General features: G+C 38.6%; 2 protein-coding genes across 2 annotated transcripts; both read left to right on the top strand.

The window, feature by feature from the left end:
• The first annotated feature begins 422 nt into the window (after positions 1-422).
• Positions 423-33,175, top strand: LOC5571648 (laccase-5). The gene is made up of 9 exons (XM_021845520.1): positions 423-576; positions 650-821; positions 13,290-13,836; positions 13,895-14,014; positions 31,002-31,128; positions 31,187-31,543; positions 32,200-32,430; positions 32,508-32,726; positions 32,874-33,175. Exons 1-9 carry the CDS (start codon positions 489-491, stop codon positions 33,029-33,031), a joined length of 2,019 nt encoding a protein of 672 aa, XP_021701212.1. The 5' UTR covers positions 423-488; the 3' UTR covers positions 33,032-33,175.
• A 19,896-nt stretch (positions 33,176-53,071) lies between these two features.
• On the top strand, positions 53,072-69,649 carry LOC5571649 (laccase-3). Its single transcript, XM_001653679.2, has 9 exons — positions 53,072-53,159; positions 53,221-53,410; positions 64,962-65,508; positions 65,565-65,684; positions 65,750-65,876; positions 68,421-68,774; positions 68,842-69,072; positions 69,137-69,355; positions 69,428-69,649. The coding sequence occupies exons 1-9, from the start codon at positions 53,072-53,074 to the stop codon at positions 69,574-69,576; spliced, it is 2,025 nt and encodes a 674-aa protein (XP_001653729.1). The 3' UTR covers positions 69,577-69,649.
• Positions 69,650-72,089: the final 2,440 nt, after the last annotated feature.

Consider the following 72,089-nt stretch of genomic DNA (forward strand, 5'->3'; position numbering starts at 1 on the left):
CTTGAGACAAAAACATGTTCCGCTGTGTAATTATTTTTTTCCATCGTCTCATATATTGCAAAAGTTCATCAATGGATTTTTTTATGTCACATTTTTGTATAATGACTGTAATCGGAATGAGTAATCCAACTCTTCTTTCAAAGCACTACGTACATTTTGGACGTTTCCTTAATTATTGAACGAGTCCCAATAACGTCCTGTCTACATTGTAGTTATTTCAGTATACAGTATCTTGGCATACTGAAAGGAAGTGAAATCTCTAGCAGAAGACATTGACTTCGTATTCTTTAACGTGACGCCGGTTTCAGCAAAAAAAAATCCACCAGACAACTATCTGTCGCGGGGTCAAAGTGTTCTTATTAATGGCCAAGAATTTCATTCACCAGGAAGAATTTTGCTATCAGTCGCGTCTTCGCGTTTGACTTGTGCGCGTAACACCACCTTTTCGCGATTCATCCGGACAGATGCGCGCTAGTTCGTCCTAAATCATGTGGAAAATTGCAACCTTGCTTATCGCTATCGGTTGGTGCAGTCCGATTGACTCATACTATGGATTTCCTCTGATAACAGAACCCAGTGAGTAAATTAGTGAAAAGAGAAAAGGTTAAGGGTGTCGAGTGAGCTTTCATAAGACGTTCGTTATTCACAGTGGAAATCTGGGATATCCTTAAGGAGAATTCGACGAGTACGACGTTCAGGAAACAGGATCAATCAATTCAAGTGTATCCCGGTGAAGAATGTGACCGAAAATGTACCGTTGGTGAACCGTCCCGGGTTTGCTACTTTCATTGGGTGCTCGAAAATTACTCTGCCATGGGATCGTAAGTATACAGCTTGAAACGAAAGAAAAAAATGGTGATAAGGACGGTCGCAGTTAGTTTGTCGACAAAGCCGGTGTGGGACAGATTTGATGTTGTAAAAAATCTGAAGGCACCGTTGACGGACGTGTACTTACAACCATATGGAATTTATAAGATTATCAGAAGTTGTTTTTCAGCGCTCTCTATCTCCTGAGGTTTGTTTTTGTGCATTTATAATTTAAGGATTTGTTTTTGTCTGTTCAATTTGTAATAGGAAAAGGGCATACAGACACTGTCGCGACTAGATAAGTCCAACGAGGCTGACGTGCTAGTTATCCCTAAACATGCTGGTGCATAAAAAGCAGAAATATCGTTGTAAAAAACATCATACCGGGTAGGAAAGGCTTTCCTAGGTAGTATGCATATTGAATGTATCATTCGTTTATAGCGAGTTGGCTTCTATGTTAGTGTACATTGTGTGGGTGGTTAGTTCTTTATTGTCACGCCTTGTGCAACGATCATCCGTTAGAGTTCGCTATTGCTTACAAAAGTTCAAACATTTATTGTTCAAATGTTGATGCAGATGTAGAATACATTCTTTTTAAGTGTTATTAATCAACTATAACATTTAATATAAGGGTCACGTACCGTCAAACGGTGAAACTTGCAACACATTGACATGTAACCAAGTTGACGTATTTTTAGCATTGAGAAAAATTATTATAATTTATTACACCGATCATTGACCTTGGGTATAAAACAGTTTTTTTGCGTGGATTGTCGTATTGTTTCTAGTTTGGTTGGTTTGCTGGAGGTGAAAATCATATCACTCGTTTGATTATATGAAAACAAGACTGATAATCGTTTCTACTACAACACAAACGGTAGAAATATGTCCTTTGAGATATTGGCTATCAGTTATAGTATATAATAGCAGAAGCATAGATGACCGTACAACTCGTAGTTGCTACTCCAGATTGACCAGAACAATCGAAGTCGCATAGAGATTTAATGAATGGGGCTTGGGATTAGATTACCATTCTCAATGTGTGCAAATCGAGAGCTCAAATTTTAAAAGACAATAACGGCGCTGGCCATGTCCTTACGGTCATCGGGAAAGGGAAGGAATGTTAGTGTGACTATCATTCTTACTAGATACCGAGATCACCTCTGCATCTCCACGGTTGTCATGGAAATGATATTGGGTTAGTGGGATGAGGTAGAGATCTGGGAGTCAACAATTTTTGGTAATGCGATCCATGATATAATCACGCCTAATCGGACTCGCGAAATAATTCGATAATCGCATTATACGCCGAACAAGTGTTCATCGCTCACCCACGCAGGAGCAAGCGACGCGATCAAACACTACTAAGCGATCGCGACACTTTTTCACTGCGACGCGCGACATGTTTGATCCTGCACTAATCACCCGCCCCCGCAGGAGCAAGCGCAAGGTTGAAGTATCAAACACTCCTATCAGTTACAGTATATAATAGTTTTGACCATATTTAATATGAAAATGCATGTTTTCAATGAAAATATTCTTTATATAAATTTAACAGAACTTCATGACAAGTTTTTTCGTTTTTCAAATTTACATGATAAGTTCAATATTATATTGCCAATGCAAAATTTAATACACAACATGAAAACCATCCAACATGAAACTAAAGATTAGAACATTTCTGATGGAACCTTGAATTAAAAATGAATTACCCATTAGACAGTTTCTGGGATTCAACCAGTCACCCCCTAGTCCTAGTTGCAATACTTAAACAAACTACCAGACAAATTTTCATCCAATTTGGAGAAGATTAGGAGGTGCCTCAAGTTAAATTTGTGTTTTTTGGCTATTTTTTACATTAAAAAAATCCTAACGAGAATTTGGAAAAACGAAAGTCAAAATAAATACCACTAGTTGAACGTATTATTTGTACTTTACAACTTTTGAGAACACTGTATGCCGATTAGAGATGGTTTTGACCTCATAACATTGATTTCTGTTCATTAAAGTACCTGTAAAACATACATCTCTCTACAGTTTTTGTTCTACAAGATTCTTACCCTAATGCCTAATCATAAAAGTTCAATCGTTGTATCATTCTTTTGTCATTTCTGAACATTATTGTAGTACATCATTTTTGTATCCGAATTACAGATAAATTGTAAAACATCGTCGGAAATACGACATTCCTCATTCCCCTGCATTTAGAGTTGCTGCCAAATGGTGCTATGGACCGATGCACGAGTTCACTATCTGACGTTTGAGCGGTGCCGTGTTATTTACGTGACCATGGCAACAAGTGAATTCGGCATCGCTCAAACGTCAAATTAGTGAACTCGTGCATCGGTCCATTGCTGACATGTTACAAAATTGAACATAGTAGCTTTGCTTTTTCAATGATGGATGATGATTGAAGGAAACAGCTTTCAAATGTCATCAACGTAGTCGTGTTTCAAACAACATTCGCATTTGATGCCAAGCAATTACATATGTGATATAGCCCCGAGGTCAAGCTTCTCGACTACTGATCTAGAGGATCGGAGTTTAATTATGATTCTTTTTTCGAGTGAAACCAATGTTTATTATATGCAGCATAGAAAAAGGACTAAAGGCGCAAATCACTACTTTGAGCATTTCTCTTCATTCACTTAGGAGTGGGAGATTTTTGTGAGTCCTATTAAGGGGGCAGGATTCGTCATTGATTTCGGAATTTTCAAAAGCAGTTTTTTCGTTCAAAATCAAGAATGTTTACAGGAAAATGTGTTCACTGCATTCTATTCTTTAGCCGAAACACAGTGAACACATTTTCATCGAACAATTTTCAGTTTTGAACAGAAAAACTGCTTTTGAAATTTCGATGATGACGATGATTACGATGACGGAGCGTTGATCGTTAATTAAGCCTCAGACACAAGCTGCACTTTTGAACAATGAATCGTGATGAAATGTTTTGGCCTCAAGTCATTTGGTCCATGGCAAAAAACAACACTCTAAATGAACTCCCGTAATCAAACTCTGATCCTCAAGATCAGTAGTCGAGAAGCTTGACCTCGGGGCTATATCAAATATGTGATTGCTTGGCATCTAATGCGAATGTTGTTTGAAACACGACTGCGTTGATGACATTTGAAAGCTGTTTTCTTCAATCATCATCTATCATTGAAAAAGCAAAGCTACTATGTTCAATTTGGAACATGTCAGCAATTGCGCCATTTGGCAGCAGCTCTAAATGCAGGGGAATGAGGAATGTCGTATTTCCGACGATTTTTTACAATTTATCTATAATTCGGATACAAAAATGATGCACTACAGTAATGTTCAGAAATGACAAAAGAATGGTACAACGATTGAACTTTTATGATTAGGCATTAGGGTAAGAATCTTGTAGAACAAAAACTGTAGAGAGATGTATGTTTTACAGGTACTTTAATGAACAGAAATCAATGTTATGAGGTCAAAACCGTCTCTAATCGGCATGCAGTGTTCTCAAAAGTTGTAAAGTACTAATAATACGTTCAACTAGTGGAATTTATTTTGATTTTCGTTTTTCCAAATTCTCGTTAGAATTTTTTTAATGGAAAAAATAGCCAAAAAAACACAAATTCAACTTGAGGCACCTCCTAATCTTCTCCAAATTGGATGAAAATTTGTCTGGTAGTTTGTTTAAGTATTGCAACTAGGACTAGGGGGTGACTGGTTGAATCCCAGAAATTTTGATTTTTGTGAAACTGTCTATTACCCATTTTAATAAGCAAACATCCTAAATTTACTGCGATTGCCATATAAATTCTCTAAATTTAAAGAAGGTCAAATTTCGCGGATATCGCGGCTTCCGCGAAATCGCGGATTTGCATTGTCCCTAATAATAGTGTAGAAAATGTTTTGTCAATTTAACGATTAAACATCAATCTATATAAATAAAAATGGAGTGGTGTTTGTATGTCACGAAATAACTTGAGGACGAATCAACAGATTGACGTAAATTTTTAACTGTTGCGCTCGACAAGAGATGCGACGTGTTCGTACAAGGAAAAAGTTTGGGAAAGTCTCCGGAATAATCGGGAAAACGGGAGTGGACTCAGGTGTCATTTTGTATGGGGGATTACATGACGTTTTGCAACGACGACGACGAAGTTTGCCGGGACCACTAGTCATAAAATAAAAATGATTTTGACTACCATTGTGGGGTAACTTGCAACAGCAATTTCATTCATTTTGTAAAATCACGTTAAAATGTATGTACCTCGGCCAACTAATTACACGTTTGGTGAAAAGTACTAGAAAATTTGCCTGAATCACATTATTTTTAGAATTATTTATTTTTCTTCATGAAAGCAAAGCAAAACTTTCGTCATGAACTTTCTGCATGAAATATGATGACACAATGTCAAAAAACTAATAGAAACCATTCCAACACATGGTATATCGATATAAAAATCAATATTGCTGTGTGCGTTTGAAATGCAAATATCAAATGCGGGAACACCAAACGCGGAAAGATTTTTCAACAAGGAAGGCGAAGTAAACAAATGGTTTGCTAGGTTGGCGGTGATAGAAATCATGGTTGCTAATTATCCTTTGGTTACCTTGTGTAAGGCAGCGTCCATTTATTACGTAACGCTGAGATTGGAAATTTTTGACCCTCTCCGTAACGCTTTTTGTATGAAAAAATTTCAAATGTTTGTATGAGTCGTTACGCTTGAGCCTGCTTCCCCCTCCCCCTAGAGCGTTACGTAATTTGTGGATGTCGCCTTACCGCGTTTGAAGCTCAGTTAGACTGAATTTACACCTCAAACGCAAACAGCAATATAAAAAATAATGTGAAAGCATAACCTTAAGACCATTGTATTTGTAGTAAAAGTTAAACTGAATCTTTTAAATGGCTTTCTATGAGTACAACTTTACCGAAGATGCAATTTTTTAAGTGGTCAGGCTTCAGAGATTTCCGCCAAACGAAAGTTGCTGATCAACTTTACCCCAGAATCCATCTTTCTAAGTGGTCAGGCTACTGAGCTATCCGCAAAACATAAATTCCATGTTCACTAGCGCCGCCCAGTGGCAAAATCTCGAAACGTTTGGCTTAAATAATGTTAGCCCTTGTGCTACTGAACATCTTTTCCGAAGACGCCATCTTTCTAAGTGGTCAGGCTACTGAGCTATCCGTGAAGCATAAGTTCGATGCTCACTAGCGCCGCCAAGTGGCAAAATCTCTGAACGTTTGGCTCAAATAATGTTAGCCCTTGTGCTACTGAACATCTTTTCAGAAGACGCCTTTTTTCTAAGCGGTCAGGCTATTGCGCTATCCGTAAAACAAAAGTTTCATGCTCACTAGCGCCGCCTAGTGGCAAAATCTCGAAATTTTTGCCTCAAATAATTTTAGCCCTTGTGGTACTGAACAAGTTTGCCGAAGATGCCATCTTTCTAAATGGTTAGGCTATTCAGCCATCAGCAAAACAAAAATTCGATGCTCACTAGCGCTGCCTTGTGGCGTAATTCCGTATCAGAATGACCAACACATGTCAGCCCTTGAGCTACTGAACAACTCTTCCAAAGACACCAACCTTCCAAAACATCAGGATCTAGAGATATCATATGTTATACATTTTGCATTCCAATCCTTCATGATTCATATAGTGCGCCCCTACCGACCAAGTTCTCAACTAAAAGGATGATCCTCAACTTCTAAAGGTAGATCATAGTGAGTGCTGAAACTCTGCCGAAGACAGTATTGTGCTATCTCCTATGGCGTACGAGATATTCAACAACACCCCTAAAGTGATGAAATCCCTATAACACCCCTGGGTCTCCTATAACGCGGATACCTATAACGCCACTCAACCATGTGTCCGATAGAAGACCTGACTGTAACTAACTGAGGAATTTGGTTTAAGCGTGAAAACATATCTGGAGGAAATTCTAGTACAGTTTCGGAAAATTACTTGAGGTAATAGCTTTGGAGTTCTCAAGAATTTCCTGAAGCGAATTCTAAAGAAATTTGTTCTAATCATCCTTCGACAAATTTATGGGAGAATTGATAGAGAAATCTCTCGAAGAATTTCTTTAGAGATCCTGCTGGAAACCCTGAAATTATTCTAGACGAAATCCTTGAACGCGTTATAGTTTTCTTGGCAAAAAAAGTTGTTCCGCACCCACAATTCACATGTTTGGAATGAAATATAAAATTATTATTACACTCAAAATTTGTTTTACTCAAGAAACATTGAAATACCCTATTCTGAGACCTTTTTTCCTGTAAATAAAAATTCGACTTAGTGACATGTAGTTTTTTTTACATGAAGTTGATCTTAGAAGCCCAGCGAATATTTTTGGACAGAAAAAGAAATTTTTTATTACACTCAAAACATCTTTTAATTAGAAAAACTACCTAAAAATTTTTATTCCAGCGCTGTTTGCCTATAAAGTGAAATTCAAAACAATAGCTGGTAGATTTCTCGACTGAAACCTGACTGCTGAAGTCTATTGAACATATTTGTGAAGAATTTTTGTTTTATTACACTCTAAATTGGTTTCAATTTAAAAAATAACGAAAATCCTATTTTTGTACTATTTTCCCATAAATCAAAATTTAATGCGATGTTTAGTCGATATAAATTTAATTATAGAAGTCTGGTAAACATGAATTTTGATTTATATGCAAACAGATCGGAAACCTAAAGTGTCTCGTAGTTTTCAGAGTAAAACAAATTTTGAGTGTAATCAATAATTTATATTTATACCCAAAAATGTTCACTGGACTACTTCAGTCAAATTAATGTCAATAATATCACATGTCATCGCTTTGTCGCACTTTTTTTTCTATATAAGCAAACAGTTATAAATAAACAGAGCTGACGGATTCGCGCGTTTTCGTTGCCGGAGAATTTTTTTCCCCCTGTTTTGGAGCGTCTTGCTGGGTAGTGCTTTGTGAAGCCCAAGCAGGACAGTTCGGTTTTGCGTCGTCCGATTGATTTAGCTGACGGATTCGCGCGTTTTCGTTGCCGGAGAATTTTTTTCCCCCTGTTTTGGAGCGTCTTGCTGGGTAGTGCTTTGTGAAGCCCAAGCAGGACAGTTCGGTTTTGCGTCGTCCGATTGATTTAGCTGACGGATTCGCGCGTTTTCGTTGCCGGAGAATTTTTTTCCCCCTGTTTTGGAGCGTCTTGCTGGGTAGTGCTTTGTGAAGCCCAAGCAGGACAGTTCGGTTTTGCGTCGTCCGATTGATTTAGCTGACGGATTCGCGCGTTTTCGTTGCCGGAGAATTTTTTTCCCCCTGTTTTGGAGCGTCTTGCTGGGTAGTGCTTTGTGAAGCCCAAGCAGGACAGTTCGGTTTTGCGTCGTCCGATTGATTTAGCTGACGGATTCGCGCGTTTTCGTTGCCGGAGAATTTTTTCCCCCTGTTTTGGAGCGTCTTGCTGGGTAGTGCTTCGAGAAGCCCAAGCAGGACGGTTCGGTTTTGCGTCGTCCGATAGAGTTTGTTGACGGTTTCGCGCGTGTTTTCGTCGCCGGAGATTTTTTTTTTTTTCCCTTTGTTTTGGAGCGTCTTGCTGGGTACGTATTTGGGAAGGCCCAAGCAAGACGGTTTATTTTCGGGACGCCAAGAAGTTTTGCTGTCAGTGTCAGTTTTGTGTTCAGTCGAGAATGGATGGCCAACTGGTGAGTTCGTTTCATGCTTATGATAACACATATTTTCTTGAAAGCGTAACTTTTATGTAATATTAAAACAAACTTTGTATGGTTTGTCACTATAGGTGTCGGCATTATGCTTTTTTCTTATACAATTTGAATATACATATATTTTTCTCTTTTTGACATTATTAAAAATTATCCTTTGAATTGTTCGACATTGTGAATGTTGACGTATTTTCTAAAACTTCTACCATATCGAGACAAAATGCACAGTAATACTCATATGTAATTTTCAAACAAACTATGTATGGTTCGTCACTACAAGTGTCGGCATTATTCCTGTTTCATATAAGTTAAAATATATACATGTAATTTTCAGTTTTCGTCATTAATAAAAACGTCTTTTGAATTGTTCGACATTATAGATGTTGACGTAATTTTTCCAAAAACTTCTCGAGACAAAAATACAAAACTAGCTTTAAATACAAGTCGTATATTTCCCCCTTGTCCATGGATCGCATCACCGACCAGAGGTGACTCCCAGATCTTTTCCTTCCTCACTAATAAACACCCTTCCCGTGGTGATTGTGGAGATGCAGAGGTATTCTCGGTCTCTAGAAGCAACAATCATTACACCCTAACATTCCTTCCCCATCCCAACTGACTGTAAGGACTTGGCCGGCGCCGTTATTGATCAATAATATTAGATCTGCTAAAATTGCACTTCGAGAGTAAGCGGAAACTCCCATCCCTTATTCATTTGGATCGTAGTGCAATTCTTACCAGTTCCGATCAATCACGGAGTAGCAACCATTGACATGTACAGTCAGTTTATGCTATGCTATGCTATGCTATGCAAAACACCCCTTTCTTTTTACCTTTATTTTTGTAATAAAAAAAACTTTGAATGGTTGGACACTACAAGTGTAGACTTCCGAAAGGTTCACTTTATTCAACAAACTTTGGATGGTTCGTCACTGTAAGTGTCGGCATAAGAATAGGAGTGTTAGGAATGTTTCATTTAGGTATTTGTTCAACAAACTTTGAATGGTTCGTCACCCCAAGTGTCGGCATAATCATGTTTATATCTCACAAATAATTATTTATCATGGTCTAATTGCTTATCAAAGTGAATCCTGTGACCCAACGATCCTCCCCATTAACAAACATCCCTCCCAGTAACCTTTGTGGAGATGCAGAGGCAAACACGGTCTCCAAATAGCAAAGGTTACACACTAACATTCCTTCCCTCAATCCCACCTGACTGCAAGGACGTGGCCGGCGCCGTTATTGACCCTGTATAAATAGAGGCACTGAATTATGCACACTGAAGAAGATTATGGCCAATCCCAGTCAAACTTCTAGTTGATTCTTTGTGCATTTTCACTGACTTCGGTCAATCACGGAATAGCAACCATTGATATGTGTAGTCAGTCTAAGCTAAGCTATATAAGCAAACAGTTATAAATAAACAGTATTTATTATTATTTTTTTGCAAAATAAATTTATTAAAAACTATATGTCATCGCTTTGAATTTAGTTTTATTGTTGGATGTATTTTCCAAAATGTTAGGTGTATAGCTAAATAACTTTGGTTAGACGCATTTATTAAGTACCAATTGAAATGGACGTTGCTCTTGCATGATGCTCGGTTTCATTGCTTAAAGAATTTTCGAAATCGCTTCGAAAGCAACAAAGATATGCTTTGTCAAAGTTGCATTTCCGACTTTTTCAGGGGGTTGGATGCGCAGATGTAAGGTACATTTGATCATGCTTTGGCGCCACCAGGTGAGTAAATTCCAAAATATAATTACCACTGAGCGGAAGATATCAGGTCTATGAACAAGTTCTCCAAACATAATATCATTATATTTTGAGTCATTTTCAAGTTGTTTGCGAAAATCACTGTCCTCAATTGAGGACGCTGGGCGTTTGGCGCATCTCTCCTCAAAATAGGACGCTAGGCGTTAACGGGTTAAAATACTCTAGAGCAGTGTTTCCCAAACTTATTTGACTTTCGCCCCCTTGAGGCCAATATATTTTTGGAATCGCCCCCCTGATCTATTTTCGAAATATTTGTTTTGAACGCTTTACTCAGCCTAAATTGTGATAAATTTATCAACATAAGAATATAAAGGATTGGTTAAGTTATCAAGTTTACTGGTGTAAAAATGTAAAACATGTGTGGTTTTCTTAAACTTCAATAAACGACAATTATTAAAATGATGTACTGGTCAGTAACTGATAATAGCAAACATAATACTAACCTGTGTGCATTGCAGAGTATTGACCCAGTTTTCATTGCGCTAAATAGATTTATCTCACTTTCTGCATTTAGAAACATAAAAACAAGAAAGTTATTTTCTATTGCATAATCTATTATTTTCTAAATTGTTTCAATAAGCTACACAAAATTTATGTTATAAATGTTAAACAATTTGAAAATGAAAAAATCTAAAAAAAACATCGGAAGATCCAAAAAATTGTTCATTACCTTTTTCACTGCAATGTAACCTAAAATAGTAGTTACCGCAACAAGTTGCAGAATGACAATTTTTACAGCATTCAACATTGTTTTGAATTTTTTGAAAATAGTCATATAATGCTTCATTACTCTACTCAAAACAATTGCCTAATGAAAACCGTTACGTTTTATTTATTACACGAAGGATTTCAGTTGCAAAATGACAATTAAAACACTGAATATTTCAGTGCAGGAAAGTATGCCATTTCAAGACCGAATCGCGATGTAAAAAGCAGCCTATTACGATGAGAAATTGCAATTTGAAATCACATTTTAATTAGATATTTCTTCAAATCTATTTTATTTGCATAATTTATGTAGTCGGTAGAAAGAGGTTTTAACGTGGGCATTTGATTTTTATGGTTAAAGTTTCTGTAGTGTGTTCATATTATAGTACAAACAAAAAATATTGTTACAAAATATCAAAATAAGTTGTGTGGAAAACTTTTCTTGCGAGGACCCGTAACATTAACTACCCAATTTTCAAGTTATTTCACAAATAAAACATATTTTTTTAGAATTTCAAACCAATTTCCAAAAAATTTTACATATAGTTTATTTTAAAGCACTTTCATTGTATCTGGAATTACAAAAATATGAGGTTAACGTCCAACGTAATCATCGTCATCATCGAAACTTCAAAAGCAGTTTTTCTGTTCAAAACTAAAAAATTTTCGATGAAAATGTGTTCACTGTGTTTCGGTTGGAGAATAGAATACAGTGAACACATTTTCCTGTCAATTTTCTTGTTTTTGAACGATAAAACTACTTTTAAAAATTCCGAAATCAATGACGGATCCGACCCCTTAATCACCATACGTCACCTCTTGAAAAAGACAAAATGTCCAGGTTTCGCATATCACGCTCATGAAATGAGCATAAGCCTGGGACACGGTTATATGAAAAATTTAGATTCTCGCTCCAGTTCACTTTTTGGATTGCATTTAGGTTCCATAACAACTGTGCAAAATTTCAGCTCGATCGGTGAAACTATATTTACGCGCCAGCCGTTCAAAGTTTGTATGGGATAAACTATGGGAAAACTTACTTTTTAAAGAAAAATCGCCAGAGGTCGCCTATTGCCCTCTATAAAAATACTGAATACAGACCTCGATAGGTATTTATACGATGAACAAAATTGCCGAAGACCACAAAGCAATCCGATGCTTGTGAAAAAAGTTATTAAACAAATACTACTTGAAAATTTTGCCCAATTTTGTTATTATTGTTATTCCTTTACGTGTTAATCAGCGTCGCCTTGCTGATATGTTTTCATTGAATAACTTTTTTCACAAGTGTCGGATTGTTTCGCGGTCTTCGGCAATATTCATCACCGTAGAAATACCTATCGAGGTATGTGTTCAGAATTTTTATAGAGGTCAATGAGCGACCTCTGGGGATTTTTCTTTGCAAAAGTAAGTTTTCCCATAGTAAATCCCATACAAACTTTATTATGGGACGTTAAATGTAATCCAAAAAGTGGATCGTTATGGAACCTAAACTGCCGTGAATGGCAAGTCAGTCCCATCTGTAAAAAGTAGGCATTGAGAAAATGGGGTGTGAAGTTTCAAAATTCGTTTTCCATACGAACATTCAAAAAATTCCAAAGGATTTAAACATGTTTGAATCTTGATGAAACTTTCACAGTTTGCTTTTCACTACGATATCTTTCTGAGAAAAATATAAAAATGAATCGTGTATTTTTGTGTTACATGATGCGGAAATCTGTAGTGGGACTGATATGCGGTTACTTTTCATTATGGGACAATTTGACTTGCTGGTTTTTCCTACTTTTTCCGAACAAATCTTATTATCTCATTACGGCAGCTGAAAGAGCATTGGAAAATATGTTGCAAACTGAACTCAACTCCATTTTGACGAAAATTCATTTGCGACTAACTTACGATTCACGGCAGTAAATGCATTCCAAAACGTGGACTGGAGCGAGAATCTAAATTTTGTCCCACACTAATGAGCACGTTAAGAGGTACAAACAACTGTTATTCAACTACTAATGTTTCTTGGGTACTCTTCAGATCATTTGAGAATAATCTTCTGTATACAAATGTTACGAATATTCGTTTGAGGTTTCTCGATCTTTCGCCCTCTTTTTAGTTTTTTCGCCTCCCTGGATGCGAAAATCGCTTATTGTAAGATTGTCGAATAACAACCCTGTAGAAACGGTATTCATTTCAAATATAGTTGGAACAAGAAGGCGTGAAGCGCAACGAATTTGATTTAAATCATTTAATCAAGGAAAACTTTTCTTAAGTAAGATAAGCGAAACAGCATAGATATTTACCATAAAAGTTTATTTATCTAACCCTTGTTTCAGAGCCTGCTGGGATTGCCTGCGGGGGAACCGAGCTCACTGCTTCCATCCGCAATGTATAACCGCTAATGGAATGGAGCGTGCTATGGTGGCCATAAATCGTAAGATGCCCGGTCCTCCCATATTCGTTTGCCGCGGGGACACCATCGTGGTAGACGTTTCCAATGAAATGGAAGGCATGTCCAATACAATCCACTGGCACGGTTTCCATCAGCTGAAATCGCCCTGGATGGACGGAGTGCCAATGTTGACGCAGTGTCCGATCGCTCCCAGCTCCAGTTTCCGTTACACGTTCCAAGCGGAAGAACCGGGAACTCAGTGGTATCACTCTCATGCGGGGTACCACATGGCCAATGGTCATCTCGGAGTGGCCGTGGTGAGAAACCCATTGGATGTGAATGCGGATTTGTACGATTTTGATCTGTCGGAACATGTTATACTTCTATCGGACTGGACACTGGATTCAGTAGAACGGTGGGTTCCGGGCCAACAAAGCACTCAAATGAAAGTTGACTCAATTCTGGTAAATGGTCGTGGCAGGTATTCTAATGTGAGTCTTTTGATGTCATACCGCGGGTGTTAGAAATTAAGTATCGTTTTTATTTTAGGAAGCAACGGGTGTCAAGGTCGATTATGTTCCATTGACGGTGTTCCGAGTACAGCATGGTAAGCGGTATCGGTTTCGCTTAATTAGCGGTGGTAGTCAATACTGCCCATTCCAGTTGCAGGTGCGTACATCACGGTGCTCTTCAGACCGTTATTAGAAAAAAATCCAGCATATCCGTGCTCACCAGTTGTTTTCTATAGCTAAGCTGCATGCCTGGACAAAGTTTAAAACAATTTGTAGGGCTTTTTTGTGGTATAAGTCTACAAATTCAAAGAAAATTAGTTATGTTAAAACCAAAGATAAAATAAAGACCATTCTTACGGTTGCTCAAAATTCATGGCTCATAAGATAAAAGAGCAAAATCTAAGGACTGTTCATTTTATAAAGTGGACACCTTGTTTATGCTATATCTTTTTTATTTATTGATGAAATCGTAAACGGTTTTCTGTGTTTCGTTCAACTATTATTCTACAATGTTATGAAAATACAGAAGCTTACAAAATGCTTTCGGTTGAAGAACTAAATAGTTTTTGCAAAAACTCCTAAGAAAAACTGTTCGTCAAGTTTAAGCATTATTTTTCGCATGAAAAAAATCCTAAATTTAATGAACAAATTGTATGTTGGTATCCTTTACTATTCAACTTCAAAAACATCAATAATATTCCATCAGTTCCTGACGCTGAGTCACTTTAGTGATCTATTCCTTATGGTCAAATTTGCTGATACACCATCTTTTTACTACCAGCAAAAAAGTAAAGTAATAAGCGTGTTCAAAACTGGTTTAGATTACTAAAGAAACTATATATGTATAAAAAAAGCAAAATCTTGAGTTTTAACCGCATTCTTGGGTACCAAATTTACTCTTTATGGTCGTTTTATTGAAAAATCCCATACTTTTAAAATTATATACGCATGTTTATCGATCTAGAGCAAACTGTAAGCGTTTTTCTCAAAATATTTTGATAGGTAGTCTCAGAATAACACATTCTGAAAATAATACATGCAAAATAAATTTGATTTAATTCAAGCAGTGTTCCCAATCTTGATGATTGTCATTGTGCTTTGAGTGGTCTTCTGAAAATAAATTATTTGTTTTTCTATTGTGCTTAAAATATGACGTGGGGACTAAATCAGCAACTCTATGAAGGCGTAAGTTATTTTTATTATAAATACTATATTATTACTTCCGTCTGGACGTACTTTAAACCTTAAAATTCTACTCATATCAGTTCCATTTAAATTTAAGATATTTTTATTTTAAAAAAATTGATAAAAAATGATTTTATGATATCTGCAAAATTGCTTCTCCAAAAATAACTTGATATTTTTTAGCAAGCTTCTAATTGATGATGCTTTCTAAGTACAACCATTTTTTGAAAATAAAAAATATAAATTGTCGAATTTTCCTGCCGATTTTTAATAATCCTTGATTTTGATAACCTCCAAAAATCGACCGTTCTAAACGTTGTGCCTTATTAGTGTGAAATCATATTATTTTGGTAACTTTTTTATTACCACAGCATTGTACAATATTAGTCGAACGATGTATTTACAAATCAAATTGTTATTGGATTATGTTTTTCTAATGGATCCAAATAATAATTTAAATATTTTAAATTGGAATGCTCGTTCTCTGAATGGTAAAGAGGACGAGTTGTTTAATTTTCTTACAGCTAATAACGTGCATATAGCAGTTATTACCGAAACTTATTTAAAACCTGGATCCAAACTTAAAAAAGATCCTAACTTTTTTGTTTATCGTAATGATCGACTTGATGGGGCATGTGGGGGAGTTGCAATCATCATTCATAGGCGTATAAAACATCAACTGTTTTCGTCATTTGAAACTAAAGTTTTTGAAACTTTAGGTGTTTCTGTTGAAACACAGTTTGGTAAATATACTTTCATAGCTGCCTATTTGCCTTTTCAATGCTCTGGACAGCAAGTTAATTGGCTTCAAACTGATTTGCGAAAATTGACTCGCAATAAGTCAAAATTTTTTGTCATTGGTGACTTTAATGCCAAACATCGGTCATGGAATAATTCTCAAAGTAATTCCAACGGCAGAATTTTATTTGATGAGTGCTCTTCAGGATATTTCTCAATTCAATACCCTGATAGCCCCACATGTTTTTCCTCTTCTAGAAATCCATCTACGATTGACTTGGTCTTAACCGACTCTAGTCATCTTTGTAGCCAATTAGTTACTCATGCTGATTTTGATTCTGATCATGTCCCTGTTACATTTCAAATATCCCAAGAAGCGATTCTCAATCCTATCAGCTCCACTTTCAATTATTTACGAGCCGACTGGAATATATATAAAACGTATGTTGACTCTAATCTTGATGTTAACATTTCTTTAGAAACTAAAATTGATATTGACAATGCTCTTGAAACTTTAACAAATTCCATTGTTGAAGCCAGGAACATTGCAATTCCAAAATGTGAAGTAAAATTTGAATCCGTGATTATAGACGATGATCTTAAACTCTTGATCCGTCTTAAAAACGTGAGGAGAAGGCAATTTCAACGCACTGCTATGAAAATTATATGGCAGGATTTGCAGAAAGAAATCAAGAAACGTTTTGCAGACTTATGAAACAAAAATTTTGAAAATAAAATTTCTCAATTGGACCCCGGCTCTAAGCCCTTTTGGAAATTATCTAAAATCTTGAAAAAACCTCAGAAGCCTATACCGGCATTGAAAGAGGAAAACAAATTATTACTAACTAATTGCGAAAAAGCTCAAAAACTTGCTATGCAGTTTGAAAGTGCGCACAATTTTAATTTAGGACTTACTAGTCCAATTGAAAATGAAGTTACTCAGGAGTTCGAAAATATTCTCAATCAAGAGAACGTTTTCGAAAATGCCTGGGAGACTGATTTGGAAGAAGTGAGAACTATTATTAAAAAATTCAAAAACATGAAAGCTCCTGGCGATGATGGAATTTTCTACATCCTCATCAAGAAACTTCCAGAAAGTAGCTTATCATTTTTAGTTGATATATTTAACAAATGTTTTCAATTAGCATATTTTCCTGACAAATGGAAAAATGCTAAGGTTGTTCCAATTTTAAAACCAGACAAAAATCCTGCAGAAGCTTCTAGCTATCGTCCAATCAGTTTGCTATCCTCCATCAGTAAACTTTTTGAAAAGGTTATTTTGAACAGAATGATGGCCCACATCAACGAAAATTCAATTTTTGCCAATGAACAGTTCGGATTCCGCCATGGACATTCGACCACTCATCAACTTTTACGTGTAACAAATTTGATTCGTTCCAACAAATCTGAAGGCTACTCTACTGGTCTTGCTCTTCTAGACATAGAAAAAGCATTCGACAGTGTTTGGCATGAAGGTTTGATTGTAAAATTGAAAAATTTTAATTTTCCAACATACATTGTTAGAATAATTCAAAGTTATCTGTCAAATCGTACACTTCAGGTTAATTATCAGAACTCCAGATCTGAAAGACTTCCTGTAAGAGCTGGTGTTCCCCAAGGCAGCATTTTGGGACCAATATTATACAATATTTTCACATCTGACTTACCTGAGTTACCTCAGGGATGTCAAAAATCTTTGTTTGCGGATGACACTGGCCTCTCCGCCAAAGGACGAAGCCTGCGTGTCATCTGTAGTCGATTGCAAAAAAGTTTGGATATTTTTTCTTCATACTTGCAAAAATGGAAGATTTCTCCTAATGCTTCCAAAACTCAACTAATAATATTCCCACATAAACCAAAAGCTCTTTATTTGAAACCTTCAAGTAGACATGTTGTCACGATGAGAGGGGTTCCAATAAATTGGTCAGATGAAGTTAAGTATCTAGGGCTCATGCTTGATAAGAATTTAACTTTCAAAAATCACATTGAGGGCATTCAAGCCAAATGTAACAAATATGTAAAATGTCTCTATCCCCTTATTAATAGAAAATCAAAACTTTGTCTTAAGAACAAGCTTTTGATATTCAAATAAATTTTCAGGCCAGCCATGTTGTATGCTGTACCAATATGGACTAGCTGTTGTAATACCAGGAAGAAAGCTCTGCAGAGAATTCAAAATAAAATTTTGAAAATGATTCTGAGGCTTCTTCCCTGGTATAGTACCAATGAGTTACATAGGATATCCAATGTTGAAACATTGGAACAAATGTCAAATAAAATAATCAATAATTTCAGGCAAAAATCGTTACAATCTTCTATTGCCACGATTAATGCGTTATATGTTTAGGTTAAGTTAGGTTAAGTATATTAAAAACTTTTTTTTTCTCTTATAAGCAGGTGAAATCAAATCACCTGTAAAAAATCTGAACTGCTACGGCAAATGAAATGTTATATGTTGTTAACAAAATGTTAATAAAATCTCAGATTTGTTTTACAAAATTAGGATGATAGTGTTGTCTAATAACACAGAACACCTAGATATAAGAAATAATGCATGTAATGTTTGGAATGATACTAATAAAGAAATTAAAAAAAAAAAAAAAAAAGTCGAACGATGTACAGAAAACTGATTTCGATTTCATTGATAAATTAAAAAGATATTGCATGTCCAAAGTGTCCACTTTATAAAATGAACAGTCCTTAGAATGCCGTGAAATGTGTATTGTGATCTGTCAAATTTGGGTACCTGTTGCAATACCAGGGGACCAAATTGCAGTATTAGAAGTGGTTCCCAATCTGAGCCCGACTACTATGTCTTTATTCGTCTCTGTTGAAACGGTACCGCCATGCAGCTTGACATTCGGCCTAGGGGTCAAAGTCTACCAAACTTTTAGATGTTTCTTAGCCATAATGGGCGTCCTAAAACTATTCTATTGCAACCTAGTGGCTATTTCAAACGTGTTCTCAAAGCTTGCCACATTAAGTGGTATTTTTTTTTGTTTTTTACAAGGGGACATCTGCAAACAGACAACTCAGAGGACGATGTATTGAAAAGACTTGTTATCAGTTTCTGAGTTTATTCAGCAATGATAGTCAGTAAAATGTCAAAGAGTGTGCTAAGTCATAGACTGCTAAGATTGGGGTAGCTTAGTATCTAATTATTATATACATATTTATAACATAACTACAAGGTTACAAGGGACCAGCTTCGGCAGGGCTTATTCTCTACAGCCAAGAGGCGCTGCAATTCTAACATAATGTGAGTTACAGTTACTGCATTCCAGCACTCGGCATCCGCACACATTCTTCTATTATATTGTCGGGGGACGTGTCCCCTCCGCATGTAGCGAGCATGTTACCTCTCACAACAATGAAACGGGGGCAATCGTACACGACATGCTCCGCTGTTTCCTCCACACCAGCACAATTTGGGCACGCAGGAGACTCTGAGTGCCCGAACCTAAGCAGATACTGTCTATAGCAACCATGTCCTGACAGAAACTGCGTCAGGTGGAAGTTGACTTCCCTATGGTTTCTTTCATACCAATCTGACACATTTGGTATTAGCCGATGAGTCCATTTACCCTTAGTGGAGTTATCCCATTCCTGCTGCCAACTTCTGAGCCTTTAATTCCACTAGAGTTTGTATCCTTTGACAGATACGCGTATTTCGACCTCAACTGTAAGGCCGTCTTCAGTGTCGTGTACTAGACTCGACTTGAAGAAAACCATCGTATGCACACATTATATATTAACACTAGGTATAAACGTATTTCCCTACCCATTATTATTTTTTTTAACTTAAAATTTATGAGCTTTAGGTACATTCCATCCCTCTTTTGTTGAAACTTTAAATGCTGAAAGGTACATCACGGGAACGATTAGTAGGTACCAAGTTGAATAGCCATGTATTGCCGTTGCCGTTGTCTCTGTTGAGTAGCGTCGTAGGTACCTGTTTGCAAATTTCCAGACTCTCCGCCACATCCAGTTTCCAAGGAGAAGAAACATTTCTCAAAATTTTGATATCGGCCGTCGTAATTGTATGTCCTTCTGAAAAGATATGTTCTGCCACCTTAGATTTGAAATCGTATGTCATCCCCTTGTCTATCGTCTTCTGAGCTTTTCCTATTTCCGCTAAGTGTTCCTTGAATCTAACCTCGAGAGACCGCTTTGTTTGACCAACGTAGACCTTGCTGCAGTGGGAACAGCTGATTTTGTAAACACCAGCCTTGTTTAGTGTGTTTACCGGATCCTTCTGAGCCTTGCCTCTTTACACATGTCACGGACTCCTCTGGTAGGGGAAGACGGGGTAAGACCGCCCGCCTAAGCAATTTAATTCATATGTCAAAATCAAGAATCAATAAATCCTTTTTCGACGCAACATGTCATTTTTTGAATCCTTAGGCATGATCAAAAAATATCACATGTGTTGTATTTGTAAAAAAATAATTTATTTCTTGATGCTTGAAAAAGTGTTGTCTTATCACGATTATTTTTAGCGACGGGGTAAAACCGCCCACCCTCGGGATAAAAGCGACCACCGCGGTTTTTGTGCACAATTTTTCGGAAAATTATATCAGTTCTCTGTGATTCTAAGAAATATAATGTTTTATGAATTTTACATTGATTAACGGGGACATTGAACTATTTTAAGGGTTAATTAACTCAAAAAACTTAGATATGTACTTATCATCATCTTGAAACACCCATATTTTGGAAAAATATGCGTATTTGGTTTGTATTTCTTACACAATTGATTTTATTTTACTTGAATAGTAATGTACAACGTAGTTACAACTTTCAAAATGGTTTAGACATTTTATTTGGTATAAATAGGGGTGGCGGTCTTACCCCATCAACAGTGGTCGGTTTTACCCCACTTACGCAATTTTCACAACTATGGCCTTATTTCAAAGCTAAATATTTCCAATTCATATTTCACTTCACTGAAGCATTTTTTACATTTCTGTTAAAGCAAGGACGGGTAATTTGTTATGTTTTTACAACAAAATCCCTACCGAAATCCTTAAGTGAGCATCTGTTAAATTTAGATCAAATTCAATATTGACGAGCAGAAATTTTGTTTTTGATATTTGTTATGAAAAATTTAATGTACATATCACCCTAAATGGTTCGGAATGTCAAAAATCTTCTGTTTATGGAAAGTGCATGGTGAACTTTTAGGAAAACTGCCATTTTCATGCGAAACTGAAGGTGGTCCGTCTTACCCCGGCGGGCGCTCTTACCCCGTCTTCCCCTACCTCTTTGGTTGAAGCATTGAACATTTTCCCAACATTCGCCCAATGGGCGTCATCCCGGCTATGATGCACACTAGACTGATGCAAATTTTGAAGTTTCCGCTCCCCTATGCTTAAACGATGTCCATTAGGGCTCATTCACAAATTTCATAACGCTGAAGGGGGTGGGTGGGTGTCTTCATGATGTTACGGCTCATACCAAATTTGTGGAATATTCATACAAAAAGTGTTACGAGGGGGTGGGTGGGTGTCAAAAATGGCTATTTTCAGCGTTATGAAATTTGTGAATAAACCCTTATGATGAAAATCATTCTCCCAAAATTTGAATTGATTTGAAAGAAAATTGGTTGTGCACACGCCATTTGAAGTTTATATGGAAATTACTATGGAAAAAACGAACCTTTTGTGTTCAGTCCTCTATATGTTCATTATAATAATATATGTAAAAGTGAACACAGTTTTCCCAAGTGAAATCTTCCCAGCTACAACTTTGCTGAGATGATCATTTAATTACTTTCAGAGCAACACTGCTTTTTTGCTGTAGAACATAGTAGCTTGGATTACTTTGATCTATTCTACCCGCTAGGAGCACCATTGTTGCCTGTCGAGCAGTTGGTTAAGCATTTAAAGTGCAAACTCACTTTATGATTATGAATAGCAATTTATCCTGACGTCCAATCAAAATGTGGTCTTCTGCAAAGTTGTAGCTACAAGAATTTCACGTGAGTAGAGTTTGTTCACTTTTCCATAAAATATTATGACGGCGAGATAGAGGGCTGAATACAAAAGGTGCGCGTTATCCATAGTAATCTCCATATAAACTTCAAATGGCTAGTACCTTCGTGCTGTGCGTACACGAATTCTCTCTGCTCTTGGAAGTTTTGTTAAAAACTACCTAAAGCAATAAAACAGTACTTTTCAGTGCTACAAAAACAGTACTTTTCAGTGCTAAAATTAAAAACGGTACTTTTCAGTGCTACTAAACAGTACTTTTCGGTACTATTTTTTCTACTATTGATCCCTTTACGATCCTTGTTTGGACCCGTGCCTTCGATTTTTCGTTGGACCCGTTGGCGAAAGCTAGCGGTGGTAATCCTTCTTGGACACCGTCTTGGGAAAAAAACCTCTCGAAGGTCACGTCTTCTTTCGTTTATTAACTAAACATGGTATCAACAACAAACAAAAGGAAGGGTGAATCTCTGAATTCACTTCTTCCTTCCAAAAAAGTGGGTTTTAAAACTGTCACTACACGTGGCAAGAATGGAAGAAAGGACGCTTCCCCGGAATGCAAACTTTCTTCCAAGGGTGAAATAAATAATTGCATCGAAATGAGCAATCAGTTTGATGCCTTAGACAAATTTTCCGAACACCAAATCGAAGAAGCCTCTAGCTGTCGTAATCTTCGGAATCCGGATGGTCTCCGGAATTATGAGACTCCATTTTGTTTTCGGACGAAACTCTTCAGAAGATACGCGCACAACTTTACTGCCCGAATTTACGCTAGTGAATTTTTTTTCACTAGCGTAAATTCGGGCAGTAAAGTTGTGCGCGTATCTTCTGAAGAGTTTTCGTCCGAAAACAAAATGGAGTCTCATAATTCCGGAGACCATCCGGATTCCGAAGATTACGACACTAGCCCAGGCTCTTTGATTCAAGTGAGGAAGCAAAGAGTGCCGCCTATCGTGGTCAGTTGTTCCGAATTTGGGGGATTTAGGCAGGAGATCTTGAACTCCATCAGGGGAATCAAGGTTTCCTTCCAAATCGCAAAGAAAGGAGACTGTCGCGTTTTGCCGGAAACTCTTAAAGATCGTGAACTTCTTCTCAAACATCTTGAAGAGAAGAAGCACAAATTTTTTACTTATGACGACAAAACTGAACGTTTGTTTAAAGTTGTCTTGAAAGGTCTCTCAAGTGACTATAAATCACCTGAAGAGATCAAAAATGGAATAAATGATATACTTGGATTTTCCCCAGTCCAAGTAATCATTATGAAAAAGAGAACCCAATCTGGCATTGTTCGGAAAGGGCTTTCTCAAGAATATTATTTAGTTCACTTTAACAAAAAAGAACTAAATAATATTAAAGCTTTAGAAAAAGCAAAACTTTTGTTTGATGTCCGTGTGACATGGGAACATTTCCAGAAACCTGGAGGAAATTACCAGAACCCCACTCAGTGCCGTCGGTGCCAAAAGTGGGGTCATGGTACAAAAAATTGTCGCATGGATGCTAAATGCATGATTTGCGGAGGTTCTTCTCACGCCAAAGACGTCTGTCCAGTGAAGGAAGATACCACCAAATTCATATGCTGTAATTGCGGGGCTAACCATAAGTCCAATTTTTGGAATTGTCCTTCACGCAAAAGGGTCATTGAGGCTCGTGCCAGGCAGATGAAAGATAATATCCGTTACGATAACGGTCGTTTCCGGAATTTGCCTGGTAGAGTATCGAACAATGCTCATTTTTCAGTTAACGATCGCTTGATCATGAATCATACCCATCAGGAAGATCATAATCATGCTCATTCACAAACTAATTTTAATCCGTCGGGTAGCCGTTCGAATCTTTCAATTTCGAATGTATCTACCCACGGTAAATCCTTTGCCGATATCGTAGCAGGAAATTCGAACTCCTCCCCTGTTCGATCCATGGGTACCCATTCTACTTGTTTCAACTCAAATGGAAAAAAACCCTACCGCCACAGGTAACTCCGCTTCTTCGTCTACCGGAAATTCCAATGGGAATTCACATGACATGTCTGCCTCTGATTTTAATTTTCTAACTGAACAATTGAATCTAATGATTGATGCAATGTTCAAAGCCACCACTATGACTGAAGCAGTCCAAGTAGGTGTAAAATTTACAAATCAAATTGTTATTGGATTACGTTTTTCTAATGGATCCAAATAATAATTTAAATATTGTTAATTGGAATGCTCGTTCTCTGAATGGTAAAGAGGACGAGTTGTTTAATTTTCTTACAGCTAATAACGTGCATATAGCAGTTATTACCGAAACGTATTTAAAACCTGGATCTAAACTCAAAAGAGATCCTAACTTTTTTGTTTATCGTAATAATCGACTTGATGGGGCATGTGGGGGAGTTGCAATCATCATTCATAGGCGTATAAAACATCAACTGTTTTCATCATTTGAAACTAAAGTTTTTGAAACTTTAGGTGTTTCTGTTGAAACACAGTTTGGTAAATATACTTTCATAGCTGCCTATTTGCCTTTTCAATGCTCTGGACAGCAAGTTAATTTGCTCCAAACTGACTTGCGAAAATTGACTCGCAATAAGTCACATTTTTTTGTCATTGGTGACTTTAATGCCAAACATCGGTCATGGAATAATTCTCAAAGTAATTCCAACGGCAGAATTTTATTTGATGAGTGCTCTTCAGGATATTTCTCAATTCAATACCCTGATAGCCCCACATGTTTTTCCTCTTCTAGAAATCCATCTACGATTGATTTGGTCTTAACCGACTCTAGTCATCTTTGTAGCCAACTGATTACTCATGCTGATTTTGATTCTGATCATGTCCCTGTTACATTTCAAATATCCCAAGAAGCGATTCTCAATCCTATCAGCTCCACTTTCAATTATTTACGAGCCGACTGGAATATATATAAAACGTATGTTGACTCTAATCTCGATGTTAACATTTCTTTAGAAACTAAAATTGATATTGACAATGCTCTTGAAACTTTAACAAATTCCATTGTTGAAGCCAGGAGCATTGCAATTCCAAAATGTGAAGTAAAATTTGAATCCGTGATTGTAGACGATGATCTTAAACTCTTGATCCGTCTTAAAAACGTGAGGAGAAGGCAATTTCAACGCACTCGCGATCCTGCTATGAAAATTATATGGCAGGATTTGCAGAAAGAAATCAAGAAACGTTTTGCTCAATTAAGAAACTAAAATTTTGAAAATAAAATTTCTCAATTGGACCCTGGCTCTAAGCCCTTTTGGAAATTATCTAAAATCTTGAAAAAACCTCAGAAGCCAATACCGGCATTGAAAGAGGAAAACAAATTATTACTAACTAATTGCGAAAAAGCTCAAAAACTTGCTATGCAGTTTGAAAGTGCGCACAATTTTAATTTAGGACTTACTAGTCCAATTGAAAATGAAGTTACTCAGGAGTTCGAAAATATTCTCAATCAAGAGAACGTTTTCGAAAATGCCTGGGAGACTGATTTGGAAGAAGTGAGAACTATTATTAAAAAATTCAAAAACATGAAAGCTCCTGGCGATGATGGAATTTTCTACATCCTCATCAAGAAACTTCCAGAAAGTAGCTTATCATTTCTAGTTGATATATTTAACAAATGTTTTCAATTAGCATATTTTCCTGACAAATGGAAAAATGCTAAGGTTGTTCCAATTTTGAAACCAGACAAAAATCCTGCAGAAGCTATCGTCCAATCAGTTTGCTTTCCTCCATCAGTAAACTTTTTGAAAAGGTTATTTTGAACAGAATGATGGCCCACATCAACGAAAATTCAATTTTTGCCAATGAACAGTTCGGATTCCGCCATGGACATTCGACCACTCATCAACTTTTACGTGTAACAAATTTGATTCGTTCCAACAAATCTGAAGGCTATTCTACTGGTCTTGCTCTTCTAGACATAGAAAAAGCATTCGACAGTGTTTGGCATGAAGGTTTGGTTGTAAAATTAAAAAACTTTAATTTTCCAACATACATTGTTAGAATAATTCAAAGTTATCTGTCAAATCGTACACTTCAGGTTAATTATCAGAACTCCAGATCTGAAAGACTTCCTGTAAGAGCTGGTGTTCCTCAAGGCAGCATTTTGGGACCAATATTATACAATATTTTCACATCTGACTTACCTGAGTTACCTCAGGGATGTCAAAAATCTTTGTTTGCGAATGACACAGGCCTCTCCGCCAAAGGACGAAGCCTGCGTGTCATCTGTAGTCGATTGCAAAAAAGTTTGGATATTTTTTTATTCATACTTGCAAAAATGGAAGATTTCTCCTAATGCTTCCAAAACTCAACTAATAATATTCCCACATAAACCAAAAGCTCTTTATTTGAAACCTTCAAGTAGACATGTTGTCACGATGAGAGGGGTTCCAATAAATTGGTCAGATGAAGTTAAGTATCTAGGGCTCATGCTAGATAAGAATTTAACTTTCAAAAATCACATTGAGGGCATTCAAGCCAAATGTAATAAATATGTAAAATGTCTCATTCATTTATTTAGTTAACATCTACACAGATAACACTGAATCAACAATTTCACGCCACAATACTCGGTTCGTGGCCGCATCTCTCCATCCTCGGTTCTGCCCCACGCTCGCCAAATCGATACGCACTTGATCCGCCCACCTAGCTCGCTGCGCTCCACGCCTTCTTGTACCAACCGGATCCGAAGCGAACACCATCTTTGCAGGGTTGCTGTCCGGCATTCTTGCAACATGCCCTGCCCATCGTATCCTTCCAGCTTTGGCCACCTTCTGGATACTGGGTTCGCCGTAGAGTTGGGCGAGCTCGTGGTTCATCCTTCGCCGCCACACACCGTTCTCCTGCACACCGCCGAAGATCGTCCTAAGCACCCGACGTTCGAAGACTCCAAGTGCTTGCAGGTCCTCCTCGAGCATCGTCCACGTTTAATGCCCGTAGAGGACTACCGGCCTTATGAGCGTTTTGTACATGGTACATTTGGTGCGGGCGTGAATCTTTTTTGACCGCAGCTTCTTCTGGAGGCCATAGTAGGCCCGACTTCCACTGATGATGCGCCTCCGTATTTCACGGCTAACGTTATTGTCAGCCGTCAGCAAGGATCCAAGGTAGACGAACTCGTCGACCACCTCGAACGTATCCCCGTCTATCGTAACACTGCTACCTAGGCGAGCCCTGTCGCGCTCGGCCCCACCAGCTAGCATGTACTTTGTCTTGGCCGCATTCACCACCAGTCCAACTTTTGCTGCCTCGCGTTTCAGGCGGGTGTACAGGTCTGCCACCTTTTCAAATGTTCGGCCGACGATGTCCATATCATCCGCGAAGCAAACAAATTGACTGGATCTCGTAAAAATCGTACCCCGGCTGTTAAGCCCGGCTCTCCGCATAACACCTTCTAGCGCAATATTGAACAACAGGCACGAAAGTCCATCACCTTGTCGTAGTCCCCGGTGGGATCCAAACGAACTGGAGTGTTCGCCTGAAACCTTCACACAATTTTGCACACCTTCCATCGTCGCTCTTATCAGTCTCGTGAGCTTCCCGGGAAAGCTGTTCTCGTCCATGATTTTCCATAGCTCTACGCGGTCGATACTGTCGTATGCCGCCTTGAAATCGATGAAAAGGTGATGCGTTGGGACCTGGTATTGTAAAATGTCTCTATCCCCTTATTAATAGAAAATCAAAACTTTGTCTTAAGAACAAGCTTTTGATATTCAAACAAATTTTCAGGCCAGCCATGTTGTATGCTGTACCAATATGGACTAGCTGTTGTAATACCAGGAAGAAAGCTCTGCAGAGAATTCAAAATAAAATTTTGAAAATGATTCTGAGGCTTTCTCCCTGGTATAGTACCAATGAGTTACATAGAATATCCAATGTTGAAACATTGGAACAAATGTCAAATACAATCATTAATATTTTCAGGCAAAAATCGTTACAATCTTCTATTGCCAAGATTAATGCGTTATATGTTTAGGTTAAGTTAGGTTAAGTATATTAAAAACTTTTTTTTTCTCTTATAAGCAGGTGAAATCAACTCACCTGTAAAAAAACTGAACTGCTACGGCAAATGAAATGTAATATGTTGTTAACAAAATGTTAATTAATTCTTAAATTTGTTTTACCAAATTAGGATGATAGTGTTGTATAATAACACAGAACACCTAGATATAAGAAATGAATGTAATGTTTGGAATGATACTTATAATAAAAAAAAAAACTTCAAATAGCTTGTTCACAGCCAATTTTCTTCCGAATCATTTCAACCTTTGGAAGAATGCTATTTACTATAACAAAAATCGTTTAAGCATAGGGGAGCCAAAATTTCAAAATTTGCATCACTCTAATGCACACGGCCTCTTTAGATACCGTCCGGTATGCACTTGCTACTCTTAAGCACATGCTCCTGTACGTGCTTTCCAACCGCTTTAGGTTTCTGCTCGTTCTAAGCGCTTTTGACCAGATTGGTCCTCCATATCTTAGTATGGATAGCGCCACGCTTGCCAGGAGCTTGCGTTTGCTGGCATCGAAGCTGAGCTTGTCATCGATCATTACCCCAAGATGCCTAAGGGATAGCTTGGACTCTATGGTGCAATCACCTACCGAGATAAGCACCCGTTGCTCGGATTTGGAGTTTTTGACCTCCACCAACTCAGTCTTGTGACGGGCCAGTCCTAGTTTCCTAGACTTCATCCATTCCTCAACTATGGAAATAAAGTGCGATGCTGTCAACTCTACTTCCTCCATCGATTCACCACCACTGGGGTGATATCGTAGGAGAAGCCAACAATATTAATACCCGTTGGAAGGGGCAGCCTCAGTACATCATCGTACATCGCATTCCACAAAAGTGGGCCTAGGATTGAACCTTGATCACTCTCGCCCCTCCTCTGTGAAATACAGTAGAATTCTACCATCAAAATAGCTTTATAGAAGCTTACACAACTGCACCGGTACCTTGAGACGGTAAATTGCGTGTGCTATCGCTTCCCAGCTTGCGCTGTTGAACTCATTCTTCACATCCAGAGTGACAATCGCGCAGTAACGGATGCCCCTCCCTTTATGCTCGATTGCCACCTCAGCTGTCTGAACGACCGTCTGGATAGCGTCCGGAGTAGATTTACCCTACCTGAATCCAAACTATTTGTTGGACAGGCCGTCCGCACCTCCCGTATACGGTACGAGCCTGATTAGGATCAACCTCTTCAATAACTTGCCCGTCGTATCTAGTAGATAGATAGGTCTATATGCCGACGGGTCACCTTCCCCGCCTTTGGTAGTAGCACCAATTTCTGTCGCTTCCATTCATCCGGGAAGATTCCTTGATATATGCAGCGTTGCATCGTGGATCTGAACATGTTCGGATCCGCATTCACTGTCGCTGGCAACATTTGAGATACCATCGGGTCCCGGTGAGATGTTTGACGTGAATGATTTCACGTTCGTCACCATCGCTACTTATTCTCCTTCATCTGCCGCATACGGCACTAGGAGGCATTGGCTTGTGGGATGAGGCCTGAAAGCGCGCTGTTTTCCAACCTCGGGCTTGGGTCGAGTTGCATCGCACTACCGGTATCATACTATAGCGAATCGATTGATGACCAATAGAATACGCCGTTGATTTTTGCTATCGCAAAACTGTCATTTGAAGTAGAAACTACTTCTTGCATTGGGTATCGTCCTGAGGTACCTATAGCTGCTAGCTGTTGAGACCTATCCGCCACCCCGTTGTCGTTGTTGGCTGGTATGTGGTATGGGTCCGATAGTAACACCACGTCAGTCTTGGTTTCCGTGACTGACTGCCAAAGCAGCTGCTGAGCTGCATCACAGTAGTTTAAATTTAACTGTGTTACTTCCGTTTCGGCTGCTTTAATACTCCGCTTGTGCCCGGACGTTTGGGTCCGCCCGTTAAGTGTCCATTGTCCAGTCTGTCGACACATATTAGGTACTAAGCGATTTGCTTAAAATCGCTTGCCCTATGGCCTTCGGTTCCGCATTTTCTGCATATCTTACTTCTGTCGGGACCATTGCAATTCCACGACTTATGGCCCTTTCCGAATCACTTGAAGCAAACTTCAGGAGGCTGTTGTATGCTCAGCCGGCAAACCGACCAGCCTACCTTGAGTATGCCCAAGTTCTTCGCTTTGTTGGGCTCTGCGACTGGCAGCCTGATCGCCACCACCTGGGTGCCCTGCGGGCTCTTTCTAAGGTGGATGGACTTATTGGCTACGTCGATGTCACACTGCTCTTTGAGGGCAGCCGAGACCTCCGCTGCATCGGTGACGTCATCCAGATTTTTCCACTGTAGAGTCGCTTCTGCAGTAAGGGATTTTAGATCAACCTCGTCGCCAAGTACTCCTTGTGCCAGTTGCTTATAGACTGCACCCTTTTCCTTGGAGTCCTTCATTTCACCAATCCTAGTCCGCCTTATGCTCCGCACATCTGCGTCCAATGGCGATAACTTCTCCGTGCTTCGCATCGTCTTCGGAACCTCGGCGTATTTCGCTTCGTCCGTTTTGATAACGAGGGCCTCGCGTAAATTCCCTACTTTTCGCTGTTTTTGGTTTAGTACTATCCTTGGGGTCCGTTTTCGGTTTCCTCTGTTTTTTTTTTTCTTATTTCCAACACGCATCCACGGGTTGCTGTTGTCATGCGCTCGTGGTTCCTGTGGATGCACTGCCTGGTTCGGGTTATCCCGTGGCTCCTTTTTCTTGGCTTTTTTAGCCTTAGGCTTGGCGTTGGCCTCTCCTTTGTTGCCATGTCCTCTTGATCGTGGAGCTTGGCTCGTGCCAGCTTTTCCTCTATCGCAATTTCAGTAGACTTGTTTTCAAGTTGTTAATGGTCATATCATATTTATCATTTTTAAGTACTAACCAATAGCAGCGAGCTATTTATTTATTAGATCTGCAAACATCAAATTTTGCTGTGGGTCAGAAGTTCCACAAATAAAATTATCTTTAGATTTTTAACTTCAAGTCAACATCACGTTTAGATTATCAGTACTTTTCTTCTACTGAGGTGGCAACGTAGACTTTGAATCAAGTTTTGATGAAATATTTCTTCTGATAAAAGCCTTTGATTTTACCAATAAGAAGTCGTAACATCAAAACGGGACCTACGAACTGGTGAGAACAGATTTAATGGAGATTTTTTTGTATTATTAACTGGAATCTGGGGAACACCGTATCAATGGTTCAATTGACGCTTAAATTATGCAAATTTCACAATGAAATGGTCGTTTCAGATCGAAAAACATCAAAAGACTATTATTTCAACGGACGGAGGAGCAGTGAAACCTCATACGGTTGACACGCTCATATCGATTTCCGGTGAACGGTATGATTTTGTACTAACAGCAAACCAACCACCAGGTGAGTGCATGCAATTTCAAAATCAATGCAAAATACAAACAAGGGTTTTTTGCAACAGGTAACTATTGGGTTCGAGTACGAGGCATCGGATTCTGCAATTCCCAACGGGTCGAAGGATTGGCAATCCTGTCCTATGCCGACTCCAGCATTCCCACTGAAAAACTGATGTTCCCGGAACAGGTTCCCCCTTCGTATGACAGTCCATATCCGCTCGGGCGAACATTGAATCACCACATGACGGAGTGCTACAAGGAAGGGGACGACTTCACCTGTGCAGCTGATCTGGAAGCACATGAAGTCCATCGAGACCATGAGCTCATAGATTCTCATCCAGATGTGCGATTATTCTTGGGATTCAAAGTCATCGAAGCCAATAATAGCATGCTGTTTACGCCCCCTTTTACAAAATATGCAAGTGAGTATTTCTATAATTAATACAACGGAAAAAAAATTAATATTTTCACTCACCTGTCTCAAAAATCAATTTATTACTTATGTTTAGTAAATTTGGGATTGTTAAATTGAAGCTCGTCATAATTTTGAGCTATACTGCTGGTGGATGCATAACTGTTCCTTGTAACTATACATACATTGTGAATGCGAAAAAATTGTACCACATCATAACATACACGGAGAAAAAAATCTTAAATTTTGAGTTTGCTTTACTCAATATTAAGTATATCGCTTATACTCTCAACTCAAAATCTGTCTGTGAGATGGAAAACGTTTGAAATTTCTCAGTATTAATGTGAAAATTAATCGAATCCAAACTTCAAATTTTCAAGAGCACCAATCTAGAAAACCGAACGCCCGTTTGAGCTGAAAACCTAATCGATTGGCCACCACCAGCTAGTAACCAACCGATTATGTTTTCAGTTTAAACGGATGTTTGGTTCTCCTGATTTGTGATCTTGAAAATTTGAGGTTTGGCTTTGATTCGTCTCCACCTTAAATTCAGCAACCCAAAATTAAGCCCGTATTGGTTTTTGGTGCTTGAGACAAAAAAAAAACCTATGCGCTCTGTAATCCGCAAAATAATGGACAAACATTAATAAGCATTACACATTTCAGCCGTGCGTAACAAGTTCAACACGATTGGTGTTGCAAACAATATTAGCTTCATCTCTCCCAGTTTTCCCCTTCTAATTCAACCGGAGTTGATAGTCGACGAAAACACGCAGTTCTGCAACAATTCTCATCTGCCATCGGGGTGTGATAAATTGCACACATGCTATTGCACCCATCGACTGAAGGTGAAGCACAACGTCCTCGTAGAGTTCGTCCTTTACGATACGGCATTCCGTGAGTGATTGATAGCCATACTCATGAGGAAATCTGGCACCCATTAAATGCTCATCATTCTCTGTTATTTTTTGCAGTGAAGCAAGATTTCTACCATCCGTTTCACCTTCACGGGCACCGGTTCATCATAACGGATATGGGAATGCTGCCGGATGAAGCCAAAACCTTGCGGCTTAAGTACCTACAGGAGCGGGAATTCACTCGAAGGCCGAACAGCCACAATCCGCCCTACAAGGACACGATTTCGATTCCGAACGAGGGCTACGTGAAGGTGCGCTTCAGGGCCAACAATGCAGGTAGGTTTTGTTGAGAACTATTTAGTCATTTCAGTAGCAAACAGTATAGAGCCCTAGAAGTTGACAAGAAATACTGTATCTTTTTAACGGGTTTCATTTTGATCTAAAACCTTTGTTTTGATCGAACACCTCTTTTTCCTTCATCAGGATTCTGGCTGGTACACTGTCACTTTGAGTGGCATCTCGGTACCGGTATGGGCTTGGTCCTACAGGTGGGTGAACCGTATCAAATGTTGAAAGCACCGCCGGATTTCCCTCGATGTGGAGACTATGGGACAAAGCAACGTGCATCTGGGCATCCCTAATGATGGGAATCACGTGGGAAATCTACGTTGTTCCGGTTAATGTAGAAAGGTACTTAAATGGCGGATGGATGATTTGCATTTGTTGGGAGTTGTACATTGTGGATGGAGCAGTTGAAATACATCTGTAGATAACTTGTACTAGAATCATAATGAGTGAGATATTTACTGATGACAGGTCCAAAACCAATGAAGGTGAGAAGAAATATACTACGTCATTAAAATACAAGATGTATGAAAATCGTAGTGATCTTGCACTTTATGATACCGTAATTGAAATTCGCTTCCATCAAATCCTCAAAGCAACTCGAACCTTCTCGGAATTTCATAAAACTTCGTCGTATCGCGTGATCTATCAAAACCTTAGCTATTTATTCAATCTTGGATTCAGTAACTGGAATGCAATGTCACTTTCTACTCAATTGCACTGATTATATGCTCCATTACTTGATATTTACCTCACTTAAATATCAAGTTTAAGAGAGTTCACTATATATGGTAAGTGTTTTTTTTTTCTCTATTTATGCTTGATAACTTGGTCAATAATTGTAATATGTAATATTACTCAACACAATTTTCGGATATTCTGACCCTTTTTTGAAAACTTTGTAAATTCTTTTGGGATGCATATTTATTGCCCAACGATGTGAACATTCATCGTAATTTTGGCCTACAATTGAACAGCTGTCCAAGTAATATACCCCTATTGAATAAGGATTGCCCAAAACTTATTCAGGTCTTAATCATGTTCATGCTTAGCATTAGAAATGAGCTCTGCATGCTTAGCATTTGCAATTTGCTATCTTCAGCAACTTCCTTTATTAGGCTTCGAAGAATATGTTTTCACTGTGAGATGTAAAGTATGTGCATACATTATAGTACAAAAGTGTTTGGAACATTTTTTCAAAATTTCTTTATAGTAATTTCCGTATAAACCTATGTCGTCTTTGAGTCATCTTTAAATCACCACCGAAATAGCTGAAAATTTCGCAGAACGCTATTTTTATACATGTTTTTAATTATGAATCGTGGTTTACGGCCAACCAGCCGAGTGGAAGTTTAACAACTACCGAAAAGCTAAACATTACATATAATTTGCAATTGGATTAGATGGACAAATTGATGTGAAGATTTGCGAAAAAGTTACACGTCTTCTCAGTGAGAATCGAACTCACGACTCCCCGATCTCTAGTTGGGGCGCGTTACCACTACGCCATGAGAGGACTCATGAACGCAGAAGTTAACCTGAATTCGATTTCAGCTCAATAATCACGTGGTTCTCTTTCGCAACGGACTCATGTTCCGTAACCGGTCGTTTGAGAACGCCGCGACCCATTGGAAGCCCACACAATAGAAACCTCAGCCAGCGCAGTTGCTGGCTAGTGTAGTGTGCTATTCCTATACCTAAAAAACAATGCGCTCTCGGGCTAGGCATTGGATACATATAGAAAGCGTTGTGTTTGGATGGGCATCTAATTCTTCCGAAAGAGGTGCACTTTGCGAAAGAGGACCACGTGATTATTGAGCTGAAATCGAATTCAGGTTAACTTCTGCGTTCATGAGTCCTCTCATGGCGTAGTGGTAACGCGCCCCAACTAGAGATCGGGGAGTCGTGAGTTCGATTCTCACTGAGAAGACGTGTAACTTTTTCGCAAATCTTCACATCAATTTGTCCATCTAATCCAATTGCAAATTATATGTAATGTTTAGCTTTTCGGTAGCTGCTATTTTTATCTTAAGTAAGTCCTAGAATAAGAGCGTAAGTCGCATGATCATTTTTTTTTCTTTATTTTAGTGTTTTTTAACATAAAGCTAGTTCAACACTCGTCAGAAGAGGTCACCGAAATGGTGCCTCAAAAAAGAAGGACCCTTAAGGGGTGCCTCTTTCGAGCCCAACCAAGGGGTCTCGACAAACACAGAGTAACGCTATTTTAGCTGACTCACTGGACAGTCGACCTGTCGTTGTTTTACATGTAACACCCACCGACAGTCTTGAATTGAAATATCCTAATTGTGAATGCGCACCGCATAATGCGAAACTTCCTTGTTTTTGAAAAATTTGATAACCTAATTGCGTATAGCCGCCGACTTTGGCGGTAGACATCTGCTTAGCCGGACTAAGCTGGCTTGTAGAGTTGGGTCATATTTGTCCGTATAGATTGATAGCTTTTAGGAACTCTATTAAAGTTGACACGGTGGCTGCGTCGTTTCCTAGGGAGCTGCGGATACTTCCCGAAATTCCGAAGGATCTCCGGGCTGATTCGTATTGCGGACATGTACATATAAAGTGCTCGACGGAGTTCAGAACGCCGCAGATTGAGCACATCCGTCTGAAAGGACCACGTCCATCCATGTTATGAGAAACCCGCGTATGCCCGGTTCTTAAGCGGGAGATGCTCGTTGATCGTGGAGAAGAGGACAATCAACCCAGTTTTCGGTTGAGAGTTTGATTTTTCGCAGGTGCGGAGAGTAAGACTGAGCCCATTCAGTACCCCATACGTTCTTGAAAGTTTTCGAAATCCATCTTTTGACGTCATCGAAAGGAACCGTTTCTACGAAACGAGGAGAAGAATGGCCAGTCCCGGCGAGGTTATCGGCAGCTACATTTCCGGGTATCCCACAATGTCCGGGAATCCATGCGTAGGTTGTGTTCGGCAGAGCATTCTCTAGCGTCCCCTGAATCCATGGATGTGTGGGCCTTTCAGATTGCAAGGCAGAAACCACGCTTGCTGAATCTGTAAGGATTAATACTGGTCGGTCGGATGGTATGGTGGCTGCTATGAAAATAGCAGCGGCTTCCGCGGAAAAAACGGAGCATGTAGGAGGAAGACTAAGGCTTAGTGAAATGTCGGAGGCCGAAACTCCCAAACCGACGCCAAGGTTCGAGAGTGACCCATAGGTGAAGCGTTTTTCGTGACTGGAATACTTGTTATGTAGCCAATCGAGGACGGTAGCTCTAAGAAACGATGAATTGTCACCTGCGCGAAACTGATTTGCAATTGCGTTGTCTATGTTTGGTTTCGATGAGTGCCAACAAATATCTCCGTACCAGTGAACCTTGGCCACTGGGGGGAGGTCCACGTTGGCGGCCGACTGGAGGATTCTGCACGCTTCAGATAGGATAAAAATCCTGTCGTCTCCGGATGTTTTTTCGGTAATAGCGGCAGCTTTTCTGCAGACAGCCGTGTAAATGAAAAAACGGAAGGGGAGAAGACCTGCTTCGACGCAACTTGAGTCCGCCGGAGTTGAAGGAAGCAACCCTGATATTATGCGTATATACCCGTGATATACGGGAGCGAGAGTGCTAACGAGTCGGTCTAACGATATACAAGTGAGTTCTAACCCGTATGTTAGCCTGCTATCGATTATGGCTTGCGCAACCCGGAAGCGCACTGCCCGATTGTTCGTTCGGTGGGGGCGTGAGATCGTCCGGATTATATTCAGGCGGGATTGACAACTCTGCTTCACCGAGTCAAAGTGATGACGGAAGGTGAGCCCATGGTCCACAGTGACCCCAAGCACCTTGACGGTTTTTTTGTTAGGAATAACTGCCCCATTGACCATAATTGGGACGGGGTTACGATGATTAGATGGACACACATGACATCTAACGCTTTTCGATGCGGACAGCTCGAAGCCGACTGCAGAGGCCCACTTATATACCGCGTTGACAGCTGCTTGGGTTTTAATTCTGACACGAACTGGTGTTTTACCGCTAACGACAAGAAGGATATCGTCAGCGTATACAAATACATATATGCCACTGGGAAGGTAGCTAAACACTCCGCTCATTGCCACCAGAAATAAGGTGACTGCTATCACGGATCCCTGTGGAACGCCGGTCTCTTCCCGATATGAGTCGGATAGGAAGTCACCAACAAGGACTCGGAAGGAACGCTGTTGTAAAAAAATTTGCACGAAACGCATGATGTGCCCTGATAGATTCCATTCAACTAGTTGACGGAGAACTAATGGACCCCATGTCCGGTTGAACGCCTTCGATAGATCTAGGGAAACGATCTCGGTATGCAAGCCACTGGAGTAAGCCGTATGTAGGACATCACCGAGTTGGGAAAAATAGGTTGAAGTCCCGTGCCCTGTTCTAAAGGCATGTTGTCTATGGTCCAAGAGGTCATGAGATTCCAGGAACTGTTTCAGTCGACGGTTCACCATCCGCTCCATCACCTTTGACATACAGCACGTGAGTGCAACTGGCCGGAATTTGGATGGGCCACGAGAGTCACTGTTAGTCTTTGGTATGGGGATGATAAGGCTTTCGCTCCATTCTGACGGAAAACTGTCCGTGAGCCATGTTTTGTTGATGAGATCCAGGAGTTGTAGTTTGCCGGAAGGAGGAAGATTTTTTATGAGAGGATAACCGATACCATCTGGGCCAGCAGATTTACCGGTACTACATTTGACTGCGAATATTAGTTCACTGAGAGTGAATGGATTGTTGATTGGCGCGTTATCATGATCATCAGGAACGGAAAAATCAGCCACAGAACTAAGAGTTGGTTGAATACGGCGTTTAAAGAAATCGCTGTAGCTATCGATGGCTGCTAGCTTTGCGAAATATTCGCCTAGAGCCATTGCTACTGCTGGAGGTTCCGAAACATCAGAGCCTTGAATTTGAAGTGTAAGTGGTGTTGCTTTACGCTTTCCACTGAGAGCATTTATCTTGCTCCAGAGGTCAAAGGAAGTTTGTGATGGATTGATGCTGTCCAAGAAATTTTCCCAGCTGGCACGCTTGGCGTCCGCGTTTATCCTTTTGCATTCCATGTGTCGCCGCCGATATAGGTTAATTGCATTCTCCTTGTTAGGGTGGCCAATGGGAATACGCTTGACCGTGCGTAGTGCTTTCCTCCTAGATTTGACTGCTTTTCTGGTGTTATCCGTCCACCAGTGTAGAGCCTTCCTGCCCGGTCGATTGCTAGTACGAGGTATAGATGATTCCGCGGCATTGTGGATCACTTTGGCCAAATCGGTTAAGTTGGTGGGTGCATGATTTCGGGAAAGATAGCGAAAGCTTTGAGTGTATTCGTTCCAGTCTGCCTTCTCGTACATCCATCTAGGCCGACGGGCCAAAGCCGGCGGGGAGGCACATGAGCCTATTCGAATAGGATGGTGATCGCTACCGTACATATCGGAGTCCATACTCCACTGAAAACGGTTAGCGAAGGAGCGACTTACTGCAGCTACGTCGATGGCTGAGGAGGTATGCCCGTTAAAGAAGGTATTTGCACCGTTGTTAAGGACAATAAGGTCATGTTCCTCGAAAATATTTTGTAGGGCGATTCCTCTGGCATCAGAGCGGTGCCCACCCCAAATAGGGTGATGAGCGTTCATGTCGCCAACGAAAAGGGTGGGTCCGGGTATCACCTCAAGGATTCGATCAATCCGCTCACGCAGGTTGGGTAAGGTTCCGCAGGGGAGATAGACGTTTAAAACGGAAACCCTGATAGGCCCGTTAAGGCGTATTCCGACAACGGGTAGGTCTGAGTCGAACCTGAGGACCTCAAAAGGGATCGACGTTAATACACCCAGGGCGACTGAGTGTCTCAAGTTACTGCCACGGAGCATAGTCCAACGATATTGGCCACGAAGCGAGCGGTTGAGCTGCTCAACCGATACCCTGTTCACTTCCTGCAGAGCTAGGCACCACGGTGCAGTGTCATGAACTAGAAGTTCGAGGTTTGCGAGGTTATTATAGAAACCAATCATGTTCCATTGAAGGAGAAAGGTAATTGGTTTTGGCAGAGTTGGCGTGGGAAAAGAAGTTCGGGAAATCGATGAGGTTTCGCTGGAGTTCTGAGAAGTTTGCCGTAGAAAGGATCTGCCGCCCAGGTTGATGTGCTGAGAATGAGCTGCCGCTGCAACATTGGTGGTCAAGCTGGCAGTTTCGAAAGGCCTGGTTGTCAAACCGCTAATGACGGAGGGGGACTTATCACACGGGTTGAAGTGCCCGTGGAGCCCAGAGGGGGAGTCTATCCGCTGGGACCGGTTGTCCGAGAGGGATGTTTCGGAAAACCCTGACGATGGTATTGAAGGAGCATTCGGTGACGGTGAAGTTTCGACGGGATTTGGGTAGCGTTGCATGTGATGTCTAACAGGCACTCCAGGTACCATGGAGTTGGGCGAGCTGAGAGTACCGGAAAAGCTATTGACGGGGTGGGACTTACCACCCGGGTTGGGGTGCCCGGGGTGCCCAGGCTGCATCGCGAAAGAGCCGGCAGGGATACTGGAGGGTAATAAGGCTTCAAAATTGCTGGTCTTGGTTGATTTGGCATTCGTTTGAAGAAAGAGGGCTTGACTTCCCACGTTGTCCATTGGGGTAGCGGGTAGAGCCATGATCAATTTCTCGTAATCGATTCGCTCTTCTGCGAATAAAGGTGCCAAGACGCAAGTTTGTCAGCATTTTTCAGCTCAAAACGCAAGATTTCATCGCTTTCAAGCGGTTTAAAGTGACTTTAAAGAGGATCGATGAAGAGAAATCAATCATGCGACTTACGCCTTTATTCTAGCTCACGCATGATTTGAATGCTGGTATCAGCCAGTCAGTCGTCAATCAGTACGGACGTGTTTTTTAATTGCTCCGACCCCGCGCGTGGTTTTAATTTTTTTTTTAATTTGTTAATTAAACATATTTTTTGAATACGTCATGAACTGTGAAATTTGTGCATTGGATGCCTCCGTCGATTCGGCTTTGTGGACATGTGCGGGGTGTCCACGTAAATTTCATGCCGCGTGTATCGGCGTTACTGTGCACCGGAGTTCAATGCGGAGGAAGGACAAAAAAGTGGTGGACTTCAGCTCATATGTTCTGCCTTGTTGCGATAGCTGCCAAGAACTTCTCCAGGCGAAATTGGATTTTAATCGCCTTACTGAGCAGCAAAAGCTTCTTACCGAGCAGCTCCATGCAAACACCGAAGTGGCTCATCGGTCTAATCTGCAGCAGAACAAACAAAGCATGGTAAATGAAGCTTTCGAAGGGCTCGAGATTTTGATGACCACAATAAAGAATGAGCTTGCTACCATTAACAAAACCAGTAGTCTAGCTGGTTGCGTAGTAGCCATAAAAAACCACATAACGACAATACTTGATACTGTTACTAAAATGACGAACGATAACATATCGAAGTCTTTCGAATCTGTATCATCAAACTTGGCCACTGAGCTCAAAAACATTAATGATGGCATATGCCAAATCAATCAGCTGCACCTGGATTTGGCAACCACAACCGCAATGTCTTCGAACCCATATCTAGGCATTGACATTCTCGACGAATTGAAAACTTGGTCAGCGAAAATCATAGCCCCGAGGAGCACTGAACCTTCTACTTCGTCACACGGTTCATGCACCAGTTTGAACCGCGAAAATGATGCCGATAACTCAGGTTGGCGCTGCCTTGGAACAAGAAAGGTGTGGAGGGCTGACTGGACGGACTACGATGCGCGCAAAATAGTCCGCCTTAATCAGCAAAAACAGGCGGCAAAGGCTAAGCGGAGAAGGAAGCAAAAAATCAACCGCAATAACACAGCTGACAACGGAATGAATCATCATTCAAACGACAGTCGAAATCGGAATAGTGCGGGTCGACTGGATGGAGACTTCATAGCGGCAGGCGGTCACAGCTTTCTACCACCGGACCGAGTACTTTTGGCAGCAGCAAAGGAGAGATTTTCCAGACCACCACAGTGCTCATCATCAGGAACACCGGCTGCTCAACGGCCCATACAATTTCAACGAGGAGAAATTTTGAATCCCAGCCGGACATGCGTCGAAAATCAGCAACCTGCGCATGGCAGGCAGTCACATAGGATTTCTACCGGATGCTCATCAAATTCAGCTGCATCATGTGAAGCGTACCATGCTCAACATTCGTGTTTTCGGCGCAATCGACGCACTCCTTAGAGGTAGGACTCGACTTAACGCACTCTATAGAGGTAGGACAAGATAGAAGTTTACTGTACTTGACACATTCCTCACACAGTGAAGAGGTAAGAGACAGCCAAGAATCAGGTATTCCAATTGACTCAACCCAGAACACTTCTTCAAATCCAACACAAATTGGAACAGAAATCGTAGTATATTGCCAAAATTTCAACCGAATGAAAAGTTCGTTGAAGATAAGAGAAATTCATAACAAAATTTTGAGTTGTTCCTTCCCAATAATTTTAGCAAATGAAACAAGTTGGGATGAAGGAGTTAGGAGTGAAGAAGTGTTTGGGTGTAACTATAATGTTTATAGAGATGACCGGAATTTTGAAACGTCTGAAAAGAAGTCAGGGGGTGGAGTTCTAGTTGCTGTTTCAATTCAATTTAATTCGGAAATTATCAGCACTGAAAAATGTGAAGAATTCGAACATGTTTGGGTGAAAATACTTGTGGAAGGCGAAACACATGTGTTTGCCTCGGTATACTTTCCCCCAAATAACGCTCGTAAAAACTCTTGTGATAATTTTTTCCAAATCGCTGACGAAATCATGTCTAAGCTCTCTCCAGAAGTAAAAGTTCACATATTCGGAGATTTTAATCAAAGAAGCGTTGACTTTATTCCGGACGCTGACAATGAGTGCATCTTGCTTCCAATCGTTGGTGATAACGAAACATTGCAATTTTTATTTGACAAAATCGCTAGCTTAGGCCTCAATCAAGTTAACCACATTAAAAATAAGCAAAATAACTATTTAGATTTTTTATTAACGAATATGTATGAGGACTTCTGTGTGTCTGAATCACTAACCCCATTATGGAAAAATGAAGCATTCCATACGGCAATTGAGCTCTCAATTTTTGTACACAAGAATAACAGACCTGATGACTGCGAATATGAAGAAGTTTTTCAATATCATTCGGCAAATTATGAAAATATTAGGGAAAGGTTAAACAGGATAGATTTGGCAAACGATTTTAAGAAGCGAAAGAAATGTCGAAGCCTCAGTCGACGTATTTTACAAATTGTTATTTGAAATTATTCTTGACGAGGTTCCATTAAAAAGAATAAGGCGAAGAAACCATTCCAAGACTCCAGTGTGGTACAATGAACAAATAAAAAATTTGAAAAACCGCAAGCAGAAAGCACATAAAAAATACAAAAGAAATAACAATAATGAAAACTTAACAAGCTATCTATCAATCTGTGATCTACTTAATCAAGCCATAGATAACGCATATGAGGATTACAACTTAAAAACTGAAAATGAAATAAAATCTTGCCCAAAAAATTTCTTTAATTACGTCAATACAAAACTGAAGTCAGATAATTTTCCCTCGATAATGCATCTTGACAAAAACGTTGGTGATAGCTCCGAGAAAATTTGCAATCTTTTTGCATTTTTCTTTCAAGAAATCTATACTACTTTTGATGATGAAGACCGCGATTGCAATTACTTTGATTTCTTACCAGAATATACTAGAGACATTGAAATCAGTCATATCAACGTAAAGGACGTCATGGAAGGCTTGAATAAGTTAGATGTTTCAAAAGGGTCTGGACCAGATGGAATTCCACCATTATTCATGAAGAGCTTAGCTTTAGAACTTACAACTCCATTGTTTTGGCTTTTTAACATGTCATTAGAGTCTGGTACTTTTCCAAAATCATGGAAAAGCTCATACCTGGTACCCATCTTTAAAAATGGAAAAAAATCTGACATAAGGAATTATCGTGGTATTGCCATTATTTCTTGTATTCCTAAACTATTTGAAGCAATCATTAATGAAAAACTATTCAATCAAATTAAAAGCAGAATATCAAATGCTCAACATGGATTCTTTAAAGGACGTTCAACAAATACAAATCTAATAGAATTTGTCAATTACACACTCACTGCAATGGATAATGGTCACCATGTAGAGGCACTTTATTCTGACTTCAGTAAAGCATTTGACCGCGTTGATATACCTATGCTACTATTCAAATTACAAAAACTAGGAATAGAGTCTAATCTTCTGAAATGGATTGAGTCCTACTTAACCAACCGTCAACAAATAGTTAGATTCAAAGGAAGTAAATCGAATCCCATTCAAGTCACCTCTGGAGTCCCTCAAGGTTCCCATTTGGGCCCTCTTCTCTTCATACTGTTTGTCAACGACATCTCTATGATCCTTAAACACATAAAAGTTCTGATTTACGCTGATGATATGAAACTTTATTTAGAAATTATTAATAAAAAGGACATAAATATATTCCAAAATGAAATAAAAGTCTTCTACACCTGGTGTAATAAATCCCTGCTGCAATTGAATGTAAAAAAATGTAACTTAATAGCTTTTAGTAGAAAACGAGACACACAAAACGTTACTATCACCCTAGGAAATCAGCCAGTGGTAAAATGTGACAGAGTCAGAGACTTAGGTGTCATCTTAGATTCAAAACTAACATTCATTGATCATTATAATACAATCATCAACAGAGCAAATAGTATGCTTGGATTCATAAAACGGTTTAGTTATAGTTTCCATGACCCGTACACAATTAAAACGTTATATACTGCATATGTAAGGTCAATAATTGAATATTGTAGTGTAGTTTGGTCTCCTTTTTCAATAACACATGAAGAACGGATAGAATCAGTACAAAAACAATTCCTACTGTTTGCCCTACGTAAATTAGGTTGGACAAGATTTCCTCTACCTTCTTATAAAGCACGCTGCATGCTTATCAACATACAAACTCTAAAAGTGCGTCGTGAATTCGCAATGGTGTCCTTCGTAAATGATATTGTTTCACATCGTATTGACTCCGCAGAACTCTTAGCAAAGCTAAATTTTTATGCACCCTTCCGACAACTGCGAAACCGGAATATATTCCTTACGTGTCATCATCGTACTAACTATGCCAAATATGGGCCTCTTAATCAGATGATGGCAACATATAATAAACATTGCGCTAGTATTGACTTCACAACGACAAAAACCAAATTGAAGCGATATTTCAATTCAGTTCGATGATTGTAAACTCGTTTATAAAACATTGCAGCATAAAATGTTCCTTTATAATTCCTGTTAGAAATAAGAAAAACATGTAAAATTAGTGTGTAATGAAACGGTCTACTATTGATTGACGACAAATAAAATAAATAAATAAATAAATAAATAAGGACATCGAAAAGTAAAAAGAGTTATGCCACCAATACATTAATCGATATTGTATAGAAATAAACCAAAGATACCATATAGCCAGAGTGGCAACGTGTATCATACAGGAGTGTCTGCAGTGATCGATTTCTCTTCGTCGATTTCCTCTTTGATTCTGTACACTAAATTCAGTCGACTTTCGTAACATTTTACGATGCAACATGAACAAGGACGATGAGCACTTTATATTAAATCAAAAATTGTAGCCGAAAATCTAATGTAATTATCTAAAGAGAAAATTGATGAAGAGAAATCTATCACTGCAGTTACGGAATGGAATATTTATGGTACGACTTCAGAAATAGATTTACATCGGAGATAATTGAGTCTATGTATAAAATATCTATCTATAGGGTGGTTTAAAATATCGTTTTTGCTCCACACCGCTCATTCCAGATCGAATTCTGAGCATCCTCCAAATTTGAGCTCATTTGGATGAAAACTAAGACTGAACAAGCACTTCAAAGTTTGTATGAGAATTACTATAAGAAATTCAAGCGATTCATTCAATCGGTCATAGTGATACATTTATCAGCTACAACTTTGCCGAATACCGTTTTCAAATCGGACACCTCATCAATGAGTTATTGATGTTTGTATGAGTTGAAAATCTTTGGTATAATAATTGAGCTGCTCTGCAGGCATCACTGGATATGTGCTGGGAAACATAGTAGCCAATGGCTACTAATTATGATTTGTATGTGCTATCTTTCGCGACAGATGCAGCAATATTGCCTATTCAGAAGATAAGTCAGCACTGTTGAAAAGTTTCCATTTGGATATAAATCAATAACTAATTTTTGAGTCGTCCGATTTGAAAACGGTCTTTGGCAAAGTTGTCGCTGATGAATGTGTTTAAAATCAGCGTCGCACTAACCATTAAGAGCACATGGGCAAACAGTATTTTGCAGTTTTCATTTCCCATAGTACCGTTTTGATTCATATTACGGACAGCTTTTTATTCCGGACAGTCTACTTTGTATGGGAAACATTTCACACGAAATGTTTCAATTTTTGCCGTTCGAAAGTTCTTACTTTCGAGGCTCGTTTTAGATAATATTATCCATAGATACCTTTGATAATTTATAATGCTAAACTGCCTTAGATGCCTCTTTAGTGGTTTGCCCACTTCAATTGATGATTTGAATTTTCTATTTATGACTTTCATGAGCTGTCCGGAAAACGAATCGAAGTGTCCGGATTATGAGGCAAACGTAAGGAAGTGTCCGGAATAAGAACCATGAAATGTCTACCCATTTCTATTTATTCAAAATTATTCATGTAGTGGAATCGATATTTTCACCCACCATTCGAAAGTTTATTGGTTTGAAGGCTTGATTACGCGGAGGAATCATGCAGAATGATTTATTTGATACGCTTTCTGATGAGTTATACTTCACTGAGGCCTTAAGTGTCCGTAATATGAATCAAAACGGTAATTCTCATACAAACTTTGAAGGGCTTGTGCAGTCTCAGTTTTCATCCAAATGAGCTCAAATTTTGGAGGGACGCTCAGAATTCGACGTGGAATCGAATGAGCGGTGTGGAGCAAACACGATTTTTAGAACCACCTTAGTACCGTTCTGTCTCAAATTCCAAACAGACTCATATTCCGAACACTCGGTTTTTGTATGGCAATTTGGTTGAAATGTTTCGCTGAAATATGTCACCAAATAATAAGGAAATGGCAGTCAATTGCAATTCAATTTTAACGTCTCTAATATAATTTATACCGCGGGAGTAGTGATGATTCTCTAGTTTGAGACCAGTAGAGTAAGCTCAGATAAATTTATTTGCGAAATTAGTATTTTAAATACGGTTTATTCGTGCTGTTCGGAATTTGAATCAAGGTGTTCGGAATATGAGACAGAATCAACACAGTGTTCGGCATTTGAATCAAAATGTTGTTTCGTACTTTTACGTTAAAACAATACTAAAACTTATTAAATTAACATTATTATCGGTAAACCCATCAGCTAGTAGTTAGGCTTTGCGAAGAAATTAAAATGTACACAAATATCATCTAATTCATGCCAATCAGATGCATTCGAAGTCACTGTTGGCCTTAAGTGTTCGGAATATGAGTCAAAACGGTATCCATATTCTTTCTAAGCATAAAATATCTTTCAGGTGAATGGAAGGACTTTGGAAAACAAAAGCTTTTTCACGTAATGAAATAGTAACTATTACGATAGAAAACAATATTTTAGAAAAGATTACATTCTGTGGTGATGAAATTATATTAAAATTTTATGAAAAGTAAAAATGTATTTTATCTTCAGACATTGCTTTCCAACAGATTTGTATTGATTTCATTTTTTTGTTATTTTGTCTCATTTCGCGGCACATCAGTGATATTTGTAAATCACTACGAAAAAGATTCAGTTTTTTCGTAATCAAGTCAAACATCTTTCAATAATTCTATCTAAAAAACTCACAAGGAATGTCCTTTGTGTTTCTTCCTTGATCTTAACAGGTATTCAACCAAGTGCATTGAAGAGATTCCTCTGAGAATTCCTACGGGAATTTCTTCATGAATTATGTTCGCACTATTCGGTTATTTCTCCAAGAACTCCTTTACCAGTTTTCACTGAGTTCATCCAGGGATTCCCGCGGAAAAACATTCCCAGACATTCTGATCTCACCAGAAAATTTCTCGAAGAATCTCTATCGAATTGCTTAAAAAATCTCTTGAAGAATTCTGCCAGATAATGCATTAGAAATTCTTCTAATTCTTAATTCTTATCAGCAATATCTCAGTATTTGTTAGGGTTTGCTTTACAAATTCCTCTACAAATCACTTCATATCAGGTTTCTAAAGAAACACACACAAACATTTTTTTGAAAGAACTTTGTTGGTCATTTTTTGAAAAATTGTAGCTTAAATATAAATCGGAAAAATTTACTTATTTCCCATCGTAAAATTCAAGAATTAAACCGCAGAATTCCTGAAACTTGTTGACAATGTACCTCACAGAAAAGCTTAAATGACCCTTGTAGGTTTTACTACAAAAAATCTTGTTCTTTTCTCTACGTCTTTTATAATATAAAATGATTGATGTTGAAATGGATGAAAATTTTACTGAAAGCATCTGTAATTAAAATCTTAGCTAATATTTTTTATGAACTCCGAAGTTTCATGATACTATGGTAAACATATTGATGTGGAACCCATTTTTCCTGCCTCTTGAAATTCCAAACATACTTTTTTCTTCAATTCTTGAATAGTCCGGGGATTTCAAGCAAAATAGAAGAATTTTTGACGCAATTTGTGAAGTATTTTGGAAATACAGTCGACTCTCCACATCTCGATGTTCTACATCTCGATTTCTCTCTTTATGTCGATGATTGATTCGGCCCCATCATTCTGCATACGATTTCTCTCTCCATATCTCGGTATCTTCCTTATCTCGATATCTCCATATCTCGATGTATTCCTGTTAATTTTTTGTTCCCATTTTTTCTCCATACGTCGATTTGAATATTATGTCCATCCATCCGGGAAATCCGGGAAAAGCGGGAAAAAAAACCAGGAATTAAAAATAGTCGGAAAAAAACGGGAAATACCCGGGAATTTGAAGAACACACCGGGAAATCATGGATTTCTAACATAAGAATAAGAATAGGTTTTCCAGGAGGTGCACAACTTTTTGTCAACTCGTACTTCGCATCATTACTAACTTTTGGTGAGTTGGTATAGAGATAATCAACGATTAAGATCCTTGAAAAAATTCTAGAACGCAACATAGGGATTCCTAGCAAGGTTTTTTTTGTGGTATGCATGGTACATTTCCATTTAGAATCATGACAAACTTTTAATGAGATCTTTGCTAGAATCCTAACGAGAATCGTGCCAATAATTGACCAATTTCTCGAAAGTTTTTTTTGGCACTGATAAGTGCATGAGTAGACTGCCAATGAGCTTTTAAGAACATTCTAGAAACTTATGGCTGATTTTACCAAAAATTCGTAGTACATTTTTGAAGGTTGGCGAATAATTTCTTGGGAGATCTGCTGAAGTCCTGGACTGATTAATTAAAAATTCCGTTCGCGGATTTCTGAAGTTATTGATGATGCTGATTCTTGGTGAATTCTTTTCTGGACTAGTTTTACTAGTTCTTGATCTATAAGAAGGTTATTATGAGTCTTCTAAGGAGATTTTGTATGGATTTCTGCAGATTTACAGTGAATTTTTCCAATCATTTCCAACGAATTTATTGTAAATTTTTTTATGAATTTATGACAAGATCTATGATGATAAATAAATAGCAGAATCCTTTAAGTTTTCTAGACCAGTTTTTTTATAAGTTCTTTGTGATATTCTTTGCCAAATCTTTGATAGATTGCTTGGAAGGTGCAATTTTAAATATAAGTCGAAAATTTTAGCTAGCTTCATAAAAGAATAGTAAAATATTTTTTGATACATCGTTCAGATTAAAACCAAGTAGCCCGTCATTCGTTTTGGCAACAATCAGTGGCGTAGCTAGGGTTTTAGGGGCCCGGTGCGGAGATAGATTTGGGGGCCCCTCAAATAGAGGTTTGCTATGTATGTCTTATTAGCTTACACATACCTACTTATTTTTGTCAAAAACGTTTAATATTAAATAAAAAAATATTTAAAGGTCAAAATATATTCTGCTAGTAAAAATTAACTCATACGAGGACTTAGCCAGGAAGTCCGTCAGAAAGTAGTTTTTAATGTTATGTCTTGTGAAATCAAAAAATATCTATGAAGCAATTGCTGCAGAAGTTCCTATAAATTTATGTTTTAAAGAATGATTGAAGGAATTCTTGGATAACTTTCTGTATGATGTACGGTATTTAATAGTTTGCTTACGGTTATACCTAGATGAACGCTTTGAAGGCTCGTGGAAAAATATCTCAATCCATTGGAAAATAGCTGATGAAACGGCTCTATTTTAGTATTGCGAAAATAATTGAATTTTTATTTTGTGGTTTTTTATGCAGATCTAGGAGGCAATCAAGATAAAATGTTTGATGTTATTATTGATATTATTTTATAAGAAATCCCAGCGAAACTCATAAAGGTATCCTGAGATAAAATTTTGGAATATACCTTAAAAAAATATGCAGGAATTCTTCTGAAGTAAAAATATTTTCCTTGATATCTGTCAAAATTCCAGAAATGTATGTATTCTTTTTTTATTTTTCGAAACTCATTCTAACAGAAGTCTTGTAAAAATATATATTAAAAAATCTAGAAGAAACTGGTAGAATCGCTTAGAAATTTATTGATATATTACTTTTGCTATTATCACTTGAAGAACTCATTGTGATAATGGGTGAATCCATGAAGAGTTCCCTGGAAAAAATGAGGGACGTATCTTAAAGGATTTCCAATTATCTGAGGAATTCAAACGTCCAAGGTTAATACCAGAAGAAAAATCCTCAAATAAATTTCAGAAAGTATATTTGAAATAAATAAAACAAAGAATCGCTGAAGCTAGCGGTAAAGGAATACATAGGAAAAACACGCCCGTATAAGAATGTGCATCCAAAATCACATATTCGTGCGTCCAAAATCAGAATCGCACAAGATGCCAAATTGAGCGTTATCAATGTCAACACAAGTTGTATATAAATCCACAATACGAATAATAAACGACAATCAGTGTTGACAGCAAAACATGTCGTAAATAGTGCACCATAGAATCGCTTTAAGTTATATAAACTGACAGATCGTATATCAATCCAGAAAGCATCATATGAAATCGCAATAACTGCCAAAAATTGCCACCCAAACTTGGTATCTGCTGACGATCGGCCTCAAAGAACAATAAAGCAGGTGTCGCTGAACATGAAACATGCATTAAAATTGGCAAATAATCACGTCTGTATTATGTAGTTTTCGGTAGTATAGTGGTAAAGCGTCCGACTCCTATTCCAGAAGTTCTGTGATCGAGGCTTGCTGGAAACTTTTTTTTTTATTTTCATCCAAGTTTTTTGGCACCGATCGCAGAAAATCTGAAAAAGTCGTGCCAAGTACGCAAATAGCCTCCACTTTAGTAGGCATATAGCCTTTTCGTGCATTCTATACGATTGAATTGATTCATATAGAATGATGTATAACAAAAGTTATACCAACTAAAATGTTGACTGGGCGGGGTTTCTTGGCCAACGGTACGCCATGAAATCCTTCCAGTGGTTTTCAGAGGGCTCCTCAGTGGAATTTGTGATTAAAACCTTGATAAATTCCTAGTATGATTTCTGTAGGAGTTCTTGAATGATCCTTGAGAAAGTCCAAGTATAAAATTTCGTATTTGAATTTACAACCATATAGGAACGCCAGATTTACAACCATATAGGAACGCCAGATAGATTATAACTAGCAATAATATAGTGTATTTCTTTCAAATTATTTCAAATTATTAGAAAAATCCTACTGGCATTGATTAGAATATTCTGTACAGTTTCTAATGAAATGGAAAAGGTTCCCTGGAGTTGTTGCTTATATTTATTCCGAAGAAATATAGAATTTCTGCAAAAAAATCCTGGAATAATTCCAAAATGAATAATTGGAAATATTTTCTCGTTTTTTTTAACGTAATCTTAAAGGAATCTCTGGATACGTTTAATACAAAATAATAATAAATCCATGGCATAATTTTATATAAATTGCCCTGAGAAATGTTTCATGAAATACCCTGATGAGTTATTCAAGGTCACTTGAGAATAAGTTTGGATGATTTTTGGTAGGTATTTTTGGATGATTTAAAATATAAAATCTGAAAAATTTCCATGTACATTCAATTTTTAAAATAAAAAAATGAATTAAAATTTGTAAAATTAACTTTTTGTGTTTTATCTGATTTTACTCAAGTTTGTGCCCTTAATATTTTTTCGCTCAATCCGTAGTGGTCTCCGATTTAAAAGAAAATTAATATTTGCAAAATATGCCTAAGTAGTCGACCTAAAGTCGTTTGCTTACTCATTCTACAAAATTCATGCTTTTGAGAATATCTCAAACATTGAAATTTGAACAAAATGTACACCTTTAGCCTTTAACCCATGTATATACTATTGAGAAGGTATCTGTCAAATTTCTAAAATGAGTGACAATGAGAATGGTTAATATCGTAAGAAAATATATACAGGTCAAAATTTCACCAATGCTCCAGTTTCTGGAGGCCCACAAACTTGGGTAGATTTGATTGGAAATCAGAATTCATGAAGTATTATATAAATATAAATAATTAAGAATTCAATGCCGTAATTAGACTCAACATCTTCAACATAGGTATTTGAGCCTTCTTAAGTATCTACATCAGGGCCCCGTTTAGCTATTAGAAGATTTGTATTTCTCATACGTGCTATCGATTGAACTACAACAAGGGAAATAACTTACAATACAAATATTCGTGCAGGTTCCTAAAATGTGGGATAGATTGAGGGTGGGCTGAGGGCCCTGGTAGGACCGTGACTGTGGACCCCACTTTTTAGGGGCCACCAGTCACGGTCCTCCCGGAGCCCTCAGCCCACTCACTCTTAATCCATCTCTAAAATATTAAAAATCAGGGATAATCAAGGGGCCCCTGAACATTGCAGATTCAAGTCTGCTTGTCATGCTCATTTTTTTTTGGGATCTTACAAATTGCCAGTTTCTCAAAGCCATGTCAAACTTTTAATGCTGTGAGATATCCGTACTGCAATTTTGGGGCCCCTAGAAGCTCGGGGCCCGGTGCGGACCGCACCCACCGCACCCCCCTACACGCTACTGGCAACAATGATGACTTTTCAGTTTGCATTTCAAAGTAATAAAACTCAGTCTTGATAGTTTATATTGACTTGAAAAAGTATCACTGTACGCGCTTACATGCATGAAGTATGCTGATACTTTTTCAGCTGAATGATGAATTAGCAACAATCATCAACGACACGTACAAATTTCAATGACGGCCTACTTCGCCTTAAATCGATATCTCCTTGGATCCAACATGAGTTTCATCAGATCAAGATTTTACCAGGAACCAGCATGGACTAAATCTAACGCGTTATTCCGAAGATATTCTTAGATGATACTGGGTTGGCTTTTGAACTGGAAATAAAATCCAAATTTAAATACATAGCAAAATCTCTCTGAGCTTCCTATAAATTCTAGAGGTGGAGAACTTTTAGAAAACAAATAGTTTATACTCTTTTGTTCGAAACTCTTTCAAAACTCATATCGTTTTTGGCTCACAGTATTTTCTAAATTTCAATCAAAAATAATACATAAATAATTTAGATTAAGGCCTACAACTTTGACCATTTCGTATGTAAAAAACGAGAATATCAAGGGGCAGGATCTTTTAGTCATCAATTTTTTTATCTTTTGGGCATCCGGGAAAAATTCGGGAATCGAAAAACTGATTTTGAATGGACATCTTGACATTGTGCTGCGAATGAAATGATTAGAATCTAAAGAGAATGGAATTTAGTTCAGAATTGGTTATATTCGCCCCAGTACTCAATTTGCCCTCGGATCACAATACCAGAACTTCAAAGATATAGGAATTATTGAACATATCCTCGTGTCTAATTCCAATATTTGTTTGATTTATATACAAACCGGTACCATGGATCCATAATCATTACGAACAAAAGCTTCTTGTTGGCGAAGTGCTATTAGTTTTTTTTTTACTATTTCTCTACCACCATCGCTGCAGTGGAAAACGAAATCCCAAACCATTATCTCCCCCCGCTTGAGTCAATACGTCAACTCTAAGAAAAAGCAATACCAGATGTAAAACATTGAAACTGATAAATCATCGAAGGGAAGTGATTCGGGTGCATCGGAATGGATGGAAGATTATGCTGTTAGTTTCGTTTCGGATCTGCCCGCATAGGGCTCACATTTTTTACGACTCCCAATTTTCCGCCAGCTTGACCGACAATCAATCATGTGGAGAACTGCAGTCCTGTTTATTGCCATTTTCGGGTGCAATGTGTGCGCTTCATTTTATGGATTTCCGTTGATCACGAAGCCCAGTTAGTTTGAATCTGGTTTGAGGGTGTTACAAGGTGACTGATGGGATTGTTCCGTTTTCAGAAGAGATATGGGATACCCTAACTAACAATTTCACTGTTAACGATTTCACTGTACTGAGATATCAACCACAGCAAGAGCAGGGGTTGGAAATCTTTCCTGGAGAGGAATGTGATAGAACGTGCAGTGTGGATGAACCTTCTAGAATATGTTACTACAAGTGGGTGCTGGAAAGCTACGCCGCCATGGGATCGTAAGTACCGTGAACCGTTTTGTTGGTAGGCTTGTTGATAATGACGAAAACAACGATTACCAATCCTGTACAGAACTTGGAATCAACAAACCTAACCAGAAATCTGTTGAAGATAAATAAATAGGTTTACATATTTGTGGGCTTATACATGTTGGCCAAAGTTGTGGTTTTGACTACGCTTTCAGGTTGTCATTTAGAGTCCAACGACTGTGTAAGGTAACCCCATAACTTTATTAAGAACATTGCCTCGGATTTATAGGCGTAGTCAGCGATATCTCGATCATTATTCAAGCAGGCTCAAACAAACATAATCTGTCAAGTTTTTAGTCATACTACTTGTTACGATTATTAAAAATTTCTTTGAGTTCAACCTTTCTAATTTACAAGTGCAACCAGTGATCTCATGATGGTGCATGAATGAGATTCATACTCAATCCTCTGAAATAAACATAATCTTAAAATCGTTGGAGTTAAACGAATATGTAAGGTTATCCAAGGACTCATCAGAATATTGACCAACATATCTACGAGCATGAGCAATTAATGAATTAATGACGTTAATGAATAAGGATCACACCCATACAGGCTCAATAAAATCAATATAGGGCTGAACATGAGCAACTCTTCCGATTTTTCATACAATATTAACCTTTTGTAAGTGTTAAATCTCAGTTATTTATGAACCAATTTTAATGAAATTTTCACAGTTCTTCAGAAATAACTATATTTTTAACATAGACCGTAAGGACATTAAAACCATCATAGGAGATCTAAGCACTCAGGTTGGCCAGGAGGAGAAGTTTAGACCGACTATTGGAATTGTATTCAGCGCCCACCGGCTGACGAACGAAAACGGCTTACGATTAATTGATTTCGCCGTCTCCAAGAATACGGCCATTCTTAGCACCTACTTCCAGCACAGGCTTCCATACCGATACACCTGGAGATCACCACAGCAGACAGAAACACAAATCAACCACGTTGTGATTGATGGACAGCACTTCTTTTAGAATGGTGATCGTTCGAAAGTTCTCACTATCTAACTTGTGACGCCCTTCTTGTAGATAGGGCATATAACGCCTTGCTTCCAATCCTTCGGTAGCTGCTCCGTTTCCCAGATTCTGACTATCAGCCGATGCAGACAAGCGGCCAATCTGTCCGGGCCTATCTTGATGAGTTCGGCTCCGATACCATCCTTGCCAGCGGCCTTGTTGTTCTTTAGCTGTTGAATGGCATCCTTAACTTCCCCCATCGTGGAAGCTGGTTTGTTTCCACTGTCCGCTGTGCTGACGTAGCCATCGCCTTCGCTTACCTGACCTTCTGTGCCTGTGGTCTCTGCGCCATTCAGGTGTTCATCGTAGTGCTGCCTCCACCTTTCGAGCACCTCGCGTCCGTCCGTCAAGATGCTCCCATCATTAGCCCGGCACATTTCAGCTCGCGGCATGAAGCCTTTGCGGGATGTGTTGAGCTTCTGATAGAACTTCCGAGTTTCTTGAGAAATGGTACAGCAACTCCATCTCTTCCAGGCGGCGCTTTTTGTCCCGGAATAAGCTGGTTTTTCTGTTTAGTCTGTATCGCTCCACGTTTTGCCGCGTACCATGCTGCAGCATTGCAGTCCGCGCTGCATTCTTCTCCTCTAAAACCTCCTGGCACTCCTCGTCGAACCAATCGTTTCTTGAGCTTCGTTCCACATATCTGACAATGCTTTCGGCAGCGTCGTTAATGGCTGCTTTGACTGTCCTCTAGCAGTCCTCAAGAGGGTCCCTATCGAGCTCGCTCTCGTCCGGCAACGCTGCCTCAAGATGCTGCGCGTACGCATTGGCGACATCCGGTTTGTTTCAGTCACGCTAGATTGTACCGAGGTGGGCGTCTGTACCATACATCGTTGATGACGGATAAACTTGGGCGCAGTTTCACCATCATCAGGTAGTGGTCGGAGTCAATGCTAGCGCCACGATAGGTTCTGACGAAGAAGTGCCGTTCATCGATCAAAACGTCGACGCAAAAAAGTTCACGTATAACTCGTTTATTCATACAAATTACGTCAAACCCGCAAAACACGATATATAAAATCGTCAGATTGATGAGTTTCCTCGCATAAAACGCTTTTTTCTGAGTTTATTTGTACATTTCGTTTCGTCCCGTACACTCGTACAAAGTAAGTCGAATCAATCCGTAGCAGCTGTCAAATCAACATTTGTTATCATAAGTTAAGTCGCATAAAATCACAAATCGCATTGTATGCTATTAATCGTCACATAAAATATGCACGTATATCGCCTCCACTTTTGTACGTAGAAGGCCTTTTCGCGACATCATAGAAGTGAAATTTTGCACATGCAAAGCCTCCAGGTGATATCGTTATACGTGCATTTTGGTTGTCTGGGCTGGAAACAGGTGCTACGAATGGCCATGTTCTTGGAGGCAGCAGAATCTATCAGTCGTAGGCCGTTCTCGTTAGTCAGCTAGTGGGCGCTGAACTTTCCAATCGTCGGTCTGAACTCCTCCTCCTGGCCAACCTGAGCGGTCAAATTTCCTATGATGATCTTGACGTCGTGGCTTGGGCAGCGGTCGTACTCGCGTTCGAGCTGCGCGTAAAATGCGTCCTTATCATCATTAGTGCTTCCGGAGTGAGGGCTATGCACGTTTACGATGCTGAAGTTGAAGAACCGGCCTTTGAGCCTCAACTTGCACATTCTTTCGTTGATCGGCCACCACCCAATCACGCGCCTTTGCATATCACCCATCACTATAAAAGCTGTTTCCAGCTCACTTGTGTCGCCGCAGCTGTGTTAGATGGTATGATTACCTCTAAACGTTCGCACCATCGAACCTGTCCAGCACACCTCCTGCAGCGCTACGATGCCGAAACCGCGGATCTTCAGTACAGCGGAGAGTATGCGAGTATCAGCTTAGCTTAGACTGCCTACACATATCAATGGTTGCTATTCCGTGATTGACCGAAGTCAGTGAAAATGAACAAAGAATAAACTAGAAGTTCGGCTGGTTTGGCTTCAGTTCTGTATACTCAGAATGACAGATACACTCGATAGCACAAGGTTTTATCTGGATTTAGGCTCATTTTCATTACCATTTCAGTTGTTGAAAGTTATGCTTAGATCAGAACTCCCGTACAATCTCATATACGCATGCGCCATGCGCAGCACCTCACCCATTCCGTTTGAGATCCAAATCCGTACACCTAAGAAATGAATCGTAATCCGTCCACTCCATATATAACGCCTACTATTTGTATGGAGTGTACGGATTTAGAGCCTGTACGGATTTCGGTCCTCCACTGTACCTAGTGCTATGTTGAAGAAATACAGAGCAGTATTGCAGATCTACTTCAGATAGTTAACACACCAACTTTATCAATTTTATTCATGATACAACCTTCTACAATATTGTTGGCTATGGTATCAAGTAGTGTTCTTAATATTCTGGATTCAATTGAATGCGATCAACAATTTTCCTGAACCAAACAGTAGATGATGTACTATTTCTCATATGTTGGAGCTGGAAACTCCATATTAACTTCAATACAAATGCTCCAGCTCATGGAACGACCAAATGAGCTTGTATTCTTAGGACTTTCTCTAACCCTAAGAAATAAATATAGGGGGTGCCCCGTGGAATTATACAACTTTATTTTTCTCCCATACGACGTCCATCGTTTTTCGGGATTTCTAGACCCCCCTTCCCTCTCTGTCATGTTTTTTCCAATACCCTTTCGTAACCCTCTCAACCCTCCGCTAATGGATGGACGTCAAATTTGAATGATCCCTTATCAGTTGAAACCGAATTTCCTCATCTTCTACATTACCCCTATGTTTGCACCTCCTATCTACACGACTAGAGAAAACATGTGGCCTTTCTATATTTTCGTGATAATGGTGGGAAGGAGTATACCTCATTACGCATAAAGACGTTAGGCATAAGGATGCTCGGCATAATGTACGTTAGGCATAAATACATTAGGCATAACAGACGTTAGGCATAAAATACGTTAAGCATAATGGACGTTTGGCAAAAAATGTCATTTGACAAGTTTTTGATTGGATAATAGTTCGAGCCTATTGACAAATAACATAACGATGAAGGGGGTGAGTAGGTGTCCTTAAGATGTTACAGGCCATAAGAAACCGCAATATGCCAACACAGAACCATTCCAGAGTGATACCAAAAGTGGTTATTTTCAGAGTTAATAAATATGTCGCAAGACAAACAAAAAGAAAATGACAACAATGATCATTGTAATGCTCTACCCATATTCCGAATTATCAGTTATTTTTGAGTTTATCAGCCAAAGTGTAATTTGTTTCGTGAGTAAATAGTATAATTTTATATATATTTCCCTGGAAATTCCATGTATAACTTCAATCAAACGATCAACATGATTGGCAATACAATCTTTACAGGTTATTTTCTGATGATGTTCTTGGCGTACATTCCCACTTAGAGCTAGCTCATAAATTTAGTGTTGTGAGAACATTTCCTTTGCCTTCTCAGCCAACATTTTGAGCAGATTTTCAATTGATTGCAAGCTAACAAAGAGTATGATATAAACTTGATTTTTTATAAATAATCAGTCAGATAGTTCCAAGCTTTCGTTATAGGTAAAATTTGCTGGTATCCGATTAGTTTTGTGATCGTACCAACAACTTGGCGAATAAGAGCCAAAAAAGTTGGACAGATCTGCCTTAGAACTTGTAGGGATTCCAGTAAGGAATCCACATATTAATTCAAAAGCTAGTTAGAAGAAAACTGCATATGGAAATATTTACAGCCAATGACAATGCCAATAACTATAATAACATTGTGACTAGAAAGCACAGCATAATATGAAAGACGGGAAAACTTGAAACTATTTTAGCAGCTTTCACTTCCAATAAAAATTAGCATAGCATAGCATAGCATAGCATAGACTGACTGTACATGTCAATGGTTGCTACTCCGTGATTGATCGGAACTGGTAAGAATTGCACTACGATCCAAATGAATAAGGGATGGGAGTGTCCGCTTATTCTCGAAGTACAATTTTAGCAGCTCTAATATTATTGATCAATAACGGCGCCGGCCAAGTCCTTACAGTCAGTTGGGATGGAGAAGGAATTTTAGGGTGTAATGATTGTTGCTTCTAGAGACCGAGAATACCTCTGCATCTCCACAATCACTACGGGAAGGGTATTTATTAGTAAGGGAGGAAAAGATCTGGGAGTCACCAATGGTCAGTGATGCGATCCATGGATAAGGAGGAAACATACAATTTAAAGCTAGTTTTGCATTTTGTCTCGAGAAGTTTTTGGTAGAAGATTTAAAAAACATACGTCAGCATCCATAATGCCGAACCATTCAAAAGATGTTTTTAGTAATAGCGGAAAGAGAAAAATATATGTATATATTTTAAATAATATGAAACAGGAATGATGCCGACACTTGTAATGACGAACCATACATAGTTTGTTTGAAAATTACAGAAAAATAACGCTGTACATTTTTGTCTCGAGATGAAAAGTTTTTGATAGGAGTTTTGAAATATACGTCAACATCCATAATGTCGAACCATTCAAAAGATGTTTTAGTAATGTTAAAGAGAGAAAATATATGTTAATTGGAATTATATAAAACATGCATAATGCCGACACTTGCAGTGACGAACCATACAAAGTTTGTTTGAATATTATATAAAATTAACGCTGTCATGAGAAAATGTGTCATTATAAGCATGAAACGAGCTCACCAGTTGGTAATCCATCCTCGACTCAACACGGATATCTTTTCGCAATCATACAACGCAAACCGTAGAACTTCTCAGCGTCCCGAAAACGAATCGTCTTGTTTGGGCTCTCCGATGCACTGCCCAGCAGACACGCGAAACGAAACATAATTCCCGGCGTCCCGAAAACGAATCGTCTTGTTTGGGCTTTTCGAAGCACTGCCGAAACACAATTCCCTGCGTCCCGAAAACGAATCGTCTTGTTTGGGCTCTCCGAAGCACTGCCCAGCAGACACGCGAAACGAAACACAACGGTAGACAATTAATCGTTCCATAAAAAAATATAAAATTTCCATAAAAAATGCAAAATTTGCCAGTAAAGAAACAAGGGTAAAATCAACAGAAAAGTTAAAAATTTCCATAACAAAATTTTCCATAAATAAAAAAAATTTGAGCAATAAATAGATTCAAAAGTGCAGTAGAATCGACAATAATCTCACTAAAAAATATCGAATTTTCCATTTAAAAACCTCAAAATGTCCCTATTTTCTTCACAAAAAGCAAGAAATAATTATAAATTATCCACAAAAAAAAGCCATAATTTGCAATAAATAAATAATAATTCGCCCACAATAAATCAAAAATTTCCATTCAAAAAATCAAAGATAGCAATAGCAGTAAATGCAAAGTTGCAATAAACAAACCCAACTGAGCAATTCAAAATGACAATCAATACATGAAAATGTTGTAGAAAATTCCAATATTTAAGTAAAATTTTCCATAAAAATAACGTAATTTTCCAATAATGAGTAATAATGTGCATAATGGATTTCATAAATTTTCAGTCAAACTGAAGCATTGTTTTCACAATTGGAGCTAGTTAGTCGTCGTACATATGTATGTAGATGTAGAAATTGCATTTTAGAGTTCGATAATTAATTACGTAAGAATTTAGGGGAGAGGAGAGCGGGGAGATTGGCCGGGTTTGAAAAAATATTTCTTGCGATATAGAAAAAAATAATGTTTCATACAAAAAATCACACATGGAGGGGAGGCGAGGTTTCGAAAAATCACAAAAAAATGTTTTTTAATACGCCCCATCGTTAGGCGCTACAATTTTACTTATTTCGGCAAAGTTGAAATGAAACATAGAACATGGGATATCTAATCTTCCAATATTAGGAACACTTATGTCACTGCTTGGGTTATGTCCAACTACATTGATGGTAGAAGCTTATGCTCTCATGCCCCACCAGCCAGGGAACTGGTGTTTACAAACTAAGCATCAGTAAAGTAACTGCCCACAGCAGTTGCAGAAATATGTATATTCGATTGATGAGTTTTTTCCTAAATATTTTTTTTATTTGCATACGAACATAACGCTTTTTTAAGTATCTTCTAATAGGTTCATTTTTAGATCTAGTGGGTTGTCTCAGTACTACAAATATGGCTAAGCATGCTGTAACGCTACTTTTGTACCTCATCACCCACTTCATGTTTCATTTCAACTTTGCCGAAATAATTAAAATTGTAGCGCCTCACTATGGGATGTATTAAAAAACATTTTTTTGAGATTTTTCGAAACCTTGCCTCCCCTCCATGTATGATTTTTTGTATGAAACATTATTTTTTTCTATATGGCAAGAAATTTTTTTTTAAACCCGGCCAATCTCCCCACTCTCCCCTCCCATAAATTCTTACGTAATTAATTATCGAACTCTAAAATGCAATTAGGGGAACACGGGGCAGTATGGACACCCTAAGGAATTTTCCGATTTTGACTGTAAAGACACGAATATTATACAGTTTTCAATGTGCAGTATGCTTTTTAGAGTTCTCAAGCATTTGTTAAACATTGTTGCAAAATTTTGAAAAAAATATTTTGTTTGCAAAAATGGGTTTAAAAAAAGCTCATATTTGGTAGTCACCATCAAGCTAGCGAGGCAAAGTGGACACCCCCATGGGGCAGTATGGACACCTTTACGTTTATAGAAAAATTGCCATACGATCATTCCCAAACCTCGAAAAATGAAGTACACATTCAGGAAACCATAGTGATGGATCACTGTGCCACTGAAAACATGATTAAAACCAATTTACGACATTTTTCGTAATGATGCCTTAAATATTGCCTCCAGATTAGTTTTAATACAGAACTGACGATTTTCAACCGATTTGTGGTTCCGAATCATAATCAGTGCATTGTATGCTTAATTGTTTTTGGATAGTTTTGTGTATGAAGTTACATTTCTTTTTCTCTAAAGTGTCAGCTCTACTTTGTCACTCGGTGTCCATATTGCCCCAACAGTACAGGAAATTTTCATATAAGTTTTTCAGTGTCTCAAAGTAGCAGAAAAAAATCTACTATATTTTTGAATTTAACATAAATAATTGAAGATTCAGTCAAGAGCTACATTTTCGGTCAACTTGCAGTCATTTGCCTCTGAAACCTTATTTGGTGAGGTGTGAATGTTATAATTTTTAAACCCAATAAAATCATGCTCCATTTTTTGGTTTAAAATCAATGTATGAAACATTTTTTCTGAAATTTTAGTGGACAACTTACTCTTTCGACAGGCAACTGAAATATTGTTTGCATCTAAAGTGTAAAATTATTCGCATATGCGAAGATACAGGGGGTGTCCATTCTGCCCCGGGTGTCCATACTGCCCCGGTACCCCTACTACATCTACATACGACGACTAATTAGCTCCAATTGTAAAAACAATGCTTCAGTTTGACTGAAAATTTATGAAATCCATTACACACATTATTACTCATTATTGGAAAATTACGTTATTTTTATGGAAAGTTTTACTTAAATATTGGAATTTTCTACAACATTTTCATGTATTGATTGTCATTTTGAATTGCTCAGTTGGGTTTGTTTATTGCAACTTTGCATTTACTGCTATTGCTCTTTTTGATTTTTTTAATGGAAATTTTTGATTTATTGTGGGCGAATTATTATTTATTTATTGCAAATTTTGGCTTTTTTTGTGGAAAATTTATAATTATTTCTTGCTTTTTGTGAAGAAAATAGGGACATTTTGAGGTTTTTAAATGGAAAATTTGATATTTTTTAGTGAGATTATTGTCGATTCTACTGCACTTTTGAATCTATTTATTGCTAATTTTTTTTTTATTTATGGAAAATTTTGTTTTTTCTATGCACTTCTTTTTTTTTATGGAAATTTTTAACTTTTCTGTTGATTTTACCCTTGTTTCTTTACTGGCAAATTTTGCATTTTTTATGGAAATTTTATATTTTTTTATGGGACGGTAATATTTTAGCCGAAACACAACTCCCGGCGTCCCGAAAACGTACCGTCTTGTTTCTTTAGCAGCTTTCACTTCCAATAAAAATTGTCTCAAAACTATGAAGAACGAACCTATGATTTAAAAAGGAAGAATATCTGATGAAAAAAAATCAGCTATAATGACATTATTTTGTGGACTGGTGTGTCTCAAAAGAACAGTATTTTAACACAATAAAGAAGATATATATACTATCTAAAACATCAGCAGTTCTAATGCCAACAATAATCTTAACCGGATAACTATGAAGAATACCTTCAATATAAAGAAGGAAAAATCTTTGATGGAAGTAATCGTACCAGTTATTTGTAACCACACACCAAAAGTGAGCATTAAGTCATGTCTTTATCTTAGACCCAGCTAATTACAGAAGCGTTTCCACAGTTGACTTAAACCTTTCTTTGCCAAAGTTGACATTTTGCATTCGTATATTATGTGGCACACAATATAAATTATGACAAGATCCTGTACTAAACGAGAGTCGATCCCATACACCTTGCTTTTTAAACACAGTGATTATTACGAGGCTCTGTACACTATGCGCATGACTTTAATCGTTTTTTCTTCTTCAATTTGATTTTCTATGGATTTACAATCATAAAGCGACTGCAAGGCAACAACTTTGCGGTGTTTGCCCTATGCAGCCCTTTACAAGAATCAAATAAGTCAACCAATCGTTAAAATGTGTTTTTTTTAAATTATGCGTCTTGTCGTATGCCTTACGTCCATTGTGCCAAACAACCATTATGCCAAACGTCCATTATGCCTATCGTCTTTATGCCTAATGTCCGTATGCCTAGATACGTTAGGCCTGACGTCGTGCACTCAGTGGGAAGAGCGTCAACTGGTAGGAAATTGACACCAAAATATGTAGGTTATTATGAAATTTTTTTTTTTTTTTTTTTTTTTTTTTTTTTTTTTTTTTATTAAGGCACTCCGTGCTCGTGGCCACTACTGTGCCGGAATCAGTTTTTTATCTGTATCTTCCTTACCGATACAGTTCTATTTTTAACTAATCTATATTTACATCTGCTTTCACTCTCTTCTGCTCTTTTGCTCTCACACCGAGCAGGTAGGAGAGTGCTCTGCTGTTGGTCCAATCGATTTCCATAAGCCATAGTCCATTGCTCTTGCGGTGGTTCGTTTTGCCGTGTTTCTGAGTCGTTTTTGAGGCTAGCTGCCTGCGAAGTGGGTCAATTTGTCTCAGTCACCATCTGATACTGACGGAGGATGGATGTGCTCCCCCCTATGCACGGTCCTCCGTGCGGCGTCTTCTGGTGGCTGGACGGGTTATTTTTTGGAGGGGCTGGGAATTGAATCCATGACCTTCCGCTTATGAAGCGAAAGCGTAACCTCAAGGCTACGGACCCCCCTTTATTATGAAATTGTACCCACGAGTTTTCATCCTGATTACGCCTCTGGTATAATAAATATACATTTTTAATATAGTTAATTATTCATTTTGTCTGTGACTACTGCAATCAGTATTAAAATTATAGTTTTGGTTGAAAAAGAAAATTTAACAATTATTTTCGATATGCCAAAATTTACACCTTTAAGAGCCCTTCCTAGCTACATCACTGGCCCATCATTCGAAAGCCTTTGGATTTTCCCATCTTTTTAAATGTTGAATCCAACAAAAATAGTCCGTTTGGCGCTATGTTTATCACCCTTGCTCATAATTTTTCAAAAGAACACTGGATACGCTTGTAGATCTGAAGTTTTCAAAACAATGTATGTTTATAAGCATTATGTTTTGCTCACAATACCGTTTACTCTCGAATGACTTGCGTATTTCAAGGGGAATTGCCAACAGTTAGGCGTATTACGCAGATATATAAATTTAATTTTCCTAAAAAATGATCAAACACACGAGTTGTAAGAATTTTGACAGCATTTTAAGATTCAGGAGACCCAGATAGGGATTTTTTTTATCCCTCACCTGCTGCACTGCCCATAACTGCATAACAGTCACATTCGACATTTTTGACAAATTGGAGTTAATACCATGGAGAGTCATCAATTGATAAATACTTTCGATCAACTTACTAAAATCTGTGAGTTTGTTCTAGAAAATTCGAAAAAAATACCAAGTTGTTTTGTCACATTGCAATTGTAACCGCATAACAGTCACATTGAGATTATACATGAGCCTCATAATGTAGTAGCAACGAAATTTCTATCAGAATTATTTTGTGACTATTCAATCAATATGCGATATGAGTTGTACAAAATTTCAGCTTAAAATAAGCTCTTTTGAATTCTCAATGATTTTTTGAAATATTAGTTTCCTCCCATACTGTAAAATGCAAACTTGGTATCCCATTTACTCAATGCCTACTTTTGTCGAATGTTACAAATATGCAGTTATGGGCAGTGCTTTACTCACCATATAGATCAACTTCGCCCTAGTGTAATCTATTTTTTAAATTATAAAGGCTTTGTTTTCTATCAAATTATATAAAATAGTATTCCTTGCTCAAAACAAAATTCAGCCATTTCGTCTTCTTCCAGTGCATGTTGGGACTGCATTCGGGGAAATCGCACGCACTGCTTCCATCCACAGTGTGTCACCGCCAACGGAATGGAACGTAGTATTGTTTCCATCAATCGAAAGATGCCCGGACCTTTGATATTTGTCTGCCAAGGGGATACCATTGTGGTCGATGTATCAAACGAAATGGAGGGCATGTCAGCCACTATTCATTGGCACGGCTTTCGCCAGATGCAATCGCCCTGGATGGACGGAGTGCCAATGGTGACGCAGTGTCCGATAGCTCCCAGCACCACCTTTCGATACAGGTTCGTAGCGGAAGAAGCAGGAACGCACTGGTACCATTCCCACTCGGGGTACCACATGGCAAACGGACATCTCGGAGCCGCCGTTGTGAGAAACCCATTGGACGTAAATATGGCTTTATATGACTTTGATCTGTCGGAACATGTGATGTTGATATCGGACTGGACATTGGATTCGGCTGAACGGTGGGTTCCCGGACAGCAGAGCTCTCAAATGGCGGTGGACTCAATTCTAATAAATGGACGAGGGCGGTATACCAAGGTGATACTTGCGCTATAACGCATCTCTGCAGCTGAATATTAATTATAAATTTCTAGGAAGAAACGGGAACCAAGGTAGACTATACGCCATTAACGGTGTTCCGCGTACGACGTAATTATCGTTATCGATTCCGATTAATTAGCGGTGGCAGTCAATATTGTCCTTTTCAATTGCAGGTTTGTTCCTAGAATCATTATTGTTCAATTATGATAGGCTCTAACGAAAATCTAAACATTCGCAGATTGAAAACCATCGAATGCTAGTCATTTCCACGGATGGCGGTGCTGTTAAGCCACACATGGTGGATACATTAATTTCCATATCCGGAGAGAGGTATGATTTTGTTATTAATGCGGACCAACCCGTAGGTGAGTTTCGAGTGATTTAAAAAAGCGGAATGATTCGGGGAAACACGCATTTTAATTAAAATTTTCTTTAAATTTGTTGCTCCTCATTTTTTAATCAGAATTACATAAGCAAAGGTGGATTATTTACCCCTTCAAAATTATACTCATTAATTGCTATTAATGAAATTTCAAGTGAATTGTACTAGAAAAGTAATGAAGTGCACAATACATCAATATCATACATCGTTTTTGCATATCTCGTACACCAGGCTGATTATACCAAAAACGGAAATTTCAGATAGCCGACTGTTGCTCAGGCCGGAACTTATTTTTACAATTCTTTTTTTTATTATTTCAAACATTATATTCATTACTTGTTTCTATGTGTTTCTTGTTAGACAACACTATCATCCTAATTTGGTAAAACTAAATTAAGTTTTTTCCACCGCTAGTTTTCGCCAACGGGTCCAACAAAAAATCGAAGGCACGGATCCAAACAAGGATCGCAAAGGGATCAATAGAAGAAAAAGTAGTACTGAAAAGTACTGTTTTTGTAGCACTGAAATAGTAGTTTACGGAACAAGTTGCAGAATGATGATTTTTACAGCACGAGTCGTAAAATTATCCTACGAGGCTTGCCGAGTAGGATAATTACGACGAGTGCTGTAAAAATCTTCATTCTGCAACGAGTTGCGTACAACATTTTTTGCAATTTCGTAGAAGACCACTTGAGGGTATCAGAGATTATATCGGAATACATCCACCATTATTTTACAATTTCTGAGAAATGGTTGTGTTATGATTCATTACGCAACTGAAAACAGTTGCGTAATGAGAAAGCGTTTCGTAATGAATCATTACAGCACTGGTTTCAGTTAGGTAATGACTATTCCCGCACTGCATACTTCAGTGCAAGAAAGTAGGCCGTTTCATGACAGATTGGCGTGATGAAAAACAGCCTATTACGATGAGAAATTGCAAAAAGTACTGTTTTATTGCTTTAGGTAGTTTTGAAAAACTTTCAAAAGGAAAGTGAGTTCGTGGATGCACAGCATGAAGGTACGATGCACACTTACCTCCAAATTATTGTTACGCTAAAGTTATAGTGACGTGATAATTTTGCACAAAAATACAGCCGTTTGTTACGAGATAATATAGCTCAGGGTCAATGCTGGAAAGCGTCAATGTAAATAGAGGGTGTCGCGCGACTTTTACATAGATGCTTCTCTCACTGTCATCGGACGGCGAGACAATGACAGAAGCTTTCTTCAAATTCTCCTTCATTTTTTCGTCGCTACGGCTTGTGACGGAATTGTAAACTAGACCATTTTTATTTCATTACCAGATATGATTGTTATTAATATCGCTAGAATCATTAAGGGTGTTCGCGCCAACGCGAAGTTTTTTGAGTTGTGAGTCCTTCCCACCCCTGTCCCATGTAACCTCGAGCCGCCGCGAGTATTTCGGCCTCTCATCCCGACCACTAACAACCACCCCAAATAACACACACACACCACGTCGTTAGTTTTGCCTTGCACCCCATCCATTCGAGCGACATGATCAAACATGTACCTGTACGCAGTCAAGCCGACCAACCATCTAGCTATGTACAGCGTGAAGCAGCACCCAAAAGAGTTTCCACTACCACCACCACAACAGACACCAGTTAGCAGACCGATTGCAGCATCCAGTATGTAGTAAATAACAGGCAGTGGAATTTTCCACCCTCGTCTCCACAACGTTGTGCATGCAACGCTTTTGGCTACCTGCCACCTATAAAGGGAGCTTGCATGCGCAAGGAGATTATTCAGTTTTCATTCAACCTTTGTACTATTAACATCGAAGAGAAGAAATACAGTAGTAGTTAAGTGATCAAACCGCCTTTCCCTCCACCAGTGGAAGCCAAACAGCCTTTTCCAAGGCTAGAGTTGCAAGAGCCCCCTCCAGTCGAGCTATCGGTCCTGTGCCCTGTTGCTCCCGGCAACAGGTGGACGGAAGATCAACAGATCTTTCCGTTCCCGCTCACCCGAGCCAAAGTCCCAGTTGCATGCCGCAACAAAGGGATATCCACTTTACTTATCAAACACATTTGCTTCCCAAAATTTTCCAAAATTAGATAGAAATTTTATAAGCTAAACAACTTTGCAATTGTTTTCATGAGAGCCCCGTCATTGCGACCTGACGGAGTGAGCACATAAAATATAGCTTCGTCTAGTGACAGTGAGAAGACTGGTTTCGTCAGTGTCGCATGCCGGTCATGATTCTTAACAGCCCTGGTTTTGACCCTGACTCAGGGTCAAAACATTGAATACTATAACTAGAAAAATACTGAGTTTAGACCTGACTCTTTTCAGAGTGGATATCTTCTCAAAGGACTTCTCGTGTGAAATACGGAATTTAATATTCGCCACGTGAACTATCATTCATGATATTGAATTTAACTTTGAAATGGTTCATCTGTAGAACTAGTACTGATTTATGTACAATACTTTTTTATGTTGATTCTCCTTATTAAGATTCTACTCAGAAGGTGGTATAATATTTATAAATATGATTTCCCAACAGGTAACTACTGGGTAAGAGTTCGTGGCGCTGGTTTTTGCAGCACATTAAGTGTAGAAACATTTGCAATTCTTTCCTATGCTGATCCGTCTATTTCTACCGAAAGCCTCATGTATCCCACTCTTGAGCCACCCGAGTACGGCAATGCGTACCCGATGGGACAAACCCTAAACGAGCAAACTGCCACTTGCTACAATTCGGAAGATCAGTTTACGTGTGCCGCAGATTTGGAGACACATGAAGCCCACCGGGATGACAAACTGATAAATGCTACACCGGATGTCCGTTTATTCCTCGGATTCAAAATGATGCATCCCGATAACCGATGGCTCTTCTCGGAGTACAAACCTTTCATTAGTAAGTCAGATATTTAAATATAAATAAGTATGTATTCACTTGAGTCATTCACTTATACCTCATTTAGCCGTACGCGAGGACTTCAACACCATTGCAGCAGCCAATAACATCAGTTTCAGATATCCTAGTTTTCCTCTACTGATACAACCGGATCTCATTATAGACGAAAACAAACAGTTCTGCAATAGTACTCATCTTCCTCCAGGATGTGATAGGTTACATCTATGCTTTTGTACGCACCGGATTAAAGTCAAACTGAATGACATTGTGGAGCTGACTTTGTATGATACAGCTTATGGTGAGTAAATGGATCAAATTCTAGTCCTATCGCTACTCGACTATTTAACTTTTCAACTCCTCAGAACGTCAAAACTTCTATCATCCCTTCCATATCCACGGTCATCGGTTCATCATTACCGATATGGGAAGGCTACCGGAGAGCGCCATCAACTCGCGGCTCAAGTACCTTCAAGGACGAAACTTCACCCAAAGACCCAACGGTCATAACCCACCCTTTAAGGATACGATATCCATACCGAATGAGGGCTTTGTGAAGACGCGCTTTAGAGCAAGCAATCCAGGTTTTTGTTGGCGAATTAAAATCTAAATTTGTATAAGTGAACAACTGTTCTTTCCTATTTTATTTTAACTAGGTTTTTGGTTTGTACATTGCCACTTTGAATGGCATCTTGGAACTGGCATGGGTCTAGTGCTGCAGGTCGGAGAAGTATATCAAATGTTGAAAGCACCTCCTGGATTCCCTCGTTGTGATGACTACAAACCAGAGCTACGCGGGACGTAATGATGCATTCATGAACAGGAACGGGTTGTATTTTTTTTTTAATTACAAAGATGACTGAAAATAAATTAAAGAAATAAGGTAACTGTGGTGTGAACATTTATTTCTTTTCTTGATTGTTAAACGAAATAATTTATCTTTCTATATGAGTGGTTTTCTTGATTTTATGCCCTCGGCGAATGCACCATAAAAGTTTTCTCTTCAACGGGGCACCCCCTAGATATGTGCCTTAGGGTAAGAAAAAAGCTCTCTCAAAATTTCAACTCAACTGATTGCTCCCCCAGCTGGCGCATTCCATTCGAAGTTTGTATGGAATATTCGTCTCAAATATATTGAAAATTGACCCTATGTTACTGTTTCGTCTCGTACACTAGTTAATCGCGTTCAATTGAGCCCAGAATGACAAATTCACTAGTTGATACGCTAATGAACATAGTTGAAGAAGATTGTATCTAGATTCAAGCTCATTTTTATTTAGCTTTCAGTTGTTGAAAGTTAGGCTTAGATCAGCACTCCCATCAGCACATATATGCATGCACCTTTTACCGCAGCTCGCCTAGCGTCATAGGTGACTATGATGCGCTTAGTGGCTACCATTCAGCTAAGTTCACGGTAAAAAGAAGCAAGGTATTATACTCCGAGAAATGACATTTAGCAGTGACGTAATTCCTATCGCAAACTTGAACGAGTGCAAAAGAAAGCAAGGCCTGCTCCCCTTTACTATCCTTAAGGCCTCATGCTTGACGATAGGAATGACGACACATGTTTTGATGGAAAATCGTTGTTTACACGTGGGAATAGCCTACCTTGTTGTGTCTACCGTGAGCTAAGTTGAAGGAATACTAAGCAATATTGCAAATCTACTTCAGATAGTTAAAACACCAACTTTATCAATTTTAATCATCATACAACCTTCTACAATATTGTTTGCTATGGTATCAAGTAGTGTTTTTGACATTCTGGGTTCAATTGAACGCGATCAACTATTTTCCTGATTCAAACAGAAGTTGATGTGCTGTTTCCTATATGTTTGAACTGAAAATCCTATATTAACTTCAATTCAATTGCGCCAGCTCATGGAACGACCAAATGAGCTGAAACTTTCAGGAAGTCTTCTTCTAACCCTGAAGAATAATCCTGGTGGGTGCCCCGTGCAATTCACTTTATTTTTTTTCCCATACTAAGCTGGGCCAGTCTAGTAGGCAATTCCCGCCTAAGGAACCTTGCTGTAATAAGGTTTTGACGTTTTGAAGTTAACATGTACCGTAATTTCGGGTGAAATTGATCATTTTTCACGGATTTTCTTGTCTGTTTTCTATATTGTTGATAATGTCAAACAACTGAATACAGGAAAACAAGTACGAAGGTGAGTCTTATTAGCACATGTAGCGAAATTTTCTAACAAATGTCATTTTAGTGCTAAGAAATATCTTCGAAATAAAAAATCTGGAGATTTCATTTCGGGGTGAAATTGATCACTTGTCAATGCAGTTATTGATAGTTTTCAAAACAACTCAACGAAATAAATTTGAGCTCCCTGAATCCAAATATGCTTGCAAGTTCTTAACAATGTAGTATTCATAGAAATAATGAATAGTTCAATTTCAAAAATTACGCGCCAAACGCCTTAATGTATACAATTTCCTAAGGGGCTGTCCATTTATTATGTAAGACAGACCCCCCTCCCTCCATAGTAAGATTTTTTGTATGGAAATTAAAAATAATTTGTATGGCGCGTAAGAAATCTTAAACCCCCCCTCCCCCCATGAACCCTTACGTAATTAATGGACCACCTCTAATATCTAACAAAAAATTAATTATTTCAACCGAATGAGCAAACTGGTACAAATTTTGATGATGAAATCTGGATTGGGGATATATCTCAAGCATCCTCACAAACTTTCAGGTTTATACCATGTTCAAATCCTTGTTTAGAACTAGAAGTTTTTGCCTGTTTGTCAATACTGCACCGTGCATGATTTTGATATTTTCCATTATTTTCATAGAAAAAAATATTCTTCAACGCAAAAAACTTCACAACACACAATTTAACAATAGTTGCGATAAACAACGTTCATTCACTGCAGGTTACATTAATATTTGCGCTCTATTAGGAAGAAATGAAATCGTGTGACAGGGTGATCAATTTCACCCTACTGATCAATTTGACCCGAATTTACGGTACACGACGGAATGCGTGTCAAATGTACTAATTGAAATTGAAACTGCGAAAACAAACCCCGAGCTCCGGTGGGGATCGAACCCACGACTCCCTATCCGCTAGACACTCGCTTTGATGTTTACTTGTATACGACGATGTTATGTGTCAAATGTACATCTCATGTATCCGAATGATGTTTAGACTGCGAAATGATGATCCCATGTGGATTGTGGTAATCGAGTTCAGTTCGCCCTCGAGCGTCGGGGTCTCTCTCCGCAGCTTGTAGGTTGAAGCGCCCATCTAGCGAAAAAGGAGTCGTGGGTTCGATCCCCAACGGAACCCGCTTGTTTTTTTG

Source organism: Aedes aegypti, chromosome 2, assembly GCF_002204515.2.
Source record: "Aedes aegypti strain LVP_AGWG chromosome 2, AaegL5.0 Primary Assembly, whole genome shotgun sequence".
Classification (NCBI taxonomy): Eukaryota; Metazoa; Arthropoda; class Insecta; order Diptera; family Culicidae; genus Aedes; species Aedes aegypti.

Excerpts from the sequence above, each read along its gene's own strand:
- LOC5571648 (XM_021845520.1), top strand. The coding sequence starts at position 489 with ATGTGGAAAATTGCAACCTTGCTTATCGCTATCGGTTGGTGCAGTCCG. Across the intron at positions 14,015-31,001 it reads ACTGCCCATTCCAGTTGCAG|ATCGAAAAACATCAAAAGAC; the intron begins GTGCGTACATCA and ends TGGTCGTTTCAG. Across the intron at positions 31,544-32,199 it reads CCCTTTTACAAAATATGCAA|CCGTGCGTAACAAGTTCAAC; the intron begins GTGAGTATTTCT and ends TACACATTTCAG.
- LOC5571649 (XM_001653679.2), top strand. The coding sequence starts at position 53,072 with ATGTGGAGAACTGCAGTCCTGTTTATTGCCATTTTCGGGTGCAATGTG. Across the intron at positions 68,775-68,841 it reads GGAGTACAAACCTTTCATTA|CCGTACGCGAGGACTTCAAC; the intron begins GTAAGTCAGATA and ends TACCTCATTTAG. Across the intron at positions 69,356-69,427 it reads CTTTAGAGCAAGCAATCCAG|GTTTTTGGTTTGTACATTGC; the intron begins GTTTTTGTTGGC and ends TATTTTAACTAG.